Consider the following 60948-nt stretch of genomic DNA (forward strand, 5'->3'; position numbering starts at 1 on the left):
CCAGCTGGATGAAAAATGTTTCTTTTTTGGATGCCAGTTATAGAAGAATAGGAGGACTGGGGTCATAGAAAGCTAAAATCTTTGCAAGAGCCAAGTGCTGGTTTGAATGCGCTCCTTTCTTTCAAGATCTTCAGCTATTCCCTGCATGCTTAGACACACTTTCTGAAGAACCATTTTTGAAGTGGTACAGCACAAGAAAGCATTCCTCCTTCTGAGAGCACTGAATACTAATCTACTGTTGGCAGGTTGTGGAGAAAAAAGACTCATCATGGTACCTTTTCACAAGGGTGTTTTTTTCCACTGTCTTTTTTGAATTTAATAATGTGTCAAATTAGGGTTAAAGTGCTCTGTTTCCTCAGCTCTAGTCTGACCTTGATGCTATCCAAGACCTACCCAGCACTGCTTTTCTATGGCACTGCTCAGATATAAGAATGTCCCAAAGGCATTCTGTAAGACTGCTAATTAAGCAATGACAAGGTAAGGGAGTATGGAAACATGGCAGGCATTATATCCACCCCAATATCCTACATACTGATGTGAACGCTTGCATCAGTTAAGACAGTGGTTGGTTTTACGTCTGGCTGGCCTGCACAACCCAGCTAGACACCAGACTGGCTTTGAAAGCCCTATTCTGTCACCAGCTCTTGGATAGATTCTTAGTAGGTCAACTCCCAGATATTAAACTACTGAGCACTGTTTGGGTGAGGAACCTCACTGCTTTAGTTTAGGGTCCATATATGCTGGGTATTTTGCTCTTGATCAAAATTCCTTCAGAATAAGTTGGATCTTGGGGAAAAAAAATTAAAATTTCCCTTACAGCTCTTCAAGCTTTATGCATCTAAAGGCTTCCTCTATCCTCGTGGGCCATGTCAGGGCCCTTTTAGAAAAAGCCCGATGTCCTGCAGTACCGCTGCAGCTGAGGCAAATAAAAGCCCCCTTGGACATGTGTTCGTGCAGAGAACAGGCCTGCCCTTCTCCACCAGGGAAATCTCTCCAAATTGCCTCCAGCCTGTACCTATGTATTGCTTTGCCAATATAGACACGAGGGAAGTCTAGACTCTGGCGCAAACTGGCAATAATTTCTGAGCCAAGCTAGACTTTATGTTGTAATGATGGTTCATTAGATTAAATTATATCTTTAATGGCATCTTTGAATCATTTTATTGTTTTCAGAGAATTAGTTATGAAGACACTCCTGATTTGTGAAGCTTAAATAGGCAAATGCATCTACAGATGTTGTCCGTCACTTGGATTATAGGATTATATATTAATCTTTTACAGCCATGAAAACATGTGGAAATTAGTGTTCAACAGGTCTCTTGGAGCTCATCATTACAAAACACAGGACAATCCAAATGTGTAAAATGCATGTACCTTGGAAAGGCTTTGAAAGTTTTTTGTCTGTGTGATGATTAGACCGTAAACTATCTACTGATTCACTGTAAAGAGGGGGGGGAAAAAAAAAAGTCCACAGCACTCCTAGACCCCCATAAATCTCCAGATATTTACAGGAACAGTTTCCTTTTTTACTTATGATCAAACAGTGGTTTAGAGCAGGGCTGGCTGATAGGTAGAGAATTCAGGGATGTTCAGACCTGTAATACAGACCATAAAAGTGATATACTGTGAAAAGCAGGGACTTAAATTACTTTCTATGTGAGATGCTGAAATTACTCTAAAAGCTGTCATTACCACAGTTTCTCTGACCTAGAGCTTAACGTATATTAAAAAATGAATCAAACTATACTGAACTTTGGAGGAATATCAAATGTGAAGTGGTGTTTGGTTCACATGCTATTCATTTTCCAGGTATTGGATAAATGAAAGGTTGAATGAGGAAAGAGCAATAAGAGAGCAAAGTGCAGGTATCCAACTAGCTCACTATATCCAGTGTTTTTGATAACATAATTATAACTGTAATGTTATTATTTTCTATCCCATACAAGCAATGTCAGGAAACACAGATGAAAGCCTGGTACTCACCATATTTATCTGAATTCATGCATGAATTTTTTTAGATCCTGTAGCTTTTTTGAGGTGGATAGTACACTGAAATTAAAGAGAATGACCCTGAAGATGATTGGACTCTTTGTAAGCGTGCACTGCACACGTGGCTATGGAAAAGTTACCTTGCAATTTTTATCTTTTCTTCTCTGGGTGGATTCCTTTAGTGATACCATGTTTTTGGACCTGAGGGGTCAAGACTGGGAATACTTTTCAGTTCTGAATGGTCGCATACTGGAACAAGTAGCTCTAATCTGTAGAAAGACTTCTCCAGAGATCTTATCAAAGAGGCTGTTGTCATACTAAAATGGGACCAGAAGGTCTTGTTCTGAACTTCAGCGGGGCCTCTCCCTGACCTTTGGTATGACATGTGTTTATATTCATGACTGTGTGTAATTAATGTAATTAATTGCATCCATGATAAATTTATTTACGTAATTAATATCCACATATATAACCTGGAAGGGATCAACACAGAGCAGAATTGTATGAGCCTAGTGTTTAAAGCTAGTTTCTGAAATTATATGTTGTGCATGAAGATTTTCTGAGTTGAAAGCAAGGCTCAGCCTAGTTTGTTCAGGCTGTGGCCTTGGTTTTGCCTTGCTCCCAAGCACAATTCTAAGGGAGTCTGTGGTAGCTGCATAGAAATTCTTTTGGTTAAGAACCTCCTTTTCTTGGTATAAATCAGAGCCCAGCTCTGACTAGTTGCTGCAACTGTAGCAGAAGTTCCCTTAAACCAGCAGAGTGTAGAGCACAAGTCAGTTCTGTCCTCTTCCTTCTTGCATCTCTCGGCGTTACCATAGTCCTCCCAGACCTTTTTGAAGAATACAGCAAAAATACTCATTCTCTCCTTTAGTCTTTTAATTTAGTATGTATTTCCTTGTTTTTCTCACAGTGTCTTCTCAGTCTTCCTTTCTCTTTTCCTTCCTCATTTCATCTGAGCTCTGTTTCATGTTGAATAAGGTACAGGCAATTTAATGTAAAAAGAGATAAGAGTCTCCTTCAAGTAGGCAAAGGTTTTCTGCATTGTATTCTGTAATTAACTTGTCTTTGAGCCAACCAGTACACTCTGCAATGCAAATAATTTTCTAGCTAAGATCACTTATTGGTTGAAAGAAAATTCATGATTTAATCAAAATAACATTGAAAAGTAACTCAGGTGGTTTAGTGGTTCTGAAAATTTGGCAATGGAAAATTTTTTAAGGATGTCAATGTTCATGAAAGCTTTGATTGGATCTGAGTAGGAGTGCTTTCCACATCCTGCAGTTTTATATAAGCCACATTATATTTCCTCTTCCAAAATATTTCTGTTCTGCAGTAGAATGGATCTTGCATCTTTCAAAATGTCTAGGAAAAGAATCTGAGTGAGAGATGGGAGAAATGGCTTTTATATCTCAGACTACTTGGTCACTGGCTGGAAGGACACCTATGAGAGATACAGGAGGCTTAAACACCTTCTCCAAAACAAAGATAATTTTAGTGTTTCCTAGCTAATGCTTGAACCAGGGTAAATGTGGGAGCCCTAAATTGCAGTGGTGGGGTAGAAATACTACAGAGTGGCTTTGTCAGTGGAGAAGGTGGGTGGGAAAGGGTTTAGGGTGCTCAGGAACCTGGTGTGAGTCTGCTCCAGCCCCCTTCCCAGACGAAGGATGGGCTCTCCATCATTCTGAGAGAATATTCCTCTCCTTGGAGACTCAGGCCAGAAATTCAAGCCACACTGAACCTGGTCCATATGTTTCTATAGAAGGTTCATGTTTCAGCAATCAAGTGTGTCCCAAAAAAGAATACAGAGTTTTGTTGTCGGCTTCAGTACAGCCAAGATTCCACTTGTAAATTGCCTTAAAATCTTTGGCACTTGGTTGCAGCTCATTTCTCTTACAAATCCCTGAGGTCACGATTCAACAATACAATAAATCCAGCTTAAGGGCTCTTTGTGTCGGATCAGAAAAGTCATGACACAGAATCACATAACACAGAGCACTGATCCAGAGTAAACAAACTTGCCTATGCAAGTGTATTAAAAAATAATGACAAGTTTATGCTGGACCAGAAGTCTTGCTCCTAGATGAGGAGTGAGATCTTCTGCAGCTACTACTCCAACATTTTTACTCTATCAAAAATTGTCCGTCCTCTTCAAGGCAGGGGAAAATTAGCGCAAACGCTGTGTTCTGCACTCCAGCTACTTCACCAGCAATACCCTCATATGCCACTGTCTGATTTGCATCAAATGTGTACTCCTGGCAGATGAGCAGTGCAAAGATCTGATATTAATGATCACAGAGCCAGGGCCTCAGTCCACAAGCATGAGAAGATGCTTGAAAAAAGAAACAGTGCTTTCCCAGATGCACTCAGAGAAGATCACGGTAGCCATTTCTCCTGGTCCTTTCATCAGGAAAGTAAGCAATGCTGCACAGGCAAATCACTGCAAAGAATTCTTCTTTAAGCTCTGGAAAGACTTAAGAGTCCAATGAGATGTTGTCAAATGAGAAAGCAGCTGTGAAACATCCCAGCTGTGGCTGGAATGGAGAGCTACTCCTCCCCAGTCCATCCCGTAAAGGTTTCCCAAGCTGGCCCCTGCTGAACATTTGCTGGTAGTAAATGACTGAAGAGTTTAAATACTTTGTCACAGCAAGGAAAAGCTTCTCAAATCAAGGCGATTCATTTAATAAACTACTTTGGCTAATAGCATCTCATCTTAAGGAAAAAAACTATACTTTCGTGTAAAGCAAGCAGCAGCTCCAAACTGAGTTCCTATTGAGAAAAAGAATTTATCCCTGATTGCAAATTTGCTGGAGTTTTTCTGGATTTTTTTGTGGCTCAAAACCATCCGTGCATTTGCTTTCAGTATTTCAACAAGACACCTTTTCTCTGTGAGACATGTTACTGTCTAATGAAGTTTTATTACCCATTTCCACTTGGGCACTTTAACTCAAGGGGTAAGTTCATTGTGCGACACAGGCACCAGGTGAACATTTCGCACTAACTGGGGACATTTCTTTGTGGTGCCTTGACCATGCTGCTAAATCCTCCCAGTGACAGCAATAATAACGAAGACATCTGAGGTCACACTCACAATAGCCAAGACAATCCTGCAGCCTCTTCCAGAAAACAAGGCATTGCAATAAACAAGGGAGAGGCTTCCCAGAAAGAGTAATTTCACAGTGAGCTCAGTCCATCATGAGCCATAGAGAAGTGAAGCAGTTTATTGAAGTACTCCTGCAGGTCACCCCCGATGGAGAGTGAACATGGGTGTTCACCGTGTTTACAAACTTGAAGGCTTTGACATGTATTTAGGGACAGAGTCCTTTCTGAACTATGGTGTTATTCATCCTTCAGTGCAGCTGTTTTGTCTTTATAGCTGTTAAATATAATCTGTGCTGAAAAGGAAAAATGGTAATTAATTAATTAGCGATAATGCTCATTGTTTTCTTGCACGATTTGTGTACAGAGCACACAACGTAGCGCAGCCCCAAGGCCTTACCCGCTGCAGTAACCCACAGAGGAGAACTCCGGAGACAGGACTTTCCCATGTCGTAACACTGATGCTCTGAACCACTCAGGGTATTTTGTTCTGCTGTGAGGCGAAGTCTCCAGTCAGTTATTATTGCTCACTCTTTTTTTAATAACAAAAAAACCTCTCCAAAAGCAAACAGAATGAAAGCGTGTACGGAAAGACGATAGTTCAATTTCTTGGAGTGTATAAAAATTGCAGAACTCCTGGAACGGTTGGGTTCCTGGCACTAAAGCAAAATCAGAAAGGGAGGGAGGGAAGAAAAAAAAAAGGGGGAATGGTAGCTGGTATGTAAAATTAATCACAATCAACTTTTATTTCTTTTTTTAAGCAAGACAAACGGATAGGATAATTATGATAGGAAAGATTACAGAAACGTTTGGGTGGTTAAGATTCTAGTCAGGAGTGAGGCTCTTGTGTTCAGTCTTATATAAATATATAACAGGATGCAGCCCCTAGCATGGAGAAATGTTATTCTGAAAAGCAAGACTCAGAGAGGCTGGGGAGGGACCGAGGCACAGAGAAGGGATGCAACATGCCCCAAGTCAGACAATAGCGCAGCAGCAAAAAATAGAATCGGAGCTGGTTTCTTCCCACACTGATGTGATGGGATCTCGCTCCCTCCTTGACTGACTGTTGTGAAATAAATCATCGTTCGCAGAAATGAGACACATGCAACTCTCATACTTAGCTCTAAATCTATTGCATGCAGAGGTTTTCAGCTAGTTGTTGAGCTGTAGGTTTTCTATTAGATGTGTAGTTCCTGAATAGTGAATTTAAGCCTACTAACAATAAGATCACTTTTTTTAGTGTTTCATGGATTCCTTAGAAGTAGTCCTTGGAATCCCAGGTTTCTGCAAATTACAGTTCGAAAGCCTGTGTTTTATAAGACTCTTTATACATTCTTGGTCTTCAGTATTTTTTGTGTATTTACACTAAATACTAACAGCTGCAGAAATTCTGAGCCACCCCATTTCTTGTCATCTTGTTTTGACTAAAATAAATGGAATAATTTAAATTTTCATGCTGAATGAAAACTGTGAAAGTGAATTAAAATGAACTTTGAACAGTTCCTATAACAACTCAGGAATGCAGAATCAAAATTGCATCCAAGACAATTCCACTTCCTTTGAAACCCAGGGTCCCTAAGATACACATATTACCAACAAATTTGGGAGTCTCCAGGTAAGTATCTGAACAATAGTGGAAACATGTACCATCGTACCCAGGAATAGACAGCTTGGAAATCTCCATGGAGATAATTGCCATGGCAATTCAACAATGCCTAGTATGCGAAACACATTCGTATTTATACCTCTAACTTGTCTAAAAAGCCCTTTTTCCATTCTTGCAATGTGCTAGAAAAAGATATTGCATGTTGGATTAGATTTCCAATTACTAGCAGAATACACAGTTGTTGACAGATATGTCTTCCTGTTGGAAATACATGTAAACCAGAATAGGAAAGCTGAGCTGATCAAACTGAGGTCTTTTCAAAGTGAAAAACAGAACAATTACCGGATGCAAGTAGATAAAACTTTTCCTATGGGACAAAAGTTCCTTGGAACATGCTGTTTTGCAAAACTAAAACCTTCCCCAGGAATGCATCGATTCAATTTAGCATTGAAGAAAAGAAAGATAAATTGAATTGTTTCATTTTATTTTATTTGTTATTTATTACTTTTTGAAGAAATAACAATAAAAGAAATGTCACTCTTAAGACACAATTTCTACAGCTTTTTATACCTATACAAATGTTATATGAAAATTGACACAAAACAGTTTGGTTGTATCAAAAAAAAAAAAAAAAATGTTGCCTTGCTAAAGCATCACAACTTTTTGTGTTGGGTTTCTTCAGTTTGGAACAAAGTAAATTTGGAATTACAGCCTTACAGAAAAACTGAGGTTGGAAGGAACCTCTGTAGGCCATGGGGTCCAACCTTCTCTTCCTCAAAGGTGTAGATGTGGCACTTCGGGGCATGGTGGTGTTGGGTTGACAGTTGAACTTAATGATCTTAAAGGTCCTTTCCAACCTTAATGATTCTATGATTTTATGAAAGCAGAGCTAATTTCAGAGTTAGATCAGGTTGCAGAGGACCTTGTCCATTCAAGTTTTGAAATTTTTCAGGAACTGAGATTCCACAGCCTCCCTAGATCCCTGTTGCAGTGCTTCACTGCTCTCTTTACAATTGTTTTTTCCCCCCTTAGATTTGATCAGAATTTCCTTTTTTGTACTTGTGACCACCTCCTCTCTAAACCACAGCGTAGCTTCATGCCAGGAAGCTGAGCTGGAAAAGGATAAGCACAGAGGATTCTCCTGTCCAGGCATCCTGGAATTCAAATTCATGTTTACGCCCATGAGATCTGTCAGCCATAATAGCAGGGCTGGGAATGCAGGATGTTGTGGTGATGAGGAAGCAAATTGTGCTGATTTGCTTTTTGACTTTTTCTGTGAAGTATCATTTTTAAAAAGGAACTGGCTAATACCAAAAAGGCAGGGTGACGGAGAGCCCAATGCTGGCGGTGTCTCACTTGGCAAATCCATGGTCTTTAGTTGCGCTCTTGTATTCTCCCCACCATCTTTACCCTCCCTCATCATCAACATCTTCCAGGGAGTCAATCTTTATCTCAACGGCAGTTCATCAGTGCAGATGAGTTCAGAGACACAGAAAACGTCTCTCAGCCTCATTGTAATGTGCAGAAATCTGTAGGCCAAAAATGGCTTTCTTACCCTTCTGCCAAGGTTCTGGGTCATTTTTAAGTAAGTTGACAATGCAAAATGTTATGGTTTTTTATTTTCTGCAGACCTGTAGCATTCTTTTCCCTGATTTTTTAGCGCTGGGTGGAACTGGAGGACTCTTAACAGATAGGGAAGTGCCTCGTGTCTGAAGATATAGACACAACTAAGATGATTTCCTGAGCGCCTGAGGAAAGGTGACTGCCTAACACAACAAAAGTTGGGGAAGGACTAACCCTCAGATTATTTTTCAACTGGTTGAAATGGGAGACCAGAGCACGTCATCAAAGGCAAACAACAGCTTGCAGGATTCCTTGGGGGTTTGATGCAAAATGCAGTTGCTGCAATTGCACTCACAAGGAGAATAAAAACCCAAAAGTTTGGCGTATCCTGTGACATAACACAACTTTCATCAAACTCAGTAAACATATCAGCTGCAGGGTTGGGAACTAGAGCCGTCGGAAGTGGTTCTCTTTACACTCTGCAAACGCAAGGCAGCACCCCTGAGAAAGTACCTTGCAAACATCAGTGCCTTTACACTAAGCACCCTGCCTAATCAAAGGTTTCACCTTGCTGCACGCTTTGAGACAGCAGTGATAACTTCATTAAACACCGAGTGTTTTCTGAAGCCATGGCTGTGGTTAAAAAATTTCGTTATTTGAAATACAGTCAAAATGAGATAGAATATATATCCTATTATACTGTTATCTTGTGGGTGTATGGGGAGAAAGAGGGGGATTAATGAATAAGCTGAAAAGACTTTCGGTTCCTGTTTTCTGGCAATTTGGGCTGTGGCACGGTACATGAGACCTTGCACATTTTTCACTTTGTTGATTTTCCTGCTTGTGAAGTGACATGCAAAGCCTGAATATTTCCTGTCTGAGATACAGACTGCTCATCTGACGGGGGAGTGATGTTTCTCCTTGATGTAAGTCGCAGCTGAAGAAAAGAGGACAACAGAACCAAGTCTCAGGTCTCAGAACCCAGCATGCGTGGCTTTCCACAGGCACATAAGTGGGATGCTAACACCGCTCAAGGGCCAGAAATACCTGGCCAGAAACATCTGCTGAGGGAAGTGTCAAAATGTTTCTTCTTGACTTTTAAGAACAGAAATTCTGAAGGCTGGAGAGAATGTGCTGAGCAAAATTAAACCATCTGATTCTGCCACAGCAAGCCACAGGCCTCAAGCTGGGGACTTTTCAGGAACCAGCGATAAACTGAACTCTTATGTCAGATTGGCAAATTATATAACAGTCGGGCCCACTCAAGAGATAAGTATGTTTGGACACATGAGGATACACCAGCAGAGAGGATTTTCTGTTAAACTGGAGCAGACAAAGCAGGTTCCTCTGTTACTTACCCTTGTTATTACCGTCAAGAGGTTCAGGAAGGCAAACACAATAGCTGTAGCATAGGCTCTCGTTGTTGCCTTTTAGCAACCAAAATAAGTTGAAACCACCCTCAGAGAGATCTGAATAGGTGCAAGGACATGACATGGTCAGTGGCAATGATGTGGAACAGAATAATGAAATTTGGGGGGCTCCAGATGAGTCTCAGGGATTGCCACAATCATATATCACACACCACAGCTGCAACTCTGTCACTTGTCTTTTGGGCAGATAGTCCAGAGTCCTGTATCCTGCAGTAATGAGAAAGGGACTAGGATGATCAAAAAGAGGTTTTCCATATCTAATTTTTCTGATGCTGTTTCTTTTGAAAAGGGCCGTAGGGTGTTGTGTTATTTCCACCTTTGTAGAAGAATTTTATCTTAAAAAGATTCTTATTAAATAGTCTCCTGCTGGGGTGGAGTTAGAGTTGGGTTATCTGAGCACTCCAGAATGCTCTGATAAAAGAACAGGGAAAATGCTTCAGTGAGGGAGAAGATGCAAGCCTGTTTGTAAATGTTCATATGAAATGTCATGGTGTTGGACACTCAGAGAATTGTGGCTATTGAATTAATTTTATCACTAAAATATTCTAGTCAACTCCAAATAGTCTCCTTTACTCATCTTTGTTTCCAAAAGCCTTCTCAAGATTTTCTCTTCGAAACCAACCTTCCTTTCATGTTATGCTTCATCACCTTTGGTGATGCTTTTGGGGTCAGTCATTTTTTCTGAACACATTTCATTCCTTTGTCAGGCTGGCGGGCATTGCTGTGTCTTCCGCTGAAAACATGCATCAGTTGTGGAAGCATCTCGAAGTCTGCTCATGAGCAAGGCCTATTGGTTTAAAGCATTGTACAGCTGTAGAAAAGCAGTTCCTCCATCAAGGAATTTGTGATCTAAACCCCAATCCAGAGTCCAACCCTAGACCTGCTCCACCCAGCCTAATCCTAACAATCTAATTCACACTATAAGACACACACCTAAAGACAAATTTCCAATTATGTAGCTCCGGTCTTCCTTCAGTGCGACATGGAAGATTCCCTTTTAAATTTGGGCTGCTGTAGATTTATGTCATACTAATGATTGAATCCTTGCCTTGGCACTTAGAAGATATTCAAGGTGAACTGGTAGAAGTGTCTGCATTTACTGGGAAGCTGGAGTTCCAGGGCAACACTTGTCTACCATGGGGATGTTGAAGAGGGTGTGCTTCTAGGAGTTTGGTTTGCTTTTATGATCTGTGGGTGTACAGATGATATATATCATTTTCTCACTGGTTTTGTGTTATGAAGAGAGAGAACAATTGAGTAAATGGTCACTAGGGACATCTCTGCTAATTGCTCAAAGTTAATCTGGAATTTGGGACAGGAGATAATTCAAGCCTCTGATAAAATTGCATATTGCTGCTTGCTCCTGAAGGGAATGATTGTTTCATATTGATGAACTGTGTTGAGAACTTTGTTTTTTATATATGTCTTCAACAGTTTGGGGAAAGTAACTGACTCCTAACCATATCAATGTCCAAACAGATTATCCCACGCACTGAAGTTAGAGAAAAGTTAAATGCTAATTTAGAGGCTCTGATTGTGTCCTCTGAATTCAGCTACCTCTTTCCGCTGATAGACTGAAGGAAATAAAAACTAGACAGGAAGGTGATCCAGTCTGTGCCATCATTTGTCCTCTGATGCACTGTGATGTCCAGGTGGGATGGAAGTATAGGAACTCTGTATGTCCTCTCCTTTATCACTGGGTAGCAAGGAAATAGGGAAATACTGCTCTTTAAATGCTTTCTCAGAGGCCTTGCTCTTTAAATGCTTTCTCAGAGGCCTTGCAAAGATTGATGTCTGAAGAAAACAAAAAACATCTTATCAATTGTACATTCTTAGATTATCCTGAAAAACTGCTTCATCATGTAGGATACTTTTCAAGGAACTACATCAAAGAGGAGATTACAACTACTAGAGAAATCAAACTAGTGGAGATGACCCGCTGTCAATATTAAGCTGCTCCTTAAGTCAATATGAAGCTGTCACACTGAAAGGAATGCGTAAAAATGCTGCAGCAATGAAGCTGTCAAAGTCAAAGCATTATAATACATTCTTTTTAGTGATCGTTTCTTCCTGAGCTCATCAAGTAGAACATCTTGGCTCAGTGATCTTGCTGAGAAACGCCATTTAAATTTAATAGATACCCAGCATGGTGCCCAACCTCTAGCCATCTTTTCTGTGGCACTCGCTGCTTGAAAACTAGTTCAGGACACCTGGCCCTGGGCTCCAGATTAACCCGATGATATTTTTAACCAGCAGAGTGGGGAAGCTCCGCAGCATCGCAGATGTATGCCTGATGCTCTGTGTGATTGATTTATTGTGGGGAAACCAAATGTACCTCCTGGTGTGAGCGGACGTAGAGGAAAGATAATGTTACTTCTGAATCAAATTATCCTTCTTTTTTAGACTTAATTAAGAACGCGGTCTTGCTCAAGGCTGAAAAGCTTTGGCTTCAGTTTACACAGACACTCTGTATCTGTCTGCCTGTCCAACTTTTTTACCCTTACACATTACAGCAATATCTCTGTATCTGGTTCTATAAAAATTGACAGCAAAAAGCCTATTGATTTCAGCTGAGCAGGAGCCAGTAGATGCTGGTTTTACCTGGACAGTGTTCTTTAACAGATGTAGCTCAGTAATAATTCATGTAGTTGAATCCAACATAAAACTATGAATGCACAATAAAAAAAATCTCAGTTCTGAGTCTAGCTTTTTCCTTCCCATTTAATCAACAGGAGCAGAGAGAAGGACCAGATGACCTGTCACAAAAGGTCTATCATTTCTTCTGTACTTCGTTGCTGAAATGAACATCATCTTTCTCTCTGAAAGAGTGATAGTGTAACACATTTTTGTACCCTATTACTATTTATAAGACATTTTCTTTGGTGATGCTTTTATCACACCACATCTGTAACTGTTGATCTGTAACTGATCCGTAATCTGGATCGGAAAGCCTGGTAAAGTGGAAAGATTGTTCTGTAGAAGAGGATAGTGAGGTACGATTTCAATTATGGAGTAACAAGCAGAGCTTGTATCAGATGACACAAGGACAGGAGACATTGCTGTAACTTACTTGCACGAAGGAATTGTGGAAGTACGTTAGTTAATCACTGCAGCAACCTATTGGGTGTCCAGCCACAGGGAAGCTGTAAGTGCGCGAGGAGACAGATGAGAGTTCACCAGTTCTGTTCTGGAAAATACTGGAGGTCCCTGGGAGAGTCTGAGTACTCTGAGGTATTTTCAGGGCTCCATGGAGCTTTATCCTGAATCCACCTCATGCACCAATCGATCTTGTACACCAGGCTGCTGAAGCAGGAGCTCTCTGGTCCCTTCTTAATGTTCAGTGGTTTCTGAACTGGATCTGAATGTAAACTGAGGATGTGTCTTTCTCCCTTCCCTTGAAGTAGAGCGGAAGGTCAAATCTGGCCGTGGATTCAAATACTGAATTTCAGGGCTGTCCGTGATTTGTATTGGTCTGTCGTGCTTGTAACATGAAAAGTACTCTGTTTAATGAGGAAGTGGACTCTGTTCCTATTCCAGCTCCCATATCCCTGATTCAATCTAAACCACATTTTACTCACAAAGAACCTTTCAAAAGGAAAGAATTTCAAAAATCACTGCTATGAATGGTCCAAGAACCTACATTGTAAAGAAGTCCACAAATGATCTGTCACCATTGCAGATTCATTTGTTAGCTTGGATTTCTTGGTCTAGCAATGGGTCAATTTTCGCACACGTACAAAAAGATCTTTTGTTTTCCCAAGTATGTGTGAATCTTATGGAATCCTTTTAGAAAAAAGCATATCTTTAGTTTCAAAGTGTAACATGCCAGAACCAGTTGCTTTGAAAACACCCTTGACTCCAACATGTTTTTCATTAGGGGAATGTATTCACAAACTGAAATTAGTACCAGTTTTCAGGAAGGACTCAAGCGCATTCTTGCCTTGACATCTGTTGGTACGTGTAGTAAATGTGATGTACAGTAAATGCGGTAATAATGTTGTAAAATGTGAATTCAGAAGAATTGTGTATATTTGAGAAGATAACTTGTAACTGAGTAGCAATTCTGACAACCTGCTTGTAAATGCAGAGCTGTACTCAAATACTAAACCCTGCATAAAGGAACGATATAATTATCGCCGGATCACACTTGCAGATCAGTTTTACAAGTTGCAACCAAATAAAAGACAGAAATTTCAGACTGGCACGGAAGTGTCACCAGGGAGCAACCTTGGGAACAGTTAAGCTTGAAAAAGAAGTTTACAGTGAAAGCTGTTTTGTTGTTGTGATTTACATTTCCAATAAAGCTAAACCCCAGGAGAATTTTGGCCTCTGTGGGGTGAACATTCAGCTTCTGGGGAACGCAGAATGTTGACTTTCTCCACCAACCAGATTTTAAAACTCACCAAAAAATAAATCCTTGCAGAATGAAAAGCTGTAAGCTGTGCATTAATATTAGGGATAGTTGCATTAACAGGACAATAATTAATTGGCAGTTGCCCTAACAGGACTCTTCTGACCTTAGCTTAAGATGCAATAATTATCATTGTGCACCGGATTTGCTATGCAAAACAACTAGTGAGCAACCCCCTCCCCTTTCCTCATACGCTGCATAAGGGTTTGGTACGTAGCACTCCGTCTTTCTGCCAACAGTGAGGTTGACTTGCTGGGAGCAGTTTAAATACTTGAATGGAAAAGACAGAAATTGGAGCATTTCACTGCTTTTACCTCAATTTTTGAGCATTGTGCCCTCCTGCCTTGAGTGAAGGCTCCTATTTTGTAGTGTCCATAGCAATAATATAATCAGAACCACTCTACCCAGCTCCACAGGGTACTACTTGGGGTTGCTGCTCTGTTTTGTGTCTCTGGGTTAAGTGAAGGCTTTGTGTGTTCTTGCTGTTTATCCTGTTCAGAGACTTTCAGTTTCTATTAATCTGCTGAGAGAAAAACTCGGTGATCTGCGAGCAGACGCAGAGGGGTGGTTGTCTGGGGCGGCAGCATTTGCCAGGAGGGCAGAGCAGGTAGCTGGGGGCCAGCGAGCAGTTCCATACCTTGTTTTAATCTGCCCTTACCTTTCTAGCAGAGCTCTTTCCCAGCACATCACTCAGACTCTTTTTTAAATTTCAGTCCAACATGCAGTAAACCCAAACTTCCTTGGTTTCTTGCCTGGTTTGGATTTAAGAGGATGAGCTTGTGCTGGTTTAATATAATTCCACATCAGTTCTTAAATTCCTTTCCCACTGGAAGACTTCTGCTTTTCTGGCTGAGCTGAAAGTAGCATTGGTGTAAGTCATAAACCCTACTTCAGACAACTTAATCTATTCAAAATGGTGCTGAAAGGAAAAAAGAGCACTGTTACAAACAAAGGCTTGTGTATCCTTATCAAAGGCTAGGAACCTTACGGCTATGAAAGTTTTGCCTTCAGATCCAGCTGTAACACTTTAAAACATTACTATTTCAGCTATTTGCTCTGTCCCTCCGCTCAATCTAGAGTAGGGTTGGCTCATTTACGCCTTGTGACTGCAAATGCATCTGAGTTCAGTGAAGACACAGTTTGAATCTGTTCTTGTATTATTGTACCCGAAACAGTGGAGATGCTTGGAGTTCAGAAGAGAGATGAGGTCAAATCTAATCATGTGCGCACAGCAGACAATTGTATTTCCAGTTTCCTGTTCGTTGAGTCCAACAATTGTTGTTTTATTCAAGCATCTATTCCAGAAAGAGAGTGCTTTTGCTCTGAGTAGTAGAAGAAATGGTGAATCAGTCAGGTGCCTTGACTGTTTCTTCCAGCGGTTAATCACCTTCCTTTATAAAAATGCATGTCTAGTTGTTTCAGTTTGTCTGTCTTCAGCCACTGATTCTTGTTCTGTCATGCTGCACTCAGCTCCAGGATACCAGTTTAGCCCCCGGCAAAACATTATCTTCTCTCTTCCACCCCAGCGCCAGGTACCGTGATTCACATTTAGGTAGTCTGATGCAGTATTACAGTAGGTTTTGTTAATTGGACAAAATTATTTGTTGAATCTCCTCTATGTCCCAGGTCTGCGATTCTTCTTGGGATATGCCATGCCATTCACCACAATTAAATCACCAGCTAGGGCAAAAATGAGCTCAATTTATGACTGACTCCTCCGTGCACTTGTGTAATAATCCTCAGATAAACTGATCATGAGATTGTACTGCTTAAAGCCAGTGTTTATCTTTCCAAGCACTTAAGGCATTAAGTATCAGTATGAGAGGAAAATGAAATGTTGGCAGAAGAGTTTTCAAAAACAAACATGAACTGGAACACCAAGAGGCTTGATGCAAGGAGGGCCATCGAGCAGATTTATGGTTCCATCTGACAGGTACTAGCTTTTAAACAGGAAGATGAAGATAATAAATTTTGTAGTGTTTCTGATTTACAGCTCTCATGGAAGATATACTGCTCTGTACAGATCATGATTGAGATTATCTATCAGATCACTCCGTAATTGCATCCATATTAACCCAGTGCCAGTGCAATTCTGGAAGCTTAAGGATTCTCCAGAAAGTTTGCCTTAGTGTGTTAGAAGGAAGATATAGCTAGATGCAAGATGCTTCCTGGAAAAGAGCTTAAAAGAGAAAGGAAGTGCTTATTTCTGACTTCAAAAGTTTTTTTGTGATTGTCTGAAATGTTTTTCATTAACCCTGTAATTCCACCTGAACTGAAGGTGTCTGGGAAAAAAAGAAGTCAAAACATTTCCAAACAGAATATGGCACCTGATGACAGCCAATGCAAGGATATGGAAAACAGCCGCTTGTCTAGGTAGTCCGGTGGATGCTGATACATTGATGTGGATACCGAAAGCCTTGCATTGCAAAATAAGCAAGAGTCACTTCTCATCCAGAAAAGAGTATAGTGCTTCTCTCTATTCTTACTAGTTATTTTCAAATGCTTTTAACAGCTTACAGAGAATAGAATAATTTGTCCCTTTATAACATGAATATCATTTTACGATAAAGAGTTGCAATTCTTTTTCTGAAAAAATGCTACTAATTTTGGCATAAAGCTTTAGGGGGTTTTGCAGTTTTTCTGCTCTCAAGAATTGTGACAGCTTTTATTTTTGTCTTGGTTTGGAACTCAGCAAAATTGAAACATTGAAATTTAAAGTTAAGTACACTTTTCGTGCTCTTTGGTATGATAACACACCCTTCGTTTATACATTCTAGATGGGAAAGAGCTGAAAATTCAGACTTTGTCCCAGCACGCTTTAAGTCTTTTCTGAGCCCTGTATTCTGTAATCAGAGTTCATACCAGTTTCCTCACATGAAACTCTTCCTGGTGCGTAGTAACCTAGAAATCAATGTGAGAAGGCAGCGTTCACACCTTCGCAAAGGGGTGATCTCACGACAGAGCCTTTGCTCTCCGGGTCTCTGACTCTGCTGAGGACATCCCCGAGACCTGTTTGATTCCTGATTTTGGCAAAACACTTCCCTCCCATGAAAACCGATGTCAGAATTCACTGGGACAAGATTCAACTCTTATTATTTTTAAATCGTGTCACTAATATACTTATTGGACTCTTGCCCTGGGTGTAGTAAAACCTAATGTAAACTGCCGAAGGGTTCAGCTGCTGCCTTGAACAGCTGCATTGCTGTAATTTGCCAATAGGATGCCTTACGTCCTGATTACGGTTTCTGTTGAGTGATAGGCCAAAATTACAAGGCAGAAATGTGGCTAATCGTGATAAAGGAGATAAGTCTGTTCGTCTACTGCCCGCATTTAATATTTGCAGAACAGATGCTGTTTGTTCCCCTTCAGTTGCATTTACATGGAAATGCGCTTTCATTCTGAAGATGTCTCAAGGTTAATGAAAAACCTTATTGGACATTTTGATGGGGGAAGGAGAAAGGTGAAATATCTTGAAAGGTTTCCCGTTGTTTCCCAGCCCTGATAAACTTAGCCAAATCAATCAGTCCTTATACGATGAGCAAAGAGAGCTACTCCAGGCCAGAAACAGATGTCTGTGAAAGCTGAAGAGACCGTGTTTTAGCAGATGGGTTGCCAGCATAGGTGCAAATCACACTAGGAAGGACTGTATTTTCAGGGTTTCAAACTCCAGGGATTAAGGCCTGAGTGGGCTGTACACGGGCTTGTGTTGCACTCATTCCCACCAAGCAACACGCTGCTCGTCATGCTGCAGCTAAACCATCTTTTTCAGTGTCTTGCCTCGTTGGCCCATAAAGCCAAGCCTTAGGTGAGGTCTGCATTAACACATTTCCCCCATTATACACGAGAGAGGTCCCAAAAGCGGGAGATCTGGGGGCGAAGGAGGTCTCACTTCATAGCTCAATAAGAGATATATTCCCCTTCCACGAGCCCATGGTTCTAGTCTGGGGAAATCCGTGAGAGATCCCCCGGTTCCTTGCTTTCAGCCCCCACCCAAGCACCACCGCGACTGCAGAGATGCAGCACCAGGAGTACGCGGAAGCGCAGCCGCCGGGGATGAGGCAAAGAAAATGAGCTGCTGTCGTCAGGCCTGGAACAGAGTTTATAGCTCATGTATTGACGGCGATTAAACAACGTCCCTTTTTGTGCTGTGTCATGGGGTGCTGAACTGAGCTAGACCCGCTGTAATGCACAAAATACCTCGCATCTCCCCTTCACCGGCAGCACCACTAAACAACTGCAGCAGTTCAAACTGGAGACATTAGGTCACCTCAGGGGTCCATGCAGCAGAACCTACTTAACACCAGCCTGTAATCTGGCATTACGCGCTCTTTGGGACCGCAGGCTGTAAGAACACATGCAGAGCACGCCGGCAGTTTCCGTGGGCCGGTCTGCACGTCCAGGGTTGGCTGGTTCGGCTGTTTTCTGTTCCGCAAAAGCCCACTTACTCCTCCGAGTGAGAATTTGCTGTTCACGCGTTGCAGCCTGCTATGACTCAGAGCAGCCTTGCTGTCTCCCGTGCTCTAACCACGACTTCGCCCCTGGGTGCGGAGCCTGTTTCTCCCCAGTGGCTTCCATGGGCTCCTAACCATGCCTGGGGGGTTCACCCCTTCACCCCATCCCTTACCACCGTCTGGCTGCACTGCATACGAGCCCCCCAATCTGGGCTTGCTAAAATGAAGTCATTTGCTGTGCCCGAGTGTCTCTATTCATCAAGATGATTTTTGAGGGTATTTTGCTCAGCTCTGTTGCTCCCTCCCTGCTAGAAGTGGATGCTGCCTTGTATCGGCTGCACTCGTAACGTGGAGGAATAGAAAATCCTTTGGCAACGCCAAATACAAAGCAGCCGTTGAACCGTTTCAATCTGCTCCTTGCCAGACACAGCCCCCGGCGTGCTGTCGCTGCCGCTCGCGCTCTCCCTCGCTTTGCCGGAGGCAGCGCGGAGCCTCCCCGAGCCCCGACATACGGCAAAGCCCCAGCAAGCTGCGGCGCAAGGGACGCCGCAGGCTCCTGTAGCGCAGCCCGCAAGCCTTTGTGCAGCAGCAGGTCTTTAAAGCCTGATGAAAGGCCTGATAAGGAAAAAACGAGCTTTGACTAGTAAGCGGACACAAAACAGGGCACCCGACTTTATTTAAACAAACGGTAAAACTGAAAAAGAAAACCCATGTCTCATATGGTCATTAGCATAAATCCCAGGATGGAGCGCTACCAGCATCCATACCAGCTCTGATAAATAAAGGAATGCATATATTATGAGACTGACTCCCGAGGCTGGGCTGCGGGGACCTGTAACACATGGGCTGCTATTTTTGCTTTAATTCCATGGTAAAGGCCCTTTCCTAAGCACGAGTATTGTGCTCCAGGAACAACAGTACGATCTGGTTTACACTAATCTTTCAGAAACACTCTGAGACCTCCTGATGAGAAGTGTTACAGAAAAAAAATAGATATTCTTAATTCCTTCTTTGTCTCCGCCACTCCGGGTGCAAAATACAGTGCATAATAGAGTCCCAACTATATCTCATCAGAGCATCAGCCACTTGCAGACGTTCAGCTACGCTGATGTGCTGCGAAGCGTGACACCGAGGAGGCCTGGAGTCTTAAAAGAGAAACAATTTCCAATTTATGTTGTGTATTGTGGTATGCCAAGCATGAGATCCCAAATGCACCACAAATAATTGGTCTTACGCGTTTACTCTTCATGCCCCAGTCTTTTTTCTGCTCAATTTTTGCCAATTTTTTCTTGCGTTCTTAATTATTAGCAAGGACGGTAATGCATGCAAACACTGTGGGGTAAATACTTTTCCAGGCAGGTAACAGCAGACCCCAGAGATAAGTTTTAGCCTGCAGAGCAGATTATGAGTTACACCAGGCGTGTAGAGTCCCTGTGACTAGCTGACCCGCTCCTATTACAAACATGAGAAGGGTTTGACTCAACACCAATAAAGTTACTCACTTGAGGAAAATGAAGACCATTTAGTAATGCTGAAGTATAGTCAACATTTTAAAAACAAAGCCATTGAATGTCTAATTCAGATTACTCTTACAGGAGTGACTAGAGGGAGGGAAGCATTGAATTCTTGAAACACATTTTGCCCCAAATACTCCTAGGCAGCCACCTGGGATGTACATTCATCAGCTTGGGCTGGGGTCAGGGCTGGGTGTGTTTCCAAGACATTCTTTGTGACAAAGATAATCTTATATTTGACTGAGGGTTTGACGAGCATGGACTTGATTAACTTGGCTGTTGCAGCGTTGTTAGAGGAGCAGGACTGTACAAACAAGAACTCCCCAATGGGTTTTTCAGAACTGACCCAACCGCGCTCCAGTGAGGCCAGAGACAGAGCAGCAGCAACACTTTTGTACATCTCATCCTGTTTTTTCCCCACGAAGTTCTTCAGAGCATTAGCAAGCTGGTACCGCTAGGTAGCCTGCCCGAGAAGATGAAATTGGGGCTGGAAACAAAACAAAACCCCGCTAACTCTCTGTTATTAGTATCATTCATTAGGCTAGTTTTTCCGTAAGGATTTATCCTGATGTCTTATCACAAATGAGTCATTCCTTCTCTTCTCATTTTTCTCATGTGTATCTAACGTTGCTCATGCAATTGCTGTACTAGTAACTGCGAGCTTGGTGTTCCTGTGGTCCAAACGGGAGCACATGTGCCAGTACACCATAGTGACAATTCAGCAAGGGAATCCGGGGTCTGGTATGTTCTGCAAACTGGACTGCCTAAGGGCGAATGGGATGGTTATCCTGTATGAGTGCTTCGGAGTCCCACTTGAAACCACTGCAGAGGTCAGGAGAAAATCCACGGGAGGGACAAGCCCTGCATCTCCCCTCTCAGCCCATCCAGCTGGCGTTGGTGTCTGCCCTGGGTGCGGGGCACTGAGATGGCCCCAACGGCAGCTGTCAAAGACGGCACAGAACACACACACCTGGAGGAGACAAATATTTAGAAAAGATTTTAAAAGTCCTTAGAAAAATACTCTGTGGGAGGCATATTCTGATTGAGGATAGCAAAGCAACCAAAGAGGCCGGGGTGATGCCTTCACTTCCTCCATCCCTGGAGGAAGTGCTCCGCTTTGTCTTGCTGAGATGCCTTCGAGTGGCCGAGAAAGCTGTTTTGCCTCTGTGCTGAGCTCTTTCTTGAGCAGTGCATCAAACCCCACACCACAGCTGGTGCTGATGAATTTCTTGCGATGCCGCTGCCAGGCTTCAAGACCAGACTGAGACTGTTGTCTCAGTACCCCTAAAGCTGTCAAATACAAGTTTATCGTGCTCACTGAACCGGTAAGGCAAAGCCTCAGAGCATCGCAAGCTCTCTGCAAAGCTCTTTCCCATTAGTTATGCCTGTCCCTACTGTCAGTTCCGTAAAATATAACCATTTCCCTTCTTTCAGGGCAAGTTATAGTAAGTTCAGTCCAGAATCGTAACGCCCCATGTAACCCTGTGCAGGAAGCTGCAAAACTTCACTCTGAAAGTGTTATTCTTGCTCCCAAATCTGTTCCTGACGTCTCTACGTTTATTTTATGTGGGTGTGAAATTCTCTTTGACCTAATTACAGTTCCCACTTGGCATTTTGGTGCTGGAAATTTAGATGTCGAGCTGCTGAACAAAAAGTGTGTCAGGTGTACAGTGGTCACCTCAGCCTCTCAAAGCAGAGACGAGCAGACAAGGGCTGCAGGCACTGAGATCATTTTACATTTACGCTAGTGTTTAATTCTCCTAATAGCCCCAAGATTGCAAGGGCTCAAAGCCTTACACCCAGGATTGAGACCTCCTAAGTATAGGCTTGTTGTTGCAGGGAAGGCAAAAGAACAACAGAGTCACTGAGATCTGTTCTTGAAAAACATTTATTTCTGTAATGGGTTTATAGCGCTGACTCCCAAGCCCCGGTACAACACGGTTTCCCCCTACACATAATTCTGGGGACAATTACCTTTCATGGAAATAAAAAGCCATACAAAGAAGCCCCCCAAACAAACGGTTTGGTACCGAACAAACTGTGCCCAGGTTATCTCTGAGCCTCGGCTGTTGGATGTTTCATCCTGACTGGGACAGAGCTGCTCTGCTCCATCCCTCGGTCACAGCTGCAGGATGGTTTGCTGCCTGAAGGCCCCAAATAACTGAAGATGTTGTGTTTAACTGCAAAAAAATGGGGGACATGGGCAGAGAGGGCTGCTAGGATTCAGCAGTTGCTATTTTTGCAGACATCATTTAAAAAGAAAATCTATGCATTTCAGTTTCACCTCCTGAGCCCCAGCATTAGGAAAGTCAAATACAAACCCAGAGACCAATGTACACAAAAGAGTCAACGAGCGTCCAAACATTTCTAAGCCCCTCACTTTAATGTGTCATGACACCTTCAAAAAAACCCCAAAACCTCCACATTCGGATCATGTTGGATCGTATTTTTAAGAGGGAGGGGTAGAGATGCAGCACATAGCATAGCAACTGTCAAGCAATGTTTAAGGCAAATTTATTCCCATTTATTAAAAGTTGAAGAATTTTTTTGTTTGTCTGCTTTGTGTTTTAAGCTGTTAGATAACATCTCAGCTGGACATTTACGCTTAGACAATTTAATCAAAGATTGAGTGAAGTCAACTCCAGTTGATCCAAGCCTAGAACAGCAAAAAATACTATTCCCAAGAATATCAGTGAGAAAAATTTTTTTAAAAAAATTAATCAATCTTCAGAACTCCCTCAAAACTTTCTCCCCTCAGAGACCAGGTTGAGCCCAACTAAAACAGACAGACATGCATGCATATGAAGAAGGACACAATGGCAAGCCTCTACGAACACAATGCTGAATAGGACCAGAGCAAAGCAAAACCTAAATTCTACAGATGTGAGAACATGGACAGAGTTATGAGTAAAAAAATGGGGGAAAAAAACCCCAGAATCCTGGAGAGGGATGTTTCATGAGATGGAATGGAAAATAAAAAGTCCGCTGTATGCAAAGGAAGGGAGTTCTTAGATGCACACACAGAAAGCTGGGGATTTCAGTTGCCTCATCTCTCAGTTGTGTTAGTTTGTTGTGCCTTTCCCCTCCCTTTGAGATCCAGGTGATGGTGCCAGGAGGTTTGTGTGTTTACTCAGTCTGTGCATCATAATTAGCCCCGCCTGCTTTCTTCAGCTCGTTCTTGATGTAATCCTCATCCAGCTCTTTGTGGTCACTGATCACAAATTCTTTGGCAAAGTTCTGCAAGAGATAAAGAAAAAGCCTGTTAAAAAAGGGGGTACTTGTCCAAGTACCTGAGTAAAGACGCATTATCCACCTTCCATGGCTGTATGAGCTGTATACTCTTATCTGCTGTGGTAGGGATGATAAATAAAAAGTTGTGGATGAGACAGAAGACTAGTGATGGCAAAACCCAAGACGTAACCTGGAGAAATTTTATGCTTCTACTTCTACAGTCACTGGCTGCAAGACCCAAGCCTGCCCTATGCAACAACTCTTCCTAGTGATAAATGCACAGTCTAGGTTAGGTCAAGTTTCCTGAGTAGCATGAAAAGTAAAAAGCTCATAGTTATTGACCTTCTAACTGCCACAGACCCTCAGCATAATCTTTGGCAAGTCACTAATCCTGTCTGTGCCCCGGTCCTTTTTAGGAATGCTTCTCCCAAAACGAGGAGCACAGCACTACGCTACAGAGCACGACACTGCAGTACTGTACTGTACCCTGCCAGCTGACGGGAGGATGCTTCGATTAAAGATGGTACCAGGAGCAAATCAGTCTGCTTCAGTAGATGTACTGACTCCCCTCGACCTTTTAATACGCGTCATGGCCAAAAGAAAGACACTGTACTAGACAGGCTGCTGGTGGTGTTAATAGGCTCCACTATGGTGGTCTAATGATCCAAAGTGACCTTTAAGGACATTCTTTATTAATACACTTGCGTACTGCAGGGCAGCTATCTAGCTGCTTGTGCGACTTCTGGGAGCTGGGCAAGCCCTAGGCAGCATGCTGAGATGCGAGGTTGTGAACAGAGAAAACCTTTCTCAGAACAGGTCGCTGTGAATGGGATCCCACGGTGCCTTCAGGGCACTTCTCACAGTGTCTCAACAGCCAGGGATTTGTTCCCTTGTGAAGGCTGTCCCTCCTGCCGCGTAGCAAGGGTGGCATGTGTGTGTGCACACAGACATTTCGGCAAACATGCACATTTGCTTCTTGCTGTAGCATTTTCTTTCCCTTCCTCACCACAACCGAAAACATTGCCTGTGTCTTCCCCTTCCCCCCAACCCACAGAGATTTTAGACAGCATGAAAAACACAAGCATCCATGGCGCTCTGCAGGGCCAGGGACAAACCGATGACGACAAAAAAAAAAAAAAAAAAAAAGGCATTAAAATCCCAACAGCCCTGCTGCAATGTCTCAGGAAAGCCGCAACGCCTGGCTCCCTGGGCAGCGAGCACCCCGAGAGGTGACGGCGGCTGCCCGGGAGAATGAGGCAATGCTTTGAGAGAGAAGCAGTCGTCTCGTCCAGGTCTCCCCAGCGCTGGAGATGCCCTGGCACAACCGTGGAGGGGGGGTCCTAATTGCTTTCAGACTCCAAGCCATGGGAGAACTCTTTATTTGGCAGCGTCTCAAGGGTCTCAGTTTGGGCTCAGAGTCGGGTAAAGGAGGGGGGTGGAGAAGGATTCAGCTGGAAAGAGCCTCAGCACCTCTTTCATGCGGTGGAAAAAATGGAAGGAAGAGCAAAGCAGCTCCCTCCCCCACGCCAGGCTCCCAGGCTGCCGCTGATCCTGTTTCACACTGTAGGAAATCCTCGCTACGGAAGAGTTGCTTAGGGGGGGGAAAAAAAAGCTTATAGCAGCTATGAGAAGCCTTGTCTGCTCTGCTTTAGTTTATCAGCAGCTAGACAAAGTCTTAAGAAAGAACAACTGCTTCACAGCACCGTTTTGCTCCACGCTTCAATGGCCAGCTTTTCTGGTGAGGACAGACAGACATTGCAAGGACTCAGGCATGTCTTAGCAGAGTTCAGGCAAAAAGGGAAAGAAATTGCGTATTTAGAGAAAAAAAAAGTCTTTTTTTTGAGATGGAAAATGAAGAGGCAAACTGCCCAAAACATCAGATTTAGTCATGCTCACAAGTGTCCTACTTCCAGAACTCCTGTCTGAGATCTTTGCAAAGCTCAGCTCTTGCTAAGAACAAACAAATTTTCAACTATTTGATGCTCACTGAGGTGTGCTCCCCACACGATTTTTGAGCTGAGCCTTTTCAGTTTCTTTTTGACTTGCTAACAGGTTTAACACATTTTCCTCAAGTCAGGAAGCAGCTTATCTAGGACTACCTGACTTCAATGCTAGTCTTTTCCCTGACTTTAGTGAGAACTGAGGCAGGCCCATAAAACCATTGCTGAGAGGGATTCCATGAAAAGTGTGTGTAATTTATAAATGCAGGGAGGGTTTCCTTCAATGCCCAGTCTGCAGAATCCAGCTGATTCTGAATTTAAAACTGCAAGTGCACTCACGCATGAACAGAGGGGAACTAAATTATATGTATCGCAAGGGAAGTATAGTTACTCAAATGTCTTGTCAACTAGACAGTTATCCAGATGATTTCTGGGTGATGATCTGTGGGCACCAGCCACTATTTCATGTCAACGCCACCAAGACATCTTGCAAGGTTTGAAGAATCCCCGCCTAGCAGTTGGCCAGATGGGTTCTGTTCCCAGCCACTCTTAAATATCCTCTTAGCTGACTGGGCCACCTCTTGTGCCAGATTTGTACCTTCGGAGTGCAATCTGGGTCACTGCTATTAATAACTCTTTGCTTTATTCCTTTCTGCTGGCAGGTGCTGTCAGGAGCTTCTTTGGTTCTTCCCACCAGCTCTTACCCACCACGACGTCTCATCAAGCCTGGTCCCAAGGGGAGAAGCTGCTTTGGGTGAGTTTGCAGCCTGGAACTCCCGATTTCAATATCCTGCTTCAGCCATAGTCTCTCTCATCACTCTGAATTCACTGTTTGAGCTCTTCGGGGTTGAGCTTTTGTTCAGGGTGCAAATCATAAGGTGAAGGGAGGCACGTAAGTATCTAGAGACAGTTGAAACTGACTCTTGTGTCACCAGCGCAGGAAGGCAGGAGGGACTCTGGCTCTCAGGTCAGGAGCTTGGGCACTCGTGATCGACAGCAGCACTTTTCAGCCGAGGGCCATCTTATCCAGAGCTCACTCTTTTTCTGTCCCCACTGAAACTGCCAGAATGTAAAACTACTCCCAACTGATTTAATTGGGTCTGATGTTAGCTAGACCGGGCAATGGTCCTTATTCGGCATGACTGTCATCTGCAATTATAAATAACGGATCATAGCAAAGTGGCTCCTGCAAAGCACCAGGAACAGTCCTAGCTTCAAGTGGCTAACAGCAATGCCAACAGGCATTTGACTTCAGTCAGATTTCTGTTCTGCCACCAGATTTTCTTTCTGCCCTTAAGAGCCTGGGGTGGGGAAAGTCCCTGCTTTCTCTTTTCTCACACATACCATTATCTAATGCTTTCCAAGAGCATTGCCGAACAGTTACAGCTGCCTAAGGCACAGAGCGTAACTCTGACGCTTGGGCCCTCGCTTTCCTGACATGCGTCTTCATTTTACGTCCTCCACTTCCTTTTCTCTTCTCCTGCCCCTACCCCCAAGCTTTTTACAACTGCAGCAAGCCCTGTGAGTGAATTCTAGCCTTTGTATTCACCCCAGAGTCACCAGCAGCCTACAGATAACAAAAACAATGACGCCATTTATCTTTATCACTCTCACGACACAACAGTGACCACAGTCTCTTTGCTTTGCCTCTCAAATCATTGGACACTATGTAAAAAGTAAGGTTTACCTGTGGTTCTTCAATATATCTATCTAGCACGTGCTTCACTTTGTGCCTGAGTAGTAGAGGGTCACAATTTTGCAATCCAATCTCCTGTGTCAACCTCCATGCGACACCACAGAGAGAAAGGGCTCCAACCATAGAGGTCAGGTTGCAAAAAGTGAGCTTGCATCTGTCCCTGGGAAGCATGAAATTTGTACAGCAAGCTCAGTCCAGCCTTTCTCTTCCAGACAACTTTATGGGGGGAAAAAAAGGGTGGAGTAGATTTTCTTCCTATTCCAGGCTCTGAATGTTTAGCATATGGGGCCATAAAACTTCCCTAAGCTGGCCAAGGGAAAATCTTGTCTGGTGCAGACACTGTACCAAAAAGGTCTGAAGAGGCCCTTATAACTCCCAGCATGGGTAGGCCTGAAGCCAGCAGGAAAATCCTTGTATCGTCTACAGGCACTTGGGTTCTTAGCAGCTAGGGATGGTGCCAGGTAGTTGAGCAGCTTCCTGATGTTTTTATTTACACTGAGGCTTGCAGCAGCCTCCACTGATGTTCAAAATCCTCAGTTCCACTTTGCTTAACGTCACCGCTCCCATCCACTGGTTATCTTATTTTCAGTGCAGATGCAATACACAGGAGATGACACCTCCCATGTTTCTTTCCCAGCATGGTATGAGTACTAGACCTGGGATCATGGGGAAGAAAGGACATGTTCTGTGGCTGCCGCGGAGGTATGTTCTAGCAGGGCTTCTCTGAATACAAGGAGAGCTATAAAGTGACAAGCCCCTATAGCAATACAGTACCACTGCCCTCTGCTCTGCTCTGGCTACACCAAACCTGGTCCTGTGATCAGCTGTCAGAGTCCAAGCTATCAGCAAAAACCCTCTCTTCAAATTTAATCCTTGCCAATTTTTACATGGACCAGTTCCAGTCACTGGGAGAAGCCAGCCCAAACTTCTGGCAAACACATCTCTCAGCAATGGGAACTACATTTCAGCTGATCTGCAAATTCTTCCTATCTGCGCTGCATCCCACTGGAAAAGTCACAGGACTGTGTGTCAGATGTGGGGTGATGAGAAGTTGCTTATTCTGGCCTGAAGAAGTTACTTACATAGTTACCAGCTTCTCTAGATTAGGACTAGGTGTTCTTGTAAATCCATATCCATTTGGTATGGTCATTACAGTAAACCAGAATAGGAAAAACAGTCAAAAAGAACAATTCTGTTTGCCTTGCCGGCAGGATCTCACTCACCCTCCTGAGAAAGACTGTCTCAAAGCCACTGTGACATAGCCATTACCCTATGAGTTTGATTTTCAGACTGCCTCTAACAAAGCTATTAAACCGTCTTCTGGTTAGACCAGTGTCCAAACGTGAGAAACCTAATGCACATACGTGGAGTTACATGTGTTGTATCTGTCCCGAGACTAGGAACAGTAACGCCGTAAGTGGGTCCTCCCTCATGAGGCACCAGTATCAGTGCAGTGAGGAATCCTGAAGAAAAGAGAAAGGTGAACAAAAAAAGATCTGGCAATGAGCTTCAAAGCAGGAACTCAGTAAACTTGGTGACAGCACTAAAGCCAGGCAAATTCCTCACCAAAAATAATAATGAATAAAATGCCACAAATACTTGTTCACAGAAACAGAGCTGTTTTACCCTGAATATGATTTAGGCAAATAATAGAGCACATGACTTTGTGGGGGCAGGAGTGCTGAAGAAAACAGAGAAGAGTCAAATTCATGGAAAATAAGACAAACTGGCAAAGGTTGGGCAGTCCCTTTGCTGAGACAGCCCTGCAGGGCCCTGAGTTCAGTCCCATCAGGAAAAAGACCTCCACGCCGCCTAATGAAGGGTTAAAATCTCCTGGTAGGAAATGCAGTCATGAAGGGCAACAAGTTCACAGGGAGGAAGCAACACTCAGAAGGAAACCAAGTCCTGTTTTCGGTTCTTCAGCACTGACATGAAAACCAGACCACTTTAGCACCGGTTGCCACTCCCAGCCCCACAACCGTTGTGCCTGGGCTTGTCCTTACTCGAAGAAAAGCACCATAACGTCATCCCTTTCTCTCCTCAAAGTGAACAGGGCCGATCACTGAAAGGTCTGATGCTCCTGTACTTACAACCCACAGCAGCCAAGTTTCATCTTGCAGGAATTTTTATGGCTGAACTGAACCTCATGCTGGCAACTGTTTCTAGCCATAACAAACAGCTTACAATAGCCATGATTTCTGGGTTTAAGATGACCAACCTGCTTCTCCTGGGCCTCTGGAATAAAAGAGGTGAAAACAACAGCCCCCAGAGCACAGAGAGACTCCTGGATGGATTTGTGCTAAGGTTGAATGAGCCACAGCTTGTGCGTATAAAGGAGGTAAAAGGCAGAACCATCCTTACTGCCAGGGACATAAAACATGAGTTTAAGACCAGCTTTGGATGATCTCCTTTTTAGCCAAGTAGAAAATATGCCCAAAGCCTTCCCGTTCAGCTGGTATCTTACTGGCAGCTGGGTACAACCTTGGCACGACAACTAGTTGCGCACAGTGATCGCACTGCAGCTGTGCAGAGGACACAAATGCGTGGGGGTCTGCTGCATGTGTGGCTCGCTGTAAGCATCTGCCGGTTCACCCACGAGCACCAGGTAGGACATGCTACTGCTGATGACAACACGGATGCAGGCTTGTAGTTTAAGTCATCCCAGCTTACTGTTTGATAAAGTTCCCCAGCTGTTGCCGTTAGACCATTCTAGATCTAGGTTTGGACTGTACTCCAGAAATGAACTCCCAAACTTCTTAAGCAATAGTCTGCAAAGCACGGGATGTCGTGTGCCGCTACGCCCCACCCCTAGGTCTGTCCTTGGCCTAGACAGAAGCTCGGCGGAGAACAGATGGGATACTGCATCACCTTACTCCATGTCTCCATTTACACCGGGAGGGTCCACACACTAGTACTTAGCTACACCCTTAAGATGATGCATATAGATACTCATTCCCCATCCTGGCCTTCTAACCTGCTCTCAGCTGAACTACTTGGACCAGGTCACGGGCTTATCCAAGATTTCCAGCTGAGGTAAAGAGGAAAGATGGAAAATAAAGGGCTGTGAAAAAAAGCTACTGAATGTTCCTTAAATGCAAAATGCTTTTTTCTACAATCCAAAATAAATACAATAAATGCAAAACCCATTTTCCAACAACGTTAAAGAGGTAATAAGGATAGTCCAAAATAAGCAAGAAGACCTGATTCTCAGCTAGTACAGATCAGGAGAACTATGGCTGTTTGCACCAGATGAGATCTATCCCTGTAATTTTACAGTTAATACAACTAAAAATCAATTGTCCTTTCTTCCTGAAAGATTTTCTGGCAACCTCCTGCACTGACTATCAGCATTGCTTCCCAAGCCACCTCCCTATAGATTTCACAGCACCTGCTCCCCCTTCTAAGGGAGGAATACAAAAGCGAGGGCAACCCAGTTCCTCTCCTTGCTTTCTAATATCTCATCCTTTTGTTCATAAACCCATAATCTGCTCTTCAACAGTTAATTTCCCTTATGTTTTCCTTATGGTAGGTGCTTTTAGGAGACCGTTAATAATCACCATGTGTGAACGCTCTTTATTCTACAGCTGCAACATGGTGGGTTTTGCTTGCTAGGCAGTATTCAAGCTGACTGTCTTTCACTTTGAGTGTCTCAGCAGAAGAACAACGTTTATTGGCGTTTGTTCAGCTTTGAGCAGAGCTGAACCGTAGCTCATCAACGCATCTCCAACATAGCAGAGAATATAAAGCAAGCCTCCTCTCACACTGGAGCTTTGGTCTTAAATAAAGAGCCACAGTTAGCTGTTGCAAATATTACAAGAAAGCAAGCGCCCTTCACGTTTTACTGTGGGCTTCTTGGACTGAAGAGCTGTTGTTCTGGAAGCCCAACCAATCACTTCTATAGATCACAAAATCAGAGCTATTATCTGCTGCACAAAAAGCCTCCTTGTGCCGTGCTTCTTGGAAGGAGAGCCACGTCACACAAGGTAAAGTGCACCTATGGGCCATGCATGCAACTAAAACTGCTGAGAGCCAAACTGCATCAATAGCCTAGACTCTCTTCAGGGTTTGTAAAGAAAAAATTTCCCACTTTAGGGTACTATTTATTCCAAATGATGAACCAGCATTGAGTCAGATTTGTAGTTTATCATTCCAGCAAAACTCCAACTGTATTCTTCCACGTATAACTCACATCTCAAATAATCTCTGTAAAAATCAGAAGCAGTGGGGTTACTGGGAATGTACTTGAAGGTCAAGAGAACTAGTAGGAGTGAAATACCTCTGGGATAAATTCCCCCCCACTAAATTTCAGTTGGACTTTCTTGTCCTCCTTTGTTTTGACAGATTACCTGCAACGTTACCTGCATAAAAAGAAAATAGTTCTGCTTTTATCCCACTCCACTCAGAGGGATTCAGTTGCACATGTAGAACTATGCAGAATAGTTGTCAAGATAATTTCTTATGGAAAGGAGGCCACCATTAACATTACATTCAAAAATGTTTTGGAGTGTCTTATAGACATGGTTGCTCAATAAAAATGTATGAAGCACAAGTTGTATTGCTTTCATATTTTAGTACAGATTAATTGGAATATGAAAGCTTTTAAGTAACAGCCAAGAATGGTTAATGTTCCACCAGATTATTAACTCATACAGACTACTAATCAAAGATGAAACAAGTAAAATTGCAAATTATATGTAACAGACCTGAGGGACAGATCTTAGAACAGCAGTCAGAAAAGCTATTCAAGTCAACAGGAATAAATTGTCTAAACTTTTTTTTATACTTTTTTTTTTCAATCTTCAGCTTAGTGGCTCTTATATGAGTCATTCATTAGTACTCTATAATTTAATCTTCAGATACAATTACACAGTTTCAGCTGCTTCACATGAACAGAGGTTTGCTTTCCTATCTCTCAGGTGTCATTATTGAATTTTCTTTTCAGTATGGACCCCTCTGTGTAGTTGTCATTTTGAAACATTTAGCACCAGCGCTTATCTTCTGGAAGGATATGAATTTATTATATTTGCAATGCTTCTTATCTAAATATAATCTTCTGTATCATACAAACTACCAATGAACTGAGAGGCACTTCATTCTCATCCTTCATATTGTCCTCCTGGGAGATTTCTTTACATAGGCAAGAACACAGTTATTGAGGGAGATTATTTCAATGGTCCGTCTGTTCTCCGAGTACATAAGAAACACCATTTCTCAGGCGTTGAAAGAGCTAATCTGCTTTCAATACTTCTTCAGAGGAAACATACTAAACATTAGCATCTTCCCCGTTAAAGTCAGCTTTTCAGCAGCAGCTCTTTGGAGCCTTCCACAATCCACTCGTCTTGCGGCTGTTGCTTGTCTTCACAAGCCTGGACTGAGCTTGGAGCCCGACAGAGCGAGCCCGGCTCAGAGCGCCCTGCGAAGCCTTGACAGAGTTAAATTGTAAGCTCAGTTGGGACAGACAAATTCAAGCGAAGCCCTTCCAAGGTGTGTACTAAGCACATTTCTCTTTGTCCCTGATACACCCAAGGCCAAACAGAAGACTATTCAAATCCAGTTAGCTATTAAGACCTGTTAGTTAATTGGTACTGATAGGGACTTCAGACTTTAGTTGATTAGGTCCACGAATTCATTGTTAAGAGACAAAAGGCCTCAGAGAAATGTAAACAAGGGCGTGTTTTTTTCTGTTTAATTTTACCTGCTTAACTTAATACTGCCTTGTTCTCTACCATTCAATATTATGTTATTTCCATATCAAGGGAGGAGATGGGAAACATCTTAATGGTGACAAGGAGGCAAGTGCATATACTCCCTCCTCATGAAAGAGACAGCCTTAAGCTCAAAGGTGCTTCTTTATGCCTGAGTGCTCAAAGGGCAGATGTTAAATGTCTTCCTAGTAGGAAGGCAGGCAATTGGAAACAGTATTCTTTTCAAAGGATTGACTACTAAGTTGAAAGATGATCCAATCCTTCCCTCTCCCCTCCTGCTGGTGATTGTAGAGCTAAAAGCGATGAGAACAGGCGGTTAGAAGCAGAAGGAAGAGGTTACCTGTACTACTTCTTTGACCAGAGTCTTGTCGGTCCCAGTTTTGGCTCTCTGCAGGCCACTGACATCCTCTCCAATCCAAGTGATGAGGGCAAACTTGACTCGCTTGCTCATGGCATCGCCGGTGGTGAATCGGACAAAGCCAAACAATCGAACATCATCTGGAGAGACAAAGCAAAAAGGATGAAATCATTAAAAACCAAAACATCCCTGCCTTGCCATTTTCCAGGGTGAGACTATTGCTCTCAACTTAAAGACCAAGCCAAGACACTGATCCTGTGTTACGATACCATCGTTCAGGATTAGCAGGGCAATCCAGGGGCTCTGCTTATATGCCCTTTGCTTGCAAGGTGCGCTTCACCAGTGTTAGGTCTCCCTCTTCCTGGGGTGCAGCCACCCACAGCACATTAGTGTGCTGCTGGTGAGTTTGGAAATTGCTAAAATACAGTGAACAGGCAATTCAAGAGCACAGAGCTAACCTCAGTTACACATTCAGCCAGATCATTCATCTGAAGGTCACTGGTCAAAAAGGGAAGAAAGTGATTTCCCAGTGTCTCTTTCTTACAAGATAGCAGGATTAGGGTCCCATTTTATAACATACACCCAGAAACTGGCCATTGTGCAAATCTGATCCTTTCCCCTCCTTCCCTTCAGCAACATTTCTGGCTCACTTGAAGTATGAGTTTACAAGAAGGAGAGGAGAAGAAAGAGCAAAAGAGAAATCTGCAATTACTTCCCCAGATGTGTTTTTCGACTCCTTCCGAAGCCCTGTAGAGAAAGGCCTTGCATTTTAGGACTGTTCTGATCTTTGTCTCACAGCTAGTTTCTGCTATATCATGCCAGACTACAGTTATTTAGTCTGGCCATATGTGTAAAAACCTTGTAAACTTCTTGTCTCGAAGAGTTCGTTCCTTCATTGCAGAGTGACTCATCAACTGAGGCAGCTGGACGCCTTCATGATCACAGGCACTTAGAAAGTGTGTGATACCAGCCACTCGTATCCCCAGCCTCGGTGGCATGCACGATGCTGGAGCCTTCAACCAGGATTGTGCAGAAAAGCAGAGCAGATGGACAGTTGTGCAATCGTGGAATATACCTAATCATAGCTACTTCATCTGTTACAGGTCACGCAAGACCTTGTAAATGAAATGAGATGACTCAGAAGAACAAACTTGCTGTTTGAAAAGAATCATGTTAATCCTGGTTATACTTGTTGTGACCAGTTCAACATGCTTTACAGTTATTTGCTGTCTTGACTACTGCCAGGTGAAAATGCAGGCTCCAGGTGTAGTAAAGTTTGCCAACACCCCAACTCTTTGGATCCATTACAGCATGCTCCATGAACGGTCAGGACAGCCCCAGGACCTTCAGGGACAGGGGAGAAGCAGCTCTAAATTGCTCATTCCCAGAAAATAAGCTGCTAGAAATCAATGCAAAAAAAGTGGGATGTTCTGTGAAAGCTGACAGATCTCAGAGCTTCTTTAACACTTTGTTTTGCTGAAGCGTGAGTAATGACAACTTCCCCTTGATAACATATAAGAATCTGAAGTCTGAAAAAAATCCACTTACGCTCTCCCTATTTTGTTCTCTATGTACTTTTTTGCCACTGACAGACGACTACTGGGGAAAACTGGAAAATGTATGCAGGGGTGTGTGTGAGACAGTCCAGTGTTTAAAACAAACTCCTCTGAAGATTTCAAAATTGAAACAAAGAGAAAGAGAGATCTTATTCAAAGGAAAAATCCAGATGGATCTTTGGAAGGAGAGTAAGAGTCATGTGTATCGACAGTGCAGGCAACCAAAACCTCTCTCAGATACCCTGTTACTGGCAAGTACGAGAAACACATGGAGAGACTCCTGTTTCTGACGGTAAATCCTCTTCCCAAGATTGATTAGAACCATAAATGAACCGACAGCAAGGAAATACCCAAGGTGAAGAGAGACAGTAAATCCCCTAACGTTACTATTAACAGTTCTATGAAAAAACCTTGCTTTCCCAGATCTGACAGTAAAGGAGGCCACGCTCTGCTAAGAATTGTACTGAGGTTCCTATGGGAACACAGTGCTGGAAGGCACTTTAATGTCATCAAGTCCTGGCCACTACTATACTGTAACCGTGTCACAGCCCTTCCCATGGACCCATCACTTTCCACCTTGAGTAGGTAGGTTTTCCATCCATGCCCCTTCTATTAAAGGCTGTTACAGATCCTGAAAACTGCTTTGGAATATGCCCCTTTATAATAAAGATAATGTAAAAACATAATGAATGTGAAAAAGCAGTGCTTTTTCATAGCACTAGCATTTTCCATAGAAAGGAAGTTGAAGGAATTTATCTGTCAGCATGAACTTTAATTTGACATGAACCCACAGATCACTGGCAGCAGCAGGATTTGCTTCTCAGCAGAGTCTGAGTGCTTTCCTGTCCTGTCTAAAAGCAGCTTGATCAGTGGCACCGATGAGAGCCAAACCCAGCGAGTCCATGTGGGCTTTTGCCTCTTAGATCACCTACTACTCAGTGACTATGAGCAACTCTTACTTCATCCTGTGAAGTCCCAATAATTTTAATGAGCAACTGAGGTTAGATGTGGGGCTCTGAGTCACCATCTTGGGCAGAATTTACCTGGGGCTGATTTACTTGTGAGGGCTTGAAAGCTTGCACCCGAGCTGCGTGCCTTCTCCTGTCTCCCCGTGGAGGTTGTACCCCCACAGTAGGCAGAACAAGCTCTTCAGCTGCCACAATTTTCAGTCCAGTGTATTTAATATAAACTACCAGTATGTGATGCTTTAACTTGACGTGCCAGTCTGTGAATTGCAGCAGCAGAGCAGCGTTTCAGCAGCTGCAGATGAAGCCAAGACAGAATGTGAATTGGAGTCCTTAGCAATTAACATGTCTCTTCCTAAAAGGGCAACAGGGACAGATGTGGAGGCTTTTAGCACTAGTTCAGCCTGGGTATGAGCCCCTCCAACTGCAAGTCAAAATCCCCGAGCAGAAGTGGTTGAGTTTCACAATTAGTCTGAAGTATGTCCAGAGTGCTAACGGGATCAAAACGCAAGTTCTTTCATACTCCCAGATTTCCTCTTTCACAGTTATTCAGTTCTACCTTGCCACATCACCTCGCTGGAAGGCATCAGTGCCAACTCCCCTAGAAATCTCAAGGCGGTAATAGCCACTATCCACGCCCCCACTCCCCCACTTTTCACTTATAGTGGTTTTAGGAATTTGCTGGGAGTGTGGGGGAGTCTAACAAAGCATAGAGAGACAGTAGATTTCCTCTGAAAGAGGAAATCCTGCCTAGCTCTACGCAACCATCTTCCTAGTCACTAAGCCAGGAATTTCAGGGCAGAGAGAAGCAAATAATAGCTCTGGGTAGAACAGAAATAGCAGCTTTATTTGAGAAGGTCTCACAAGTTACAAACAGCAGAAATCAACAACATTAATTCCTACTAATATCACTACTTCTTGAACTACGGCTGTACCGTGTGACAACAGGGCTATACACACAATGAAAAGTACAATGAATGCCTTAATGAGCATCACTCAGTATTTTTCTCCAAACCCCTTACTTATCAGTAGGCAGGATTTTCCAAATATACTAATTAAGCTGCCCTTGGCTGTCAAGAAAGCTCGATGCCAAGCTGCAGAGATTTCCTTGATGGTATTCTCCTCTTTTTCATCCGCTCAAACCCTTTGGTTCAGCTGTACTAAAAAATTCCCCATTAGATTAAAACGCACTGACTCATCAGTAAAAGATAATAGCTGCAGGAAAGAAATACTGTCACAAGCTTCACGGTTCTTAGCCTTAGGGCTCTGAATGGCCAGCCCAGAGACATGCCGAGATAAGGCCACCGCTCCGAGCTTCACCTGCTTGCTAAATCAAGGTCACATACACCAAGGCAGCTGATGGAATGATCTGCTTTTGTGTTCTGTTCAACAATGAACTACTGATAATGCACGACAGGTTTCATAAGGATTTATTTTGTTTGTTTCAGTTGGATTCATTTTAGATTGATTTGTCATTTTTCTACCTCTTCAGTCACCCCTGTAGCTAGAAGTTCAGACAGAAAACCTTCTCTACCTCTTACTACACTGTTTTTTCCTTCTTTATCCCCATATTGAAGCCCGTATATCTCCGATGCAATGCTGCCTTGCACCATGCAGACGTGTTCATGGAGTCATCTAAGAAATACAAGATGCTTGACCTCTGGGCCATAACCACAGGGCATGCTGTAGCTGGGGCTCCAAACCTTTTCCATGTAACCCAGGGTGGCTGGCATGAGTACAGGGTCCTTGGGACACAAGGGCATGGGGAGGATGACCCCACGCTGACTTCTCCGGCTTTCTCTGGTGCAGTGAAGCCACCAGCAGCGTTTCATCAGAATGAGTTGCTGCTACCCCAGTGGCGGTGGTCCTGTAGTGGTCTCTCGCCTGACCTGGGGATATACTGGAGGGCAGAGTGGGAGGAAACAGGGGATCCAGCTAATCTTTGTTCCCCTTCCCTGAAGGAAGGCACGGTTGCATTAGTCCACCAGAATTAAGGGCCAAAACAAAGGGCACGCAAAAGATGCAACGCTCTCCTTTACCTGCTCTTATGCCTAGCACTGGATGGTAAAATGCAGACCCACAGCCATGCTATTTCAATTAAGCATCACAAAGCTAAACTGAACGCAACTATTTCAGTGCAGAACTCGACCCGATGAGTTACTCCCACAAAAATGAATGAGAATATTCCCTAAAACAACCTCCTGTTGATTGTAAGGGACAGTCTAAGCCACAGCTCCAGCTGGCAGCCAGGAGATCACTGTCAAACTCACGCCACTTCAGCCGACCCTCCCAAGAGCACGACTTCCACAGCGAGCGGGGAGGGCACAGGGGCAGGGAAACACTGCGAGGACAGGGTGAAATTCCCACAAGCCACCCATGGCCCCAGGTCTTCCTTTAAACAGGTATTAAGGGAAAGCAGGCAAGACGAATATTAAAGAGGAAAAACAAAAGCAGTAGGAGACTGATTTACAAAGCCCATTTTAGCAAGTTAAGATGTAGCCAAATACAGATAAGCACCTATCTCATTATATGTCCTCGTGCATTTTTACAAATCTTTCCTACTACCTAAGGTGCCAATGTAACCTTGGTGATGTCTCAACTCTTAGCTCCTAAATTTTGTATGCAGGCCAGGCTTTATAGAACAATTGTCCTAAGCCCAAAAGAGCTGGCATTTGTCTTAGGAGCCAATTCTATTTCTATTTTCTTCCTAATATTTTATGTTAGCCAGAAATGATTTTATAGGGTATTTATTTCAGACGAAAAATTTTCAGTTCTTCCTTGTGCTGAATGCACAGCGTGGTTTTGGTTTGATCTTTTCAGACACATGAATAACTATGCCATTTCATGCTGTCACTGCAATTATTTATCTGGACTGGGGCTTTCCAAATAAAAGGCTCATTATTTCTTTTGTCAGAGATGCATTGAAAAAGAACTGTTCACATGTGGCATGGGGGGGAAACACAGTCTTCCGACCTCTCCATTACTTAACGGCAGAATACACACTTTAAAAAAAATAAAGTAAACCACAGACAGAGACAATGCAATGCTCCGCTGCTTCCTAATACAGAAACTGAGGCAAGCTGCCTGGTGCACTCAGGTATTACTGACACACACAGAAGTTTACGCGGATGCTTTTGACCAGACTTTTAGTTCAGTATCTCAGTTGATGTCCTTTTACTCTTCTCAGCAACAGCATCATCAGCCCAGTTACGAGACTTTGAAATGAAAAACAACAACAAAGAAACCCAAGAGCCTTCACAACCTTCCGTACAATAACCTTCAACTCTTATCTGTGTTTCTGGCTGCAAATCCACCAGCTCAGCTGTTTTTTTTTAAAAGTGTACTGACAGCACGTACTACTAAACACCAAATTAATGCTACGTCTGGATCCATGCCATCTGCAGAGGCAAGAGCTGTTAACTGTGAAGTAAAATGGATCAAAAGCCTTGAATTAAGTCCTTGTTTAATGCAGAGGTAATCTGTGCCGTTAAGCCCAACCAAAACAGTCCTTAGCCAGAAGACACAGGGGGTGTCTACACTGTGTGTTTAATGACCCTGACACAATTAATGTCCTCAACTTTGGTCTCCAGACTCTCTGGGTCAGACAAAGGCCAATACGGTCTTGGTCATTATGCAGGACTGTAAAAGGAAGTGCCACCAGCGGCCACCTCCTAATCATTTAAGGCCTTATTGTGTCAGTGGCCTAAACCAACCTCCTTGACTTTACCTTGGGATAGAATGGAGGAGAGGTGTTCACACATCTGCGGCTGGTCTTTGGAGGACAGAGAAGGCTACTGCCTGAGACTCAAGCAGTGCCTACTACCCCCCAGCCACAGTGTACGAGCTGTCTCGTGGCCTGACACAGACCTTGACAGCAACAGCATGATGGCGACTGATACGCAAAAGGCCAGGGTTCAGGCTGTTTGCAGCATAATCCTGGGACCCTGAACAAAAGGAGCTTTTCTTACCGTGTTTTCTTCATTTAAGAGTGGCAGGTGCTGTCCCCAAACAGTGGGATGGAAAAAGGATGATCATTTGATTATGCAGTTCCTGAAGCTTTTCTGCTAGTACACATAGCTTAGGAAAGAGCTTTAGGAAGAAAAAGCCTCCACCCCAGGATATGTGACCTAGGTGGGTCTGGACCTAGGTCACCTGCCTAGGTGACCTAGACGTAGGTGGGATGTGCAGTGCGTATCTGAGAGTAGAGCAGTGAGAGCACAAGGCAGACCGGCTGCAGCAGCAGTTCCTGGCTCAGGGCATGGGCCTCGCTGCCCCGGGGCTCAGCATCGCGGTCTGCCCTGCGTTCCTTCAGCGGCAGCCCGCAGAGCCCTGCTGGAGGTTTGCAGAGAGCTGGTTTCTAACATGGTCTTTTTGAACTGCTACTTCCATTAAAAGAAGCAATTTTAGTTTCTTGCTTTTCCCTTTGTCCTCAATCACTCTCACTCCTCGAGGAGGTTTGCAGGATCAGTAATGGGTTGGGCCATGGTCTGCATGAAAAGGGTTATGTATGGGGGGAAGAAACAGCAAAAATACAAGCCTGCTACCAACAACCCCCTCCAGCCCTTCCTAACCTCTGTCGTTGCACAAGGCAGGATATGCACAACAGGCAAATGTCTTCCACGCCGGTACAAAAGACCTCCTTGGTCTCAGAGCCACATGAATTAGCACATGCTGACACTGCCTACTCTGTAATTTAATGCCCTGGAGCGAAGCAATATGTACCGCATGCCGAAGGGGCTTTTCATTAAGAATGGTTATTAAAGAAAGCGGGGGACACAGACATTTGTCACTCAGAACAGCAATGAAATAGATGGTGGAGAAAAGAGAACAGAGCAAGCTCTGACGGAGCGGCATGGTGACACTTTGCACGCTGACGTTTTCAATTCCAGCTCCCGCTCTCACCTTCAACCACCAAATTATGCTCAGCTTCTACCAGAGGCAGCTGCAGTACTTTTTGGCTCTCAGGGCAGTGTTTTTCACAAAACAGGAATTCGAAACAAGGAAGGAAGTTTATTCTGATGCCAGTTTTTTTAATCTTTTAATCACATTTTCTGAGGCTGTTCGCATTGACAATAGCTCTCCCCCCCTCCAGCAAAATGTAGAAGGAGATGGGGTGTGAACCAGGAGCAAAGACACATAGCGATAGGAAGGAATAATACTTAGCAGCTCTTCCCATCCCTTCCTACTCTTTTTTTGCTGACTCGGTTTCAGTAGAAATATTCCAACCAGCTCTGCTTCATAGTAACATTTGGCACCCTTCCTCCAGATGGGAAGGAAAGCTCTAACTTCACTGCTGGCACGAGCCTTGTTTTCTGACTACGTCTAGTGGTCCAGGCGAAGGGTTGCTGCACAGATGGAGGCACCGAAACTTGCATCTCGTGTTTCCCCAACTGCCGCACCGTAATTCGTGGGTGGAGGAAGATCCTTTCCAGCACTTAGACAAGCACCCGGTACCTGAATTTGCCTAGTTCTTTAAGACTCCAACAACTGTGTTCCAGAGGTGGGGTTGAGGACAACCTCTTGCCTCTGGCCTGCCAAGGAGCAGCCCTTACCAGGTGCATGCAGAGGAAGAGGGAGAGAAGGAAGAGGGAAAGGGAGCAACTGAGTAGCTATAAGGGATTCAGCTCCACACCAAAGGCTAACAATAGGCCACAGTCTACCCCACAGATGCCCTTTATTGAACTCTTCCCTTACTGTGCTTATGCCTAAAATATGCAAAATTTCCTTTTTGCCATAAAAATGCTTCAGTATTGGGGCCAGCCTGGCAATTTGCTGGTATAAAACAAGGTTTCCTTAAACTCTGTTTTAATACCCTGTTTATAAATAAGGGCTTGGCACATGCAAACGATGGCAAGAAAACAAAACTGGCCATATTCCAAAGTGCAGTATGTGCCTCCATTAGTTGTTATATGCATCCTACCCTGCCCAACCAGTGACTGCTCTCTGCCAAGGCCCCTCTGCCTGCTTAGCTACTCGATAAAGGTTTCTAACCTTTTGCTACAGAAGGTAAGATAGGAACTGTTCTTGAGAGGGTGCCACTCCAGAAAAAACATTAAAAATCAGTTCAGACAAAATAAGAGATGGTCTCCTTAAAAAAAAGGAGAGAAAATAAATGGGAAAGGTTCCTCTGCAAGCCTCAGATGCCTTGGAGATGCTCAGTCATCTTGGCCACAAGAGGAGACAGAGAACATGGCACTCAGATACTGAAGCTGTTGACCTCCCAAGAAAACTACTAACCCTTTAAATAACATTGGCATGACGTTTGGAAGTGCTGAGGCCTGAGTTTCCCCATATGGCAGGGGATGACTTTTTTTCCTTATGTTGCCCATCAAGCAGAGTTGGGTGGGAAAGGAGTTCTTGTGGTACAGGCTATCAGCTCTTCCAATACCAACTACAAGAAGATCCTTTTCGGTTTTTAGTATTTTCCCTGCAAAGGTCTCAAGAACAGCTAGAAACGAGTTGCTGTGTTAATCCTAGCAAGACCTCACTGCAAATGTCGTAGCAGAGCAGTCTAAACCGTCTTGATTTAGTGGCTACCTTCCAAGGGCTAAAATGTGTTCTTCTCCCATGATATTTATTGACTGATAAGTACCAGTCCTACCCTCATGTAAGTTACTGGAAGTCCTCCCCTCCAACTCAATAAAATACAGCCAAGCCCTGGCACTTGACAGACCAATGTGGAGAGGCACTGGCGTTTCAGTAGCTGGGGGGCTCTGACTACAGTGCCCCCGGGGCTCGCCCCACCTTGAGAAGGGAGAGGCTGCTCCATGCACAATTCCTTCGCAATACAGATACATAGTTCTAAAAATACAGGTTAATCATAATACCTGATTGTAGTGTAACTAGATGAGTGGAAGACTTTGTTACAGTCCAGTATTAGTTAAAAATGCTTCGTATGTCCTGTCACTTGATGATATTGTTAAATAGCAGCCAAGATAGGAGGAAAAGCTACACAATTCCCCCCTAGAAGTTATTTCAGGAAAAATCAAAGCCCGCTTTTGTAAAACATGTCAAAAGTTACAATCAGATGAAGCTAAGTGTTCCTCAATTTATTTTTATTTTTCCCCAGGCTTTGTTTCTCCAGTTCATGTTCTACAACTGCCAGTTAAACAATCAACTGCCACGTCTAAACCTAGAGAGCCGCAACTGTTGCGGTTGTGCAACGCCACATATACGATTGTTTTCAGTGCTGTATTGTTCGAGCCAATCTTGGGCATAACCACTGTCTCCTCGGGTTTCACATTCTTAAAAAATCTGAGCAACCCTTCTAACTGCAGTTACTTTAGCACTATGAATACAATTTATGGAAGAATTTTACTGCAAAATGATCTGTATGACTGCATCTTTTTAGACAGAAAAATTGAGTCCTTTTTGCTCTGAAAGTGCGGTGCTAAACAAGGAGACGGTTGCTAATCAAGGGTTTTATCTTGTTCATAATGGAAAAGCAATGAAAAATTGTGCAAACGGGGGGAGAAAGCCCAAAGGACCTTAAGTCTAAGGGTGAGACAAAGGAGCGGCTGGACTATGGACTCTAGCGAACCGCACTCCGTGGCAGCTGGAAACCCCGTCGTGCAGGACAGGGCAGACATGGGGAAGCAGCAGCACTAATTCCAGTTTTACCCGAGTTTTCTCCCATCCTTGTCCCCCCCTTGCCCCGGGCAGCAAGAAGCACGGTAAGGTGCCAGAGCGATCAGGAGGGAGCTTACCTGTGCACTTCCTTTTAAAGGCTTCATAGTCTACCCCTTGGTCTCCAGGGACGATTGTAGAGCCGTTGTATTTAAAAGTCACCCTTGGGGAAGGGGAAAAGAGACGGGGAATAATAATACATTTAACAGTCAGCCTTTGGGAAGGGGAAAAGGGGAAAAATAATACATTTAACGGTCCCCCTTTGGGATGGAGGAAAGGGAAGGGGAATAATAGACTGAACAGTCGGCCTTTGGGAAGGGAAGCGAGAGGCCGGGGAAGAGTACACTGAAAAACCCATCCTTTGGGGAGGGGGGGCGGAGAAGGGTTTAAGCTCTCTGAAAGGCACTCGCTGGGGAGGGGGAGTCACAGCGCACCGCTGCCCGTGCGGGGACGCCGGCCGCCACCTACCAGTTCACCTCGGTGGCATCGTCCCTGACGAGGTTGTACGCCTCCCTGCACGCCTCCTTGTCGATTTTGGTGGCCATGGGGGCGGCCGCGCCGGGAGGGAGGGAGGAAAGGAGGAAAGGAGGGAGGGAGGGAGCGGGGGGGGCCGGGGCCGGGGCCGCCGCCGCTGCTGCCGCACCGCACCGCACCGCGCAGCGCCGCGCAGTGCCGAGCCCGCCGCCGCCGCGCGCGCGGCCCGCCGCCCGCCTCCGCCCCGCCGCCAATGGCTCGGCGGCCTGCGCGCGGCCGGCCCCGCCCCGCCCGGCGCGGGTGACGCAACTGCCCGGGGCGGGGGGGGCACCTGTCCTGAGGCGGCCGGGCCGGGGCGCTGCCCGGGCGGGGGTCGGGGCGCGGCCCGCCGCAGCCGTACCTTGTGCGGCCGCTGCTGATCCACCCCCCGCGATGTTCCGCCGGCCCCGGACGGGCGGGAGGAGGGAGGAGGGAGAAGCGACGCGCAAGATGGAGCAGCCGCTGCCTGCGCGGCGAGGCCGGCAGCCGGGCCGGGCGCACGGGAGGTAGCCGAGCCGGAGAGCAGGTAGGCGCGGGGCCGGGATGCGGGGCTGTGCCAGCCGCCCCGGCCGGGCAGCGCTGCCGGGGCAGGGGCGGGGTAAAAGCCTCCCCGCTGCTGGCGAGACCGCCGGCGGGGAGCATCGCCCCGGTGGGAGGCGGGGGCCGTGCCCGGCTCCGTCCGTGCGAGCCGGCCCGGACCTGTAACGGGGTCTGCCAGGGTGACGCGGGGTCGTGACAGGTCGCGGCGGCCTCAGGTGAGCGTGCAGGCGCTGGGTGCCCGCGCGGGGGGGGTGCGCGGGGTGCGCTTTACGCCGTTTCAGAGGGAGCCATCTCCCCCTGCCGGGCTGCGCTCCCGGCACCGCGCACTGAAAACGCCGCGTCGGCCCCGCGCCGCCGCGTCGCGAGAGGGGCCGGAGGGCAGGGCTCGTCTGCGCGGTGGCACCCCGGCCCTGTGCCCGCGGACATGGAGGCGGGTCCTCCGCCCTGCAGGACCCAGCTGGAAATAAATGTCAGCAGGTGTTCTTGTGCCCAAGGACCAGACTTTTAGAAACCAGTCCTCGTGCGCGTTAGTGGGTTTCTACCCTAAACCTGGGGGGCTGCATACCGCAAATTTAATAAAAAACACATTCCGTGACAAAAGGTATCACATCTGGTTTCTTTCAAAGCTTGCAGTGGGATGTTAATTATTCATTTCACGTCAATCTGTTGTACATGTGAAGTCTGAACAGCAAGGAGCTGCATGACCACACACAGTTACTCTGTGTTTTCAGACATCTCAAGGAACAAGATCGCCAGAGCATGTGCTAATTGTAAGATACATCATTTACTGCCATACAATATGAAGCCCTAATCCTGCACGCAGCTTCTTCCAGGGAGAGTGCGGGATGACGTGAGGTTCCCCGTAGCGTCGGGGCCCAAAACATGACCATATTGCTGCAGTGCCTCTCCATGCTGTAGATGAGGTCATAGGGAAGAGAAATTATTTCTGAAGTCAGTGCAAGTGTAGGACATGGCATCTGGGTGAATCACACTCATTACCTCTGTAAGACAGCAGGCTCTAGATGATAATATAATCACACATTAATAGGTCTGAATTTCTATCGATTTTCTTTTGGAACTGTCTTTAGGAACACTTTTTCTTTTCTAAAAGCATTTGTGCTGACCATATGACTTTATGCTCATCAATTTGTTTTTTTCATAGTCTGCATTTATCATCCTTTGGCACTACCTTGCTGCTGTTTATACCTGTAACAACTGCTGGTCGTTCTTGTCTCTGCACGCTTGTTCTTCAGCTGCCCATGTTTCCTAGGGGATAGGTGGGTGACTGAAATGTCATTTCCCTTAGAAGAAGAAAACCTCAACCTTGTTTACGTCTCGGTGACCGGGTGGCTGGAGTGTTTGAACTGTAGGTCATTAGGAACTTCATGCTTCACACTTTTAAGTGCCAGATTCAAACCTCAGAAGTGCATGCTTTCTTTGTGGGACCAAACCTTTTCTCTTTGCTTCTCTTCCTTGTCTTTGACACATTTTCATGGATTTTTTCTTTTAACACATGGAGAAATAAATGTTGTGCTCGGCTTCATCAGGCTGTAACTGGAGAGAGGAACATTTTCTGGCTTCGGTGAGCTCTGATTTTGTTTTCATATGGGAGTTTTGAGACCTCCATCTTCTGTGCACAGGTCTTTTCTTCCTGTGCAGGAAGGTGCTGCTAGCCTGGCAGGAGCATCTGTCCATCTCACGGGAGTCCTCAGAGAGGAAGCACAGGCAACAGAGAAAGCGAAAGGACTTACAAGAGGACTTACAGGCTTCCTCAAAAAAATGTCTCCAGCAAGCATGAAGTCTTGGATATCTGGACTGACCTTCAGCTGGCTAGACTGTACTAATGGACTTCAGGATGGGTCTCAGAATATGTGGAGGGAGCTGAGCAAGCAGGATGGTTCTGCACAGCCATGGTCCCCCAGGAGGCTTAGCTGTTCTCCTAAAATATATCGCTAGTTGCCTTGCTCCTGTGGCTCTTTGCCATTACACCTTTTTGCTTCTTTTCTGCTCTTTCTGTATGGTTGTCCCCAATCTAGCTTCTCCATCTCTGTCTTTTCTGTGCAGGAGCACAGAAAATAATGGAGAGAATAATATCCACTTTCAGGAAGAGGCTGCTCTGAACTTACAGATCACCATTAGCATTTGGGGTTGTCAGCCAAGTAGGCATTTTCACTCAGACCACGAATTGAGGGTCTTTATCCTGGGTCCCCATGGTCACAAGGGCTACAGGAGAGACCAAAGCTAGCAAAAATGCTTCTCATCTTCAGAGTTGATAATCGATCAGATTAGTAGAAACCCATCATCATCTCTGGTCTCTCCGGAGTGGCTGAAGCACAGGCACAAGCAGTGGGATGCTGCTGCCCCAGCGCTGGAGCAGTAACCTTCAGTGGAGGGCCAGATGGCAGCTGGGGCAGGTGAGGGTGCTGACATGCCAGGCAGCCCAGGCACACTTCCCTTGTTTAAAACGTGGCTGCTCCATGCTGCACACGTCGTCTTCTGCCAGCGACAACTGCCCCGTCACCGCGTGGGACACGTGTCCAAGCTGGGCTGTCCTCGGCCAGAGCAGATGGAGTTTGGCCGCACACACAGTCTTGCTGCCTTCCGCTGTCCTGACAAGAACCTCTGGAGTGCTGGATTAACTGCGGGGTTTTTTTTACTTGTAGTGTTTTGGTGAAGACCATCGCACTGAGATGGGACTCGGTGGAATCTGTGTACAAAATCTTTGCTTTGTACTTCATCCCTGAAGGAGGCGTACTGTCAGCCCTGCTGTTCACCAGGGTGGTTTCTATTAACTTTTAAGCCTCCTGGGCCCTAATTGATGAGGAAAAGCCCTTACAGCAGCATGCATTGCTGAGGAGGTGCCAGTTGCAGGCTAGCCATGTTTGAGGTCAGATACTTTCACCTCCAGTTAAGCAAGAGGAGATGGTGACCGGGCTTCTCGCTGTGCCTTAATGCGCGCACACACACGCGCCTGACACAGGCCTAGCGATGGCCTTGGCGGCACGGCCATGGCCGCCAGACGGCCTTCGCGCTCAGGCCGCGGGGAGACCCTGCCAGCACCTTCCCCTGCCCGGCCCGCCGGCGGGGCAAGGCCCCGAGCCCTCCGGGGGGGGTCCCGCCGGGCCGCACAGCCCAGCGGGCCGACAACCAGGGCCCGCGCGCCATTTGCTGCCGGCGGGCTCAGTGGAGGCCCTGCCCCGCGGCACCTCCCCCGGCACCGCCCGGCTCCGCGGCCCGGCCGGGCCCGGCGCCGGTCCCCGCCCCGCCCCGGTCCCTCCCCGCGCCGTCCAGCCGGCACTTCCTGGGCTGGCCATGGCGGCGGGGCCGCCGGGAGGTGGTAACTCCCAGCTCCCGCCGCGGGGGACGTGGCGGCCGGTGGCGAGGCCCCTTCCCCCGGGTGCCGCTGCCGGTATTTGTTGTTTCTTCGCTTTTCCCCGCCACTCTCTGGTTTTTTCTTTCTTTCTTTTTTTTTTTTTCCCCGGCTAAATAAACGCCGTGCAGAAGCGCAGCCGATGTAGCTCCCGCGGGATGAGCCGCCGCCGCCGCGGGGTCTCCGCGGAGCGCGGGAGTTGCGCGGTGCCGCCGCCGGGTCACGGCTGCCCCGTGAGGGGTTTGGGCTCCGAAGCGTGGCCTTGCTGGCCGGGCGAGGGACGTGGCTGTGCCCCTGGCAGCCGTGGCGAGGGCTGGCCAGTACGGGACGTGGCCCCGGCGCCCTCCGCGCTAGCCTGTGGCTCTGCCCTGGCGCGCGCCCGGCTTGTTGACACAACCGAGCGTCAATAACGCGAGAGAACAACCTCAGGGAGCGAAAAAAAAAACCCGTTTTCCGGCTGCAGGCTGGCACGTGTAGGTCGTCTTCGTTGTGTTCCTTGCTCAGCACAATACGGTTTTTCGCAGTCTGAAAGGATTGGTACGCTGCTAACGTCTTCCTTCGCTTTTGTTCTAGAGGTGCTGCGCATCGGCCTGTCATGGAGGGAACCAGGCAAACCAGGATTTGTCGTCCGCACAAGATAAGTGAATCCTCAAAGGTTTGTACGTTTTGTGTTCTCTAACAAAAAAAAAGCAAGTTACAGAAATAACAGGAAGAGGTGTAAAGGCTCTCCTCTGGATGGGCTGTTTTGGAGGAATGTGAATATCCTGAGCTTTTAAAAAGAGGTACGGAAGCATTGGTCTACCTGCTCAAGTATTTTTAATTGAAGAAGTTGCTACCGAGTGATTTAAAAAAAAAAAAAAAAAGGCAGCAAATGGGAGTCTGCTCGTCATGACTCATAACTTAAAATAAGAAACATCATCACAGCACAGTATTTTCTCTACACCAAAAAAATCGGTCATTAAATGCGATGTGTTTATTTTTTGAGTTTTTCATATTGCTCCATCTCATAAAATCCAAGCTAGTTACAGCAGCAAAGCTGGGATTATGTTTTAGATTTAGTCTTTGTTTTGTACCAGACAGGAGTCTTGATCCTGCAAACAGTCATTATTCCAGTGAAGGCGGGATGTTTTCTTACGTTTGTGAGGTTAATTTTCTTTGTATAGAATCGCTGTCTGCACAAATTCATTGATTTTAGTTGGGAATCCATGGAAGTCCGTCTTTGGTAGCTCTTTATGCACATCACCAGGATGATGTAATAATAATTCATCACATTAAAAATTAATTAACTTGACAGCATTGTTTTATTTTCTTGCTTAGACAGCAGCTGTCACTATCTGTTAAAATTAGAATTACTAGATAATGCTAAAGCTGTTCTACGCAATATAAATAGCTTGAGAAAGATGTTCGTGTTTAGTATAAAATTAGTCTCAGTTTTGAAATGTGCAGCTATCAGCTTCTGTTATTTGCTCAGTGAACGAATGAACTTGCTAAGTGGCTGAAATATGTTAATATGTTCTGAGCCCATCCAATGCCATACATAATGATTTTATGCTTGATTTCTGAAGTAGCAGCAGTTCTACATGGCAACAAGGATTTTAGGAGTACAAGTTGTCAGGCGTACTTGCGGTCAGGATTATGCTGCTGACTCGACAGCCGGCTAAGTAAATAGGGATCTCTGGCAAATCTTATATTCTGGTGTAATCTTGTTATGCACGATGGTGGTATTAGAGAATATTAGAGAGAAATGATCAGCCAATTTACAGAGACGGGAGGGAATATGTTTTTGGTTTAATCCGATAACTGTCCCCCATGAGTCAGATTCAGAAGAGGGTGCTGTAAGATGTTAGTTATTGTCTGTTCATCCACTATCCTTTATCGTGATTGCCACAGATGTGTGGTTTGTCCTTTGCCATATTTATTCTTCTTCCCATCTCCTCCATCCCCTGGTCTCTGTTTGGGCTCCTGTATGATATCAGCATTTCTCAACCTCAGAAAAATGAAGATAAAAAGCTTTACAGTCCTTAAGACCCATATTTTTTTCTGTTACAGATCTCTGGCAGTTTTATACCTCAATGGAAGTTACTTTGTTGTCTATGCCATAGATCCCTTTTTAAGTTTAGAGATGTGATGAGGCAATGAGTATAGGGCCAATTGAAGAGTTTGGGCCCAGAAAATTTATAATTATTGAAGCCTCTTCACTTAGATTGGTTTAACTCTGTACGCTTGCATGTATGAAGTTACTCCAGCAGAGGCTTTTTGGCAGCTTAATCTCCATTGTTTAGAAAAGAGCTTAAGCAAAACTAGAGAGAAACTGCTGGGCTATCACACTAAGAGCAGCACATTTAGTTATTAATTAAGGTCTCATCTTTGGTGGACTGCCTGTCGCTATACCACCGAGTGCTGAAAGGCAGACGTGGGAGGTCAGGCTCCCAAGGTTGGCATTAGCGCAGGGTGATTGGCTGCCATCAGGTCTGGACAGTGGTGAGCTGTGTGCCTTAATCCTCGTTATCTCATCGCATAAAAGGACTATTACCAAGTTACGTACACAGAGTGCGTATATAGAGTGAGGGTTGCATGCAGGGGAAAAAAATTTGCTCTAGGACTTGAACCTTTCCCATCTAGGTGGGTAGAAAGGTTGTCTCACCATGATTTAACCAACCCATTAATGGCTCAGCCAGGCAGCAATAATCATGTGCTTTCTGTTTGGGAAACCGGGAAAGCCACGGGTTTCTAGGAGAACCAACAGTTTGGTGAAGGAGAGGTTGAACGCCTGCGAAGCTTGAAGAGACCTCATGTCATCTGTGTGACTGTTTTCTATGTAGACGTGGACTGAGACACCTTTTCAGGGTGTCACTTCTGGGAATGCAGTCTGAGGGTGTAGAACTGGGCAAGACCCAGGGTCCTACAGCCAGAACTGTTCACAGCTAGTTTAGGTATGATACAAAGATGTGCTTCCTTTCCACCTCTCATTTCTCTTACATGTTCTTACAGGCTCTGCAACTCTGCCTGTTTTGGATTTGGTAATTAAAGTTATGTATTTGCATTTAACCTGGCTTTTATTAAGAGAGTTCACAAGGTAACTGACTGTACCATCAAGCATACCATTCCATTCCTCTGGAAGGGTGGTCCTAAAAGCTGCATCGCTTGACGTATCGGGGTGACCAGCCCCTTCAGTACACGTTCTGCAGGACATTGAAGGGGTAACAAAACGTTTCCATTTTGGTTCTTCTTAAGACTGGTAACACAAGTCTGTGAGAAAGAAGCGAACGCTGGTTGCCTCAAAAGCTCTGTGGCACGTACAGAGCTGGTGGGAAGAATGTCTGGACCAGAGGGATCCCAGAAGGGCGCTTAACGGACATGTTCTGAAGGCATTTCCCCCTTTCTTTAAAAGGAAAGTACTCAGTCGTATTCATTAAAACAAAAACTGCCTCGGCTTCTGGAAGCAAGTAGAAGTCTTACAGGAGTAAGTTATCCACATGTGTGGCTTTGCACATAAATAAACAGCTATTATTTTTGAATGCAGTGTGTGTGCTTGGAATAATATGGAAAGAAAGAGAGGGATTTTACCCTAACGAGCTTAGAAATGCAGAGCTCTGAAAAGATTTAAGAGGGGTAGCTGTCAAGTAAGCACTAACCCAAACAATACACAGGCTGAATGAAAATTTGGCATACTTCTGCATGTGTGTCTCCCACTCCAGATATTTAGCGAGTAGCTTAGTTGAGAAGAACTCTGTAAGGAGTCATTCGGGGGACAAGTAAGAAAGGAAATGTCAGCAAGATATCTCGAAGACAATGAGTGGAAGAGTTTCAGAAAATTGTGCCTGTATAAATCATCAGGGAGGAGGCTTGGATGCAGCATTGTGGAGGAGGTAGGAGTAAATTATTTAAAAAAAAGGGGGGAGTAGGGAGCAGTAAAAGTCTGCATAGGCCTTTCAAAGTGAAGGTGAGGAGCTTGGGCTCGTACTATGTTGCTTGCCAACTGTTTCAAGTCCGAATTTATTATAATTGTGCAACACGAGTAAGGTGTCTCTCTCTTGTGTATGACTACATCTAATGGGAAAACACTTTGTGCACACTGAAGTTTATCTCGGGGAGGATAAACATCTGCCTGATACTGTTTATTTGTTCCAGGTGTACAGGTGGGATGACCACTCTAGTCTAGTTCTTCAGAGCCTGAATGAGCAGAGGCACCGAGGCCTCTTCTGTGACATTGTCCTTGTGGTGGATGAACAGAGAGTCCCTGCCCATCGGAACCTCCTCGCTGTTTGCAGTGACTACTTCAACTCTATGTTCACCATTGGTATGCGAGAAGCCCACCAAAAAGAGGTTGAACTTTTTGGAGCCTCTTATATTGGTCTCAAGGCTGTGGTGGATTTCCTTTATGGCAGCGAGCTGTCTTTAGATGGAGGCAATATTGACTATGTGCTCGAAACAGCTCACCTGCTGCAGATCTGGAAGGTGGTCGACTTCTGCTGCGAGTATCTGGAGAATGAAGTCAGCGAGGAGAACTATTTGTACCTGCAGGAGCTAGCCTCTATTTACAACCTGAAGCGCCTTGACTCCTACATTGATTCTTTCATCTTGCAGAACTTTGGCACGCTGTCTTTCACCCCGGACTTCCTGCAGAACATTTCCTTGCAGAAGCTGTGCCAATACCTGGACAGCAGCAACGTGCAGCAGGAGTGTGAGCACGACTTGCTGCAGGCTGCCTTGCAGTGGCTCACCCAGTACCCTGAGAGGGAGAACGAGGCTTACCAGGTTCTGGATAACATTCATTTCCCCTTGATACCAAAAAGTGATCTCCTCCATCGAGTCAAGCCTGCTGTCTGCTCTCTCCTTCCCAAAGAAGCAAACTGTGAGGGGTTTATAGAGGAGGCAGTGAACTACCATAATAACGTCACGGCTCAGCCAGTGCTGCAAAACAAACGGACAGCCCTGCGGACCTGCGAGGAGAGGCTCCTCTTTGTGGGTGGGGAGGTTTCTGAACGGTGCCTGGAACTGAGTGATGACACCTGCTTCTTGGACATCAGAAAGGGGCAGTGGGTAGCAGAAACCCCTCTCCCAGCCAGACGAAGTCACCACTGTGTCGCAGTCTTGGGAGGCTTCATCTTCATAGCCGGAGGCAGCTTTTCAAGAGACAATGGAGGGGATGCAGCTTCAAATCTCCTATATAGGTATGATCCCCGCTGTAACCAGTGGATAAAGGTGAGACTTAAGCTGTATTATTTCTCTGTTTAAAGTCCTTAATGTTTAGAGTGTTTTCTTCTTTTTGGTGGAAGGACAGGGCTCATGAGAATAGCCAACATAGCAACACTTGCAAATGGAAATTCAAGTTAGTTAAGTTGAAAAAGCAGCTACTTGAATCCTTTGTGGGAATGCTTAAGTTACACAGTGAAAAAGTTTGGGGCAGATTTTCAACTTCACTTGGGATTTGTGCATCTCATCTGTTAAATTCCTGGTCAGCATCTACCTGCAACACTTTTACTTTTTTAGATTACTTTTGGTTATAACACTAGAATGGACTTAGAGGCGATTGCTCAGTTCATCTTGCTCAAGCAGTAGCACGTATAACTAAATCAACAATGGGTCTGATGTAAAAAGAAAATGTCTCTGACACTTGTGAAATGCCTCTGTGCTAAATGTCTCTTAGAACAAGCTGTTCACTTCCAGTCCTGCTGTAAAACTCTGCAGCCAGTGCAGGTTCCTATATGAACCAATCATCCTGTGTGGTTCAGTTGTGGTTTTGAGTAATTCCAACATACATTTCTTGCAGAGTTTTGGAAGGAGGCCTGTGTAACACAAAGATTTATAGAGCAACCTGTCTTAGGTGCTTCCTGTTGTCCCCTTTTTTGAAAATGAATGCTATGTATCATGCTACTGCAGAAAACCAAAAGTATTTTGTGAATATAATGGTCAAAACCAGTAGCTCTCCTTTCCAAATACATGGGAAGAAGCAACTATCCTGTCCTCAGGCATGAATATACCTTAAATCAGCTTGCTTACCAGGTGTTTGAAGATGTCAGCATGTTGGGTTTTTTTTGACAGGTTGCCTCCATGAGACAACGCCGTGTAGATTTCTACCTGGGAGCCATTACCGACATGCTAGTAGCTGTTGGTGGCAGGAATGAAAATGGGGCACTTTCTTCAGTTGAGACCTACAGTCCTCAGAAGGATTCATGGTCCTATATTGCAGGCTTGCCCAGGTAATAGAGCTGTTTTGAAAGTTACCCTGCGTTTGAAGAATGGTAGTAAAGGGATCTTGTGTGACTTTAGCTGATGAAGGGGTATTCCTAGAAGGGAGGCAGGGGGATATATAACCAACGTGGTATCAGCAAGTAACAAACCATGTCAGCATTTGGTATTTGAGCAACCATCTCTTCCAGGCAGCATGCCTCCTGTCAGCTTCATTGGTTTTAATTTATGTCCTGAGGTATGTCTGAAGGATGGGAGGGAGACCTGTTGTCATTTTGCTCTACTATTCTTAAAACATTTTTTTCCTGAGGTCACCTGGGGTTGAATCTTTTCAGAGGCACTGTTTAGATCTTGATCAAAGGCGTTTATAATTTATTTGGCCTTACTTTGTCACCTTGCTGTGATTGTTCTCTTTGTAAGGTGTTTCTCTCTGGCTGCTCAGGTTGGCTGTTGCAGATAAAACACATTTACCTGTATTACGAATAGGTAACTCTGACAAATGTGACCTCTCTTTCTCTCAGTCTGAGTTAAAACTTAGCTGCTCTGCTTTTGAGAGGCTTTAGTACTGCAGCTCTTCTTGTAACAGCAGCACAGGACGTTGCTAGTATTTTGAGTTAACGTTTGAGTGGTGACTTCGTAAGAATGGCATGTAATTTGCAAACGGCTATTTAGATTTAGTAATATCTCACATCCATGGAAATTACAGGAGTATTGGCTGTACAGATGCTATTTTCATGATGTCTGAAACCTGCAACTTCAGCAGCAGTGCTTGCTTTCTTAGTGGCATCACGAGCAAGGTAGTTGCAATTTGATTTTAGAGCTCAGGGCTTTTTCCCTTATCCCCTTAGCTGCAGAGCCATAGGCAGCCAGTGAAGGCACAGAAACCTGTTGCCCAATTCTATTTTGGGCAGGTGCTGCAATGCGAGTCTGATCCAGGCTAACAGCTGGGCTCGAGTGCTCTTCAGAAGCAGGATGCTTTTTTCCAGTTTATTTCTGCTCACATAGGCAGATCTAGCAGTTGAGGCTAAACACCACAATCTTTCCTGCAAAGCTGGGTATAAGGGTATCTTCAGTTCCTAAGCCCTTCTGTTCATTGGGGTGACCTATGAGATCCCAGTAACATCTCGTAGAAATTGTAGCATAGCTTTTCTTTTTTCTTTGTTTTGTTTTTTTTTTTTTTTTAACATTTTTCAAAGAAATGTAGATGTGACCTGACTTCCTTGTATGTTGTTAGAAAACCACTCACCTTAGAACCGGTATGGATATTTTTTTCCTGGCATATAAGTGGTCCTGGGAAAGTTTGCAGTCTGTAAGCTGTCCAAAAAGAGGCAGTTTTTCTGCATGTTCCTACCGCTACCTTTGTGTTGGCTTTGGGAATTTTGCAGCTGTAGCATTTAAAAGCGAACTTTGATGTGGGCCGGTGTTAATTTTTTTATTAGATTGCCTAGCTGATCAGCTTGGACTAGGCAAAAGTCCCCCTTATGGGACAGACCCCACTTACACTGGCTTGGCTGGTTGCTAAACTGCAGGGTTAGGCTGCAGCAGTTAGGTTAGTTACAGCAACTATTTTAAGTTATTGCTGCATCCCCAAAAAAGTAGTTCTGTATCCTCTCTTCCTGCCTGCTGTGTCCTTGTCCCATGCTAACTGTCCTTTGTGTCAGCTCAGGTGTTTGTGCAGCTGCGTAGTGAACTAGATAGTTACCCATTTTTTCCATGTAGCTGCTCTCATGCATGTTAATACGTCCTTAGTTAGATCTTGATGGACACTTAGCACCTTCAGATTTTCAGCCCTCTTTCTCCTTTTGGAGAACTCTTGCATTGGGCAGTTTAGCTACAGTTCTTTCTGCGTACTCCCGTCTTTCCTTCAACATGCTCTTGGTTTGATCTCTGTGTTCCTCCCCACCACATGCTTTTGTTCTTCAAACTGATTTTAGTTATTGTTTTTACCCAAATAACATCTTCCCCAGCCCTGTCCTAGCAGCAAGTCTTCTCTCCTCGTGCAGAGGAAGTCAGAAGCTACAATCCTCTGCTTCCTGATTGCCTGATCAGGCAGCACATCCCAACATAGATGCCCTGTTTTCTGCATTTTTCTGTCGTCTCTCCCTCTCAAGAGAAAATGTGCAGGTTTTTTGTCCTCTTGGGTGCATAGCCACCAGAAGCAGGCTCCTTGCCTGCAGCTCTGCTGGTGTTTCTGACTACTCTAAGCCAGCAGCTGCCTGGAAGACTATTCCCTGGAGTGAAAGGCACATGTTGAGGTCATCTGGGGTGTAGGCTTGCAGCATTCGATTTGAGCTGTGTGGGGTTGGACTCTCAGAGGTTATATTTGTTAAAGCTTCTACTCTGAACATGCAGAAAATGTTTTTATTTGTTTTTCTTCCCAAGGGTTATAGCTCGCCATGTGTGTGGAGATTTTCAGGGGAAAGGCAATGGTTGCGTCCTTGAATACACATGCCTCCTGTCCGCTGCCAAATCCCGTGTCCATGTTGCTGTACACAGGCACAGTCATCCTCCTCTAAGAAAGAGCTTTGCAAGCTCTTTATCTCTCCTTTCCCCCCGCCCCCTTCCCACGCCAACGCGGTCAAAACAACATGTTGTTTTCCCTAACCATTTTCTTGGAAGGAGCTGAGCTGTTTTGGCTGAAATAATGCTGTCTTCACCGAAGAAGCAAACACAGCCACTTGAGGCAGATGCTTAATGGGGAAAACTTCAGCCAAGCTATCTAAAGGGTGGACCTGGTCCAAGTTTGCTACAAGTGAATTTTCTCTGACTCTCATTAGGGTCCTTGGTTGTGGGATACCTTTCCCATTCTTCAGAGAGGTCCTATTTTTTTTTTTACCATTTTCCCAGGCTCTTTGGGAGCAGTTGCTGTCATAGTTTCTAGCCCGGAAGGGAGCAGCGATGGCTGACAAGCTTGGCAGAGCAGAAGTTGGTGCAGTGTGTTCTCATCTTGAATAGACCATGAAAAAGCCTGCTGCAGACATCAGTGAAATTAATTGAGTGGCCCTAGGTTAAAGTTTGGCAGAACAACTGACAGCAGTTGTATGAGGAAATATGTTGGAACAGGTTAACGAGTGATGGTATCTGCTCTGCTAGTTGTGTCATGAATGATCTCGCAAGGTTTGCAACAGGTGGACACTGAGACTCAGAGCAACCACAGCTCGCCTGGACTTTGGTTGGAGCAGGGGATTCCCAAAGATTTACCGTGTGTTCTTTCTAAGAAAATAAATGGTAGATTTTCTGGCATTTACTGAATGATGTTACTGGGTCAGAAACTGCAATTTTTGCAGCATTGTATCTGGCTAACTCATTCAAAATTGGTGACTGGCTCTAGCAGATGTTAGGAATTGAAACTTCTTTCTCCTTAATGCCTCTTATCTTTTTCTGACCACTCTTATAGATAAGGCTGCCAAAACTCTTGATGCTTTCTGTTGGGGGATGTCGACCCACTGAATTGAAGTGTCCTCTTCTGTTGCATGTTTAGAAATGCCTCTGTTTAAGCCATAGAGTTTGCAGAAAGGATTCTTATTGATTGTTTTCCATTTGTGCCTTATATTTCATGCAGCTCTCTATTCATGGGAAGCCGGGTATGTGCAATTTTGGATGAGCTTTTCTGAAGTTAGGCAAAGTGAAACACCTCTAGCGTATTTCAATGGGTAATCTCCCTATATTGGAAAATAACAAATTGATGGTCGATTTGATGCTTCAGATATGATTCCCTCTTTCAAATTGCTCTTGTAACTATTGCTGTTCACTAGACATAGCCATTGATTGAGGCAAAAAGAAAAGCACCAGTGCTTTTTCTGTAGCAGTCTATGCTAGACTGTATGCATATGCTCGAGAGAAAATGTCTATTGCTTGCTTATCTATACAGAATTCCAGTTTCCAGTTAGTGTAGGAAAACATTCAACCTACTTCTCTAAAGGTCAGTCAAGTTTTTCTTAACTTACGATCATTCTTTTTCCAAATGCTGAATGTAAGGTGTTTGCTCTCAGCAGTACAATAACTGCGGGCTTTGTGTTGGATTCAGTGTCATTGCACTCTTCTCCTTCTGACTCCTCAAAACCGTTATCTGACACTACGTCCACAGTGGAGTGCACTGGACGTCCTCCAGGTAGCTTGCTGGTTAGATGTGGGTTTAAAATCTACTGCAGTTTCAGAAAGGACATGAATCCAAGTTGTCCATCCCACTTCCCAGATAGGTAGTCTACTTTTTAAGATCCATTCCTGTGTATATAGAGAAGCAAAGACTCTAGCAACCAGACAGGGTGCCACTGGAGACATATGCTCGTGGTTCTTGTCTGTACGAGACCACAAACAAGGTAGAGCAGTGTCTGTGTCTGCTACACCTGCCATAGCATTTCTGTCAGGTGCAAAAGCTGGAGTGCGTGTGCTCAGGGTGTTTCATGTCAAAAAGAAGCACTGAGCGTGAGTTACGTGCTTCCATGGTTAGGCAGACTGTAAGCTGTGGAATTTTTGAGTTGCCTTTTCGGATAAAGTCTCATAACTATGCCTTAGTCCTCTTTTTTTTTTTTACTTCTTTTTCCTGAGTGGCTAAGAAGCACAGATCTGAAGTCCACTCTGCAAGGTCTCCAGGGATGGTGTGCCAGCCCCTGTAGTTGAAAGGTCTGTCCTGGTCACTCAGCATTCTTAGGCCAAGTGTGTCAAGGATTTTTCTGCTTCTTGTAGCAGGAGCCTGTTAAAATATCTGATTCAGACACTGGTCAGGGATCAGAAGCTTTGGTAGGCATCTAGAATAATAAACATCTTTTAGCTTTCCTCAGAAGTGTTGTGCTTTCGGGGTAAATGTGGGTTTTCTTTTCTAGTCCACCTTTTCCCTTGGCACAAAAGTACTTGGCACTTAGGTGTGTGGAAGAAGCTATGATAGCGTTTGTGTAGCTGAGAGAAACAATTACTATGCGAAATAAAACAGCTCAAGGTTCTATCCACATTGAGTTTCCAGCATGTTCAGGCATGGTTCAAAAGCATTCCAGGCTAAAGTAATGCTAACGTAGGTTTGTCTGCCATAGAGGTTGAGTTGTCTTGATTCCTTGACTACAAAGGATGGTAGAAGAGGCTTGTGAGTGCAGCATGATGAGTATATTGCTCTGCAGCCCTATGGGTATTAAATTGTTTAGGCTCTTCGTACTGGTGTGTGAGCCAGTTTGCCGTGGCTGGTGCTGCAGCTACATCTTTTGCCACCCCCCCCCACCTGAAAAAAGAAAAAAAGGCATGTGCAGGAAGGGTATGTTCAAAGAAGCTGAGGCTGTCCCTTGCCTTAGCGTTCCACTTGTAAGAGCTCAAAGGGATTTGGTCAGGAATACCCTGGTGTGAAGGTAAGAACGGCCTCAAGAATTAGGTTTGTAGTGGCTTTATTATAGCTGATCAAAGGGGTTTTCCCTCTGCCCTGTGGAGACAGCATGCATGATGTTGGTTCTACCATCTGATTTTGTCGTATTTCAAGCGTGGACTCTGATCTATGACTGACTGAGGTGTGTTGCTTTAACTTCTTTGGTCACCCCAAGACATCACCTGTATAGCAGAAGTGGTAGAGCAGATGGATAGCTCACGAAAAGCACACTACCTGTATCATGACTGCAAATAAACTGGGCTGTGAACACCAGTGGGTAAGAAATGTGATTTATGATCCTGAAGCTGTGGAAGGGGAAAGCAGCAGTAGTTTTCGTGTTGTTTTTTCTTGGTTAATCACTACTGGTAAGTCTGAGAGGTATCACGATTATTTCCTCTTTCTGTCATAGAAACCCTTGCTGAGATGTGGATTTTTTCTGGCCCTCTCAGACTGATCCAACACAAGCACTGGAGCAGGAAAATGGGAGTGAAGGCCATGCCAACTAGAGCAGGATGGGTTACTTCTGTTGCATGACACACTGTAGAGGATGCCTTAAAAAGTGATTGTCATACCTTAGCGCTCTGTAGCGACCAGGTATGAAAAGGATGCCTTGAAAAGTGATTGTCATACCTTAGCGCTCTGCAGCGCAGGGTGAAGCAGTATGAATAAGAATAGTTACTGGGTAACTAACAGGATTAGGGATTCTTCTGTCTTTAGTTAGTGTTTGTTTTCTTCTTTGGTACCAGTCCTTGTTGAATGCTTGTGTATCTTGATAAAATCTGTCAGTACTAAGTGGGATCATTTTTGTTTGCCTGTCCTAGGTTTACCTACGGCCATGCTGGAACAGTCTACAAGGAATTTGTGTACATTTCAGGAGGCCATGATTACCAAATTGGCCCCTATAGAAAAAACCTGCTGTGTTACGATTACCGCACAGATGTTTGGGAGGAGAAGAGGCCAATGATCACTGCCCGAGGGTGGCACAGCATGTGCACCTTGCAGGACAACATTTACTCCATCGGTGGCAGCGATGACAACATAGAAACCATGGCTCGTTTTGACATTCTGAGTGTGGAGTCATATAGCCCTCAATGTAACCAGTGGACCAGAGTTGCCCCTCTGTTGCAAGCAAACAGTGAGTCAGGGGTGGCAGTTTGGGAAGGCAAGATTTATATTCTTGGAGGCTACAGCTGGGAAGAAACGATCTTCTCCAAAACAGTCCAGGTTTATGATAAGGAGAAGAATAAGTGGTACAAAGGAACTGAGTTACCCAAAGCAATTGCTGGTGTGTCTGCATGTGTCTGTGCATTGAAACCCAAAACAGAGGACAAAAAGAAAAAGACGAAAACAAAAAAACATCAAGATCGAGGAAGATGACTACTTCTGGATGACCACTCTTTGGTGGACTCCAAAAAGGACCTTGTATTTAATAATTTCTATCTAACCTTGATTCTTTCTTTTTCTTTTTAAATGGGGGGGAGGGCATCTTCTGAAGCCTCAGAAAACGTATAGTTGAATGTGGGTTTTGGAGTAAGCTCATGTTTAAGGTAAAAACAACAGAAGAAACAAAAAAACCCACCACCAAAAACCCTCCTACTATAAAGGGGGTAATATGGCAAGAAAGGTTATGCTGCTCTCCTGAATGTTAAGGCTTAATCTTTGACTTCTGTGGTTCATGGCATTTCCATATACATCATATTATAGCAACGTTTTGAAAATAAGGTTGAATCTGTGGCCGAGATGATAATGTCAGGGGGCAGTAGGCAGAGTAGTAAGTGTCTGGTTTGAAGTTACAGAGCAAATTTGTTCAGAAGCAACTGCTAAGAAAAAGTGAAATGGATCTTCAGTG

General features: G+C 44.7%; 2 protein-coding genes across 2 annotated transcripts; one reads left to right on the top strand and one right to left on the bottom strand.

Moving 5' to 3' along the window:
• Positions 1-23186: 23186 nt before the first annotated feature.
• COTL1 (coactosin like F-actin binding protein 1) lies at positions 23187-43682 on the bottom strand (the record flags this gene model as incomplete). The annotated part of the gene is made up of 4 exons (XM_082005868.1): positions 23187-23297; positions 32973-33130; positions 43218-43300; positions 43606-43682. 4 exons carry the CDS (start codon positions 43680-43682, stop codon positions 23187-23189), a joined length of 429 nt encoding a protein of 142 aa, XP_081861994.1.
• Positions 43683-47142: 3460 nt separating this feature from the next.
• On the top strand, positions 47143-60476 carry KLHL36 (kelch like family member 36; the record flags this gene model as incomplete). Its single annotated transcript, XM_082005583.1, has 4 exons — positions 47143-48215; positions 51692-52765; positions 53606-53763; positions 59921-60476. Exons 1-4 carry the CDS (start codon positions 48156-48158, stop codon positions 60474-60476), a joined length of 1848 nt encoding a protein of 615 aa, XP_081861709.1. The 5' UTR covers positions 47143-48155.
• Positions 60477-60948: the final 472 nt, after the last annotated feature.

The sequence above is a fragment of the Phaethon aethereus genome (assembly GCF_964289735.1).
Source record: "Phaethon aethereus genome assembly, chromosome: 13".
NCBI lineage: Eukaryota > Metazoa > Chordata > Aves > Phaethontiformes > Phaethontidae > Phaethon > Phaethon aethereus.